This window comes from Canis lupus, chromosome 19, assembly GCF_011100685.1.
Source record: "Canis lupus familiaris isolate Mischka breed German Shepherd chromosome 19, alternate assembly UU_Cfam_GSD_1.0, whole genome shotgun sequence".
Taxonomy (NCBI): Eukaryota; Metazoa; Chordata; class Mammalia; order Carnivora; family Canidae; genus Canis; species Canis lupus.
This window is the reverse complement of record NC_049240.1, coordinates 48,556,571-48,628,659: the sequence shown is the minus strand read 5'-3', so window position 1 is coordinate 48,628,659 and position 72,089 is coordinate 48,556,571. Positions and strand designations below refer to the sequence as shown.

General features: G+C 36.4%; 1 long non-coding RNA gene across 1 annotated transcript; it reads right to left on the bottom strand.

Annotated features, from left to right (window-relative positions):
• Positions 1-30,644: 30,644 nt before the first annotated feature.
• LOC119864400 lies at positions 30,645-35,813 on the bottom strand. The gene is made up of 3 exons (XR_005373826.1): positions 35,610-35,813; positions 32,804-32,902; positions 30,645-30,705 (listed from the first exon to the last, which is right to left on the bottom strand). It is a non-coding gene; the product is annotated as an uncharacterized LOC119864400 (long non-coding RNA).
• Positions 35,814-72,089: the final 36,276 nt, after the last annotated feature.

Below are 72,089 nucleotides of genomic sequence, written 5' to 3'. Positions count from 1 at the left end.
CAGTTAGAAAGCAAAGCTAGAAATGAATCTAGGGTTACGAGGTGAGGCAGAGTAAAGCAGCTCCGTAAAATGGGAATTAGATCAGTGGAAGGCAGAGGTATTCTAGTAGCAAATTAAAAGCAGATGGGGAAATACTATGTGAAAATTCTTTCTGCTATGAATCAAAAAGTACTTTGAAAATATGGAAACAAGAAAAATGCTCTTGAGCTGCAGCATAAAATATCTGGGTTAGCTAACAGAAAGAACCTTGTCCGAAGTCATTGTTAAAAACTATGTATTAACGCAGAAGGTAATCATTTCTATTCCCTATGATGTAGAGGTTCATCCTGCGATTGTGCAGAGAACCCACTGAAATATCTTCTCTTAGTTTAGTGTTTTTCTCAGCTGTCAAAAAGTTTACATGGTGGGTTTAATGCCCCCTAAATCAGAATCTTCCTTACTGTAGCTTATCGCTCATGGACATCTTAATTAATTCTTTGATAATTCAGGCTTATATACCATAAGAAGTAAAAGATTACAGATACTTAGGAAGAGCATGTTTTTACCATTGCAGAATAGAGGACTAGACATTTTGCAGAAATCACACGTATCTTTTGATCCAGTTATCAAAAACTCCAGTTTCTGTAGGAATTAGGGTACGTTTCCAAGCAATATTAAATCCTCTGATATCATCAGGGTGAAAACTGCAGGCTCACCCTGAAATGATTAGGAGATGTGGCTGCCTCTGCTATGATTCAAGGCTAACCAAAGTAGTCACACGCCCAAAATCCATTCCCCAGTGGTTTGCGCTTACATAGTCTAATATTCTCGCGACCTAGGATATTTTCGGTAGAAAACAAAAACAAGGTTCTCAACTTCTGAAGGTCACTGTTAAACTGTACGTTACCCTGAGAGAGAGAGAAGGCCTTGGGAGCTATCTTCAGTCTTATCCTTTAACTTATCAACGTGGGCACCTCATTCCCATCAACCAGTGGCAAACTTGGGAGGCATAGGAGCCCAGCCTTGAGAAGATAAGATAATGAGGGATAGGTAAGCTAGGGAAAACCTTTGCCTCCTGTTTCACAATAGCCAACAGAACAGGCCTTGGGCAAATTCCTGTGAGCTCTTTACTCAGGATATCCTAAGCTTACAAGGGCCATGAGATAGGTAAATCTATGTAAGATGAATGTTTGTTCAGTAGAAACTCAACTAAGAGTAGAGCTTTCTTATATATTGTTTGTATTTTGAAAGAATTCAAGACTACTCATTCTTTTTCATTAATAATAATTTATATAATTAGTATTAAGCATTAATAACATCATGAGTGGCATTAATTATATATCATAATTATATGATTTTAAGGATAGTACAATTATGTTATATTATGATATATTATAATTATGTTTTGTTATATATATTATATTACTTTAGCAGTATAACAAATATTGAATATCTAGAGAGCAGAGTCCAGTGCAAAGATTAATTTTCTTTAGAGTTGTGCGCTGAAAAATTTACACAAATTTATTTGTATTTTGTAAAATATCTGTTGATATGAAATATGCTTAAGGGGAACTTGCAGTGTATAGCAATAGTTAACGTTACTTTTCTGAGAAATTTATTAACTCTTGATGGCTAGCTGAAGATTCTGTGTGTTGACTATGCTTTCTCATTTCATTCTCACAAAATCCGTTTTACAGATGAGAAAACTGAGGCTCAATGAGGCCAACAGGCCCAAGGCTGCACAAACAGGAAGTGACACAGCTGGGATTTGAACCTAGATCTGAATGTTCAAAGAGCTTTCTTGGACTCATTATGGAATTATTAATTTTGTACATATTACTCATCATGTTTCATGTCAGAAGGGAAAACACAAATTGATATAAATTCGATACAGCTATTGCCTTCAAGGAGATTATAGGCTAATTGGAGAATTAATGTATATAAACATGTAGGCATATTAAATAAATATGCATATACAAAGATACAAATTATAAGACTGATTTGAAGGCCCAAGATTGTGGTAATGAATTTGAGACATTTATCTTCCTTCCTGTAGGTTCTCTCATGGCACAGACTACAAGCATATTCTGTTCCCTGCAAAGTCACAGACTCCTGGATATGAGGTGATGCGGTAGAATGGATCCAGTATAGCCTCCCTACTAAGGAGCTGTATTTCCACTATGGTAACATATTACAAACTGTGTCAATACAGATATTTTGAGAAGCCAAGTCAGAATTTGACATGCAAGATTGGAGGGGGGGGTTCAACTTCTCTCACGGGTAAAGGAGAAAAAGAACAGGAATGAGCAGGACAAGATCTCCAATCACATGTCTAGTCTGATACCTGTGAAAAGACAGAAGAACGGAAGGTTGGTAGGAAGCCTTGCTGATTGCTGGGCAGTTCTGAGAAATTGTCAGCCAGGTCAAAAGAAGTCTCAGGGAGCAGGTCTGCACTAGTGCCCTCACCGTACTCAGCTGTGGGTGGGAACAGCCAGTGAAAGTCGTGGTCTCAGAGTTCACAGGGCAGCAGCTGGGGCAGCCATCCAGTCTGCTCCAAGCAGTAGGCTCTTCTCTTGAAGGAGACCTGAGCCATACATATCCATGGTCACTACATCTAAAATCAGGAGGTGAGAAGGGCCTGTGGAATGATGTTTGTACTCTAGTGAACTTGACAGTTCTGATGGGAGGTGAGTGGGCCTAAAGCATGACCCTGGTATCTACCTGAGGCTGGACCACTCAACTTGCTATAATATATGGTGTATGTTTTTACAATAAGAAGAATCCTGTGTTTGTCCTTTGGAAAAATAATCAAACTCTTTTCTGGGAATCAGAAGAAATTTGGTGGCAAAATAGGATGTACTGGCATAAGAGAGGCCATGGAGGAAGAAACAAAGGAAAGCAAATGCTATGGGATGCTAGTGCTGACTGGCCAAGAGAGTGAATGAGCAGTGTATTGGCTGACCCATACCTTAAGGAATTAGTGCATTCAGTGCTAAATGGAACCTTTCTGGTAGCTTATCTACACATTATCATATGCAAAAGCAAACTTTTATCGATCACCTATTGATTACACAGCTTTTCTCCGAGACCCATGAATCCAGTGAGATATTAGAAATCGTCCCCAACCTAGATGCTATTATAAACGATCACTGGCTCTTGTGAAGAGTCTGTAATTTATAGGACACATTAACATCATTTTGAATAAGGGAAACTAGACATATGCACATCATATGTACACGATAGCTAAATTTTGTTGAGCATTCAATACTGCATAATGATCCTAGGATGTTACAGTGAATATCATATTTAATCAACGCAGCAGCACTTTGCAGTGCCATTATCCCTCCCATTTTACAGCTGAGGAAACTAAGGATTAATCTAATTAAGTGACTAACATAAGATCAAAGAGCTAACAAGAGAAAGAATGGGTTGATATTCAGCTACCATTTACTTAATAATTTTAATTCCCATACACTGTAGTAAGCTCTTTGGATAGAGAGAGAGAGAGAGAGAGAGAGAGAGAGAAGATAGAAATAGTCTCTATAGAGATTATATAGAGTCTCTATATAGTCTCAATTATTTTATATATTTTATATACATATATGTACTATTTTAAAAATATTTTAATTAATTTAATTTAATAAATATTTTAATATATAGATTATAAATATACATACATATGTGTGTGTGTGTATATATATATATATATATATATATAGTCTCAATTATTTCTTAAAACCCATAGCTTGGGGTCTATTATGCCATCAGACATATGTAGAACACTCAGAGAGACCAAGTAAATTGCCCAAGGCCAAACCAGAACTGTCTCATTCCAAAAACAACATTCATTCTACTGCATGGCAGTACCAAAGCTCATAGGTAATTTGTAAGTCCTCAACCGCTACATAGGGTAGCAAACCAATGTCCACACTGAATCATTTAGCAAAGAAAATAGAATTTCTAAAGATAAAGTCATGCTGTCATGTAATCCAGGTGGTTACCATTTTTAAGTCTAAAACATCCTCACAGTCCTGAGAGTTCAGTAGATGTTATCATATAACGAAATACCAGGGGCTTCATATTTTAACCTGGGAAAATATTAATTATATCTATAGAAAGTTCATCAAGATCCTGTTTTCTTGTAATTCACTTCCCTAAAAAAAGAAATAATGTTCAGTAGCATGAAATTTAGGGGACGATGTCCCTGAATAAACCACCAGACTTCATACCTACGAGTTATTGACAAAACCCAAGAGCTGTAAAATCTTTAGACATGAATTGGCCAACTGTTCTTATTTACTAACTTTGGCTCACTGAAGTATGACTAAATATATTCACTGAATTGAATTCAACAAATATTTATTGAGCACTTACTACATAAAATCTGTTGCCAAAACCTTGGGAGAAAGGAGTCCAAAGACTAATATGGTATATATAGCCCCTGACCTCAAGGAACTTTGTAGTTTGATACAAGAGAAAAGCTATGTACAAACAGAAACAAAAGAAGGCAACATCTGAAATGTGCCAAAATACTAGTATTCACAATGCATTCTAGGAACATAAAAGAGAAATATGAGTTCTTGCTAGAGGAATTATAGGTTTCAAGGATCTAAACCCGACTCCCAGTACCAAAATCCATATTAGTTATCAATTACTATAGAAAACCCCCCAAATTTGTGTCTTAAGCAGCATTTGTCATCTCAACAGTTTCTGTCACACATCCTGGCAAAACTTAGCTTGATGCCCCTGCCTCAAGATCTCTTACAAGGTTGCCATCCTAGTGTCCTCTGGGGTGCAGGGTCTTCTGAAGTTGCTTCTGGGGGAACAATCTGCTTCTAACTGAGTTTCATGGTTGCTGGCAAGATTTAGTTCCTTGCAAAATACTGGACCAAGGCCTCTGGTCCTTATTGGCCATTGGCCAGAAACCTTCCTCAGATCCTTCTCATCAGGGCCTTTCCATAGCATAGCTCCCGAGATGGCAGCTGGCTTCCCTCCGAATGAAAGAAAAAGAGAGCAAGAATGAACAAGATCTAAATCAGTCTTTGCCTAATCTGATCTCATCCTCTTTGCCATACTGTGCTCTTTAGAAATGTCACTAGGTCCAGCCCATACTCAATGGGAGGGGATTACGCACTCATGAATACCAAGAGGCCAGATCACTGGGGCCATCTCAGAGGCCGTGCGCCAGAGTATACCTCGAAGGACATATGGGATTTCAACTGGTAGAAATACAAAGAGTTGAGGAGTACTGGTTTCCGGAAGACAATGAGCACAAAGGCAGAGAGAGGGTCACACATACAGAGGTTTGCTCCAGAAGGGCAGGTAGTCACTCCAGTTTGCCACAAACCGAAATGAATGATGTGTATTAGAAAATAAGTCTTTGAAGTAGGCCAGGGTTAAATAATGTCATGTATTTATTATTCTAAGTTTGGGAAATTGTTTATTATTTTTCAACCTAACAGTAACAGAATCAGATGTGCCTCCAGAAAATTAGTCTGGAATTCCTGTGAAAGACAGACTCAAAGCGCAAGAAGTGGTGTGGAGGCATAGGGTACTTTAAGGAAGCTACCCTAAAAGACAAAGAGTGACTGACTATCAGGTCTCTCACTTGAACAGGGACAGGAGGAGGGGACAGGAGGGCTTTATTGAAATAACATAGCTATGCTTTACTGTGCATTTGCTCGAAAGAAAATTTTTTCAACTTCTGATTCTCAAAATACCTAATATTATATGGATTTTCAAAGGTTTTTCAGTTTCTATTATTCTTTCCCCTAACTCTTTCATGCCCTGCTTCAGGGCAACTGTTACCTATTGAATGTCATGCTAGCAAAAACATTTGATCTGAACCTTGCCCATTTGCCCCTGCTGCCTCAAAGAAGGAAACATATGACCTGTCTTTGATCACACTTTTTTCCTAAAATGAAAACATCCTCCAATATGTGATTCTTATAAAAGGTGAGTGTTAAAATTCTGGGATAAACCACATTTAAGCCCAGGGACTCAGTTAAAGTTAATGAAAACATACTGGGATGAGAGAAGCTGTTGCAAGCCTTCATGGATATTTAATTCTTTTGCAAACATCAGAAAACCTGTCCAGCCTCAATATAGACAAAAGCTGGAATGAGTGCTCAATTAGTAGCAGTTTCTCACCATTTTGTCCAATTATCTAATAAAGACAACGAGAACCTCGGTACATAAATTTGCTCCATTATGGAAGCAACCTTCAGCGAGGAAAGCCAGTCAGCTTTATTATTCAAATCATCAATGTGATGCTTGTAAAATGAAACAAAGGCAGCTCTTTAATGATAAATATTACAATACAGCTACTTTTCACATGTCTCCACACACACACATTGTGAGCCACTCGCTGAAGTATAAATAAGAGACAACCAAGTGACAATTCAGATATGAGAAAAATAGACCAAACCCAAAACAAAATGGATTATCCAGTTACCACTCTGACATTATTGCCGCTTTTAGGGAACAGCTCACTTTAGTCATCTGTTTCCATCATCTGCTCTGCTTTCTTTTGCAGACTTATGCGATGGAACTTTTCACAAAAGATGCTGGGTAAAATCAGAAATAGATAAAAGACTAGAAGCAATCCTTCACATTAGTCCCCCCTCTCTCCTTGATTTCAAGAAGGGATGCACGTCTTAGAAGGGTCCATCCTTTGACAGATCATTGCGAGGCAGAGACATGGGACTCTCGGGCATCAACAGGGTTATTGCCACGTTCGCCCCAGTCTCCTGAAGTGCTGCAGGCTGAGAGCAAATGGATGAAGGCCCAGAGACGGTTTAAGAGATAAGCTGGGAGGACTGAAGCCCGGGTCAGGGTTTCTGGAAATTTAAAAGCAGACACATATCACAGGAAGAATTACCATTAGCGCTACTCGCACACGTTCTTGTGTTGGTCTCCTTACCTTTGGACACATTTGTTTTTTCCCTTCAACACAAAGAACAAGCTCTACACATTCCAGCAGCTTCCTGCAGCCAGATTTGCCTGCCTTGAAGAGACAGCTTTTACTGAATCCCTATCACCTTTGCAGACTCCCGGCTCCTAGCTCCGTCGCCCATCTCTTCCTGACTCTCCCTGATTCACACCCAATAAACCCCTCATATTCTAGACATCGTGATAAAAATCATGGGCATCCTTTTTCAGTAGCAGCCAGTGGAAGACCTTCTTCTTCATTGCAAGGAGCATTCAACTTTCCCCAAGATCCTTGAGATCTACTATGTACCTGGCCTCAGGTTTCCTCATAACCGTATTTTTATAGCTCCCTCTTCTTTAACTTAGAAAGGCCTCCCCGAGCACCTTCTAAACGGCAGTACTCAAAGGAACTCAACAAATACCACCAAAAAAATGGCATGGTCTTCAAAATTGCAAATATCTGTCCTGAATCTCAGAACTCATCAAGTTGCGATCCAGGGATAGTGAAATAGTCATCTTGCTTAAATAATGCTATTTTATTGTTAACTGCTCAAATGACATCATTTAAGCAATTGCACCCACAAATTATCTGACAACCTAGTATCTCACAGTCACTCACACCAGCCTAATGAATGCTGCAACCATTGGGAATGATTTTTAAGACGTGGCATAATTTCCCTAGATTTCAGAGTAAATCTGCATCCTGGCACAATGGATGTCTGTGACCCCTGCTTTGAGAAAGACACATGTGATTTAGTTTCAGCTCTTTTCAAGTGAAGACCAGTCCCCCGTGGACTCCCCACTCTCTGTCCTCTAAAAAGGATGCTAGATATCTTTGTTTTTATCTCGTCTATGAATCTGGTCACCTTCAGAGATAAATTAAAATCCAGAGCCAAGAATCAATGTCATGTGCAATGATTCCCTTACTTAATTCTCTGACTCACCATCATGCAGACTTTTCCAGAAAGCACATGCCACATTGTTTGTAAGCCACACTTCACAGCGAGCATATGATCCTCCTTCCAAATGTTGTCAGGTAATTTTATTCTCTAACAGAGTAGTTGAAATAATAAAGATACTTACTCACACATGAAGGATTTTCCTCAAAGGCAATCATCTTAACAAGGATTTTTTTCAAAATTAGCTAATCTGCAGTTCTATTAAAACATTGTGACTCTAGCCCTGCTCTCCTCACCCCAGAGAAAGGAAAGACAGATTCCTATTAGAGAAAAAGCTTAAAAGGCAAAAGAAATCCAGACAAGATTCTCAAATATTCTAAAATAACATAAAGGTACAAACACACATTTGGTCCTCACTATATAGCAACCTACGATAGTGATTTAACTAATTATCCTGACGTTTCTAATATGGACAATTATTTCAAAAAATTTTTGCAGAGACCGGGCATTTAATGAAGCTTCCTTGAAAAGTCTCCCAATTAGAAATGTACCTGCTAGAGATGGATTATTTTTAATCAGATGACACATGGTAGTTGGGAGCTGAATGTACAGTTAGCGCTCAGCTGGCCACAGATAGGTGTTCTCTTTTCACAAGAAGTACTCTTTCAGTATTAATGAATTTGGATTGCTTTCTAGTTGTAATTTAACATTTTAAGCTAGTTTTTGCATGAAATAACATCTAAATTGGTGTTCTAATACATGCTGTGAACAATCATTCATGGTGACCAGCACCGGGGGCCACTCGCACTGTTCCACATAACAGTGATGGTTTTTGACTTTTTTTCTCTTCTACCAAAGTAGCATATTGCTAATTTCTAATGGCATGGGCTAATGTATACTGAGGGCTGGTTATGTGCCAAGATCTTTAGACATATTATCTCTAATCATCTCAAGGTGGTATTATTGTCCTTAATTTTACAGATGACAAAGCCGAGGCTCAGAGAACTAGGCAGGGAGCTGTGTTGGGATTCGGTCCCATCTGGTCATAAAGCTCATCATGCTCCCTCTTCTATTGCACTCTGCCTGCACGAAGAACATTTTTTAACTAAATCAGCCCTTTAAAGAAAAGGAAGTAGAACAGAGCCAAAGATTACATTTCCCTACGCTTATCTGCAAAGAACATCAGAGTTAGCCAGTTTTTTCATCCCTTTTGCTAAGTCCCAATGAATTCCGTGCAGCAAGCAGGTGACAACGCAAACATCCACATAAATATACACACTTACACACATATCCATAGAAGTGAATTTTCAGAAGTCATAAATAACGGAATACATAGATGTGTTAAAGCACGGGCATTTTTTTTTTTTTTTTAAAGAGTGATTTCCAAGGACACATGGAGTACTCAGTACTGTGCTAGGTATTGCGGCAATTAAGAGCAGATGTAGACGTCACAATGTGAAACTGATAACACTGACAGGGACACACAAAGAAATCAAAGGACATGCAGGCACACACGCAACTTTATCTTGAGCAAGTAGGAAATCTGGAAGAAAGCGCAAACTCATAGGACACATGAGTTTTGCTGTATTAGTAACGGATGCAGTGTGAATCGCAGATGTTGCCTACTTAGACTCTGTGGAGCAATTAAGAAAACAATCACATTCTTTCCAGGTATGTAGGAAAGATTTGGGGAGAGGGGTGTGATTAACCCCCCAAGCGTTCTGTAAGGGGCAGGAGCGCCGCACTGTAGCACCTAAAGGGAGGCAGGTCGACAGTGCATCCCGCGTGGAGACACCGAAGATCCTTGCGTGTTGAACAGACAAAGTGGGTGGTGAGGAAGTCTGCCTGTGAAGAAGTGGAGGAGGCATTTATTATAAGCAAAGGATATGTCAAAATTACCCTTTTTAAATAGATGAATTAATGTTTCAGCCCATAAAGGATCCAATTTACTGAAAATTATTGAGTCCCGTATGGAAAGCCAATAGTGATTACAAGCGAGGGAGCTGCCGTTGCCTAGCCTGGTACGTATGTGCCATCTGGGTTGATCTGTTTCACTAGCCTACTTACATGCGGTGGCACTACAGCAGCTCTCAAGATGAACATTTGACAAGCCAGCTCACCGCCGACTGACACCTCCATTTCAGCTGGCCTGACATATATAAAAAGAAATGGAATGTTTATCCGTGTGCTTTCCGGATTTGACATATGTGCAATCTTAAGAGTCACAGAAGGAAACTTCAGAAAAGAAATTAAGGAATGTGCTTGTCAGTTTATTAATCAAAGTTTACCTGCTTCACATTACACAGAGACAAATTAAGCTGGCTACTATGGTACTTCGAAAACATCTGCTAACAAAGTCAGAAGTAATGATAAACAAACGAGTTCCCTTTGTGGTTGATTTTCATCCAGCTGCATTTAATTATAATAACGCTATCAAAGAAAGCTCCCCATTAGCTGCTAATTCAGAATGACTTCAGAAGAAACTCCCAGAGCCTCCAGTGATATCCTTCCAACTCCAGCAACTTCCTAATCTCTGCCAGCGTCTGTGAAGAGCCGTATTAAAGAAGTTTGGTTATCAGTTCCGGCTGCTATTGACTGCCAAGGTGGTATGCAGGGTTTTGTGTGTGTGTGTGTGTGTGTGTGTTTCTTCCCCAAGACTACCTTTGTAATAATGTGACCAATTAAACCTTAAAAATGACAAAATTTATGACAACCATATTTCGTTCCAGCTTTCAGATAAAAGAAGGCACGACCACAATACAGGAAGGCAAAATCTTATTTTAACGCATATTTCAAGTAAAAGGCGACCTCGGCCATGTTACTTAGGGATCTATAGTCACCACAGCTAAAACTAAAAGTGACACTGGTTTTTTGGGTTGGGTTAAGTTGGTTTTTAAATAAAGAAATAGCCATGTTTCTCAGAAGAACACTATTTCTGTCCAACTCAGGAGCGAATCACCATCAAACCTTATTTGCTGATCAGCATTGGTTCTTACACATTCCCAGGTATATTTTCTTCCTTTGAAAGTGCCTGACTTGAAAGCTCCACCCAAGCAGGGGTAGAAATACCAACGTAGCACAGCTCTTTCTCAGGCTTTTTGAGTACAAGTGTGAGGGATTCCTCACCCAAATCTGGCTTCTGCATGGCCAGGAAGCAAACACAAAATCAAAAGCTTGCACGTGCAAACAATGCGCAGCTGTCTATGCGCCTTTGCCTACCCAACTTGAGAGCGCACTGCATCTCATTTATTTGTCTTGGGGTGACCTGGGGAGGACAAGTTAAAAGTGAAGCTGCATAACTTGGGGAATTAATCCACGTTCATTCAGTACTAACCCCTTTCACAAAGCACCAGGCCACAAGTAGAGAGGTTTCATGAAGAAAATCATAAGCATGAAGTACCTCAGAGTGGGAATGGTAGGCATTTGCCAGAGTTGGACCTGGCCAACCTCCAAGGACCCAAGTCATGATATATTTTCCTAACACCTGCAAGAACTTACTCGATCGTGAAAGGTGCATGAGATTGGGAGAGAAGGGAAGAAATTTCGGTTCGCTGAAAATGTTGATACCTTTGGAGGGTTTTGTTTTGGGTGTTTGTCTCTTTGTTTTCCAAGGAAGAACAAAATACCTCTAAATTAAACTAATTTTTAAACTTCTGAGCCTTCTTTGCTATTTCAAATCCTCAAGAAGCCAGTATTGTTTATGAGAGCTTCTTGACTTATCAGAAGGAAAAATGGAAGTGAGAGAGGACACCACTGCTTTTAAGTGTGCTCGGTGGAAACTTTCTTCCAGTCATCCATCCGAGTAAGCATATGACATTAATTTCATCCTTGGCATAAAGATCAAATGATGTTGCCAATGTCATTGTTCTGTTTATAACAATATTTGTGATGACTTGAACACTGCCCTCCTCCAATTGGCTTGAGAACAAGCGTTATTCTTCTGTGCTTGGTTTCACAAAGCTGGGGTATGTCCTATTTCAAAAAGAATGTGCAGGAAAGAGCATGGTTTTTGGTGGTAGTCGATCAAAACTAAGGATTTTCCAAATGTTGTTTTGCCGGAAGTGCATCAGTGCCTACAGCCATTCTTCTACTCTAAAATTCTCCAAGCAGAGAGCCTGAGCAAACGGCCATGAAACAATCTTTTCAATTCAGACTTCTCATATCTCTTTCCCTTTCTTTTAGGTAACCTGACAAATGTTGCCGTGGAATAAACATTTTGGGGCTTAGAAGACCTTGTGATATAAATCATATTACCTTCTATTATAAAGGGTCTTCCAAGCAATCTAGGATATCAGTTCAGTTTCTCTAATTGTCAAATTCATTGTCTTAATTCGAAAGAATATGTGATCCTGGAACTCATATTCTTCTCAATAGTGTAGATCTACCCACAGGTGTTGGCTATTCTTATAGCTTATATAAACCCCTGAGTATACAGATATACTCATAAGGTATTTTTATTTTATAACATGAATAAAGTCCCTAAGATTTCACCATTACATGAATATATAACTAAAAAAAAAAAAATGTTCACAAAATTTTCAAAAGCTCCAGTGGGGGGTGGAGGGGAACCACAACCACTACCACAACAAAAAGCCACCACTTAAAAACAGGTACATTTGCAGAATCAGGATGGTGAGTAGGCCAGCTTGTGTTCCTGACCTTTCTGTGCCTCAGGTTCTATATCTTAAGCTCAGGAATTACACTTACCTTAGTCTTATTCTTGCCTTTTTAATACTGAGTAAGAAAATTGACTGAAAAGCACATTTTACTCTTGGCAGATGAGGAAATGGCCATTGTAAAATAGAGACTCTGAATACAGAAACAAATGGAATAGGTGGTCCATACCTGAAGTCTTCTACTGTATTATGTGGATGTGGGTCTGTCAATGTCTGGAGTAGTTACAAGTGCTTTAGGGAAGCACAAATTGCAGCCCAGTAAGACTTATGCTCAATGCCTCATTCAACCACCGCAACTCCAGTTCTCTTTTTTTTTTTTCTATTGCAATTCTGAACAGGAATTTATTTGGGAAAAAAAAATGTTTACTATTAAAAATAAATAAATAAATAAAGTCTACTCATCCAGTTAGATTCTGAGCGGGGAAAAAAGGAAACTCAGACATAAGTGACTTGCCTGTATTCAGTATTTACCAGCAAGAACTAGAACATGAAAAAAATTAGTATGTCTTCTGTCTGCAAGTTCAAAGTCACTCATTTTGCAGTAGCTAAAAAGAAAAAAATGGTAACTTATTATATTTGACCCCACAACTAAATTACATTACTACCTATCATTATGATTTCATCTAATTGTTGGACACCATAAACCATCCTGCTCCTCTTGTAAATTATTTTCTCAATTTCACAGCATTCCACGTGTATTTCTATTCAATCTGTTTCTGGACCTCACAAAATCATAAGGCTGCAAGTTGCTCTCAGAGAATCAAGAACAATTTATTTAACTTATTTGGCATGTTGCTTATCACATTGATATGTAAATGTGATTGCTTAATAAATACCACTTATTGATGTTGACTTCATCTGCAACTTCCTTTACAGCTTAAAAATCAGGCTTAAAATTATTCTAAGTTGTGAATTTATTTTCACATTAATAGTCACCCAGCAAATACTTTCGAAACATTTCCTGTGTATAAGTAACTGCTCCCTCCTCATTTTCACATGGCATATGGGAAATATAGGGGCACAATTGTATGGAAGTATAAATATCAACATGTTATTGGAGTCCAAGGGAAAAAAAGATAATTTCCAGCCAGGGAATATGGGAAGAGACAGGCAAGCATATTTTGTAGAGGTAGTGACTTGATAACTATTCCAGAAGAATGGGTAGGAACTTCAGAGGCAGAAATAGAAAGTTTTCCAGGTGGTGTCTAAGAGGAGTCAGTTGTCTGAACAGCTAAGGCTATTGAATTCAGCATAAAATGTGTCTGCAGCAATGTTTCCGTGACCAAAACATCTCAATACTCCGTCTCCCATATCTTCCTTGAAACTTCTGCAAGATCTGGTGCTCTCATTTGTCATCCTGTTGGCCTCTACTTGGACTCTGTCTCCCAACCATGTTAATCCCAGGTCCTTCAGCCCATCTTCCTAGTACCCTATACTTCAAATATTGTAGGAGAAAGAATGATAGAAGAAATAGACAAATGTATTCAGGAATGGTCTCAATTAGAAAAATCTTTATTTTTTTCCATTAATCACACCATCTAACCATACTTATAATCTTTCTTTCTCTGTCCTTTGAAGAAAATTCCCACAGACTTCTGATTCATTTCAGTGTTTAAAATATAGTCTAAATCCAAATGCTAATTTCATATTAAAGTACCAAATTAAAGTGCCTCTTGCCTCCTGTCTGAATCTTGGCTTGTGATGAGATTCCTACAAATAGTGAAGGACAGCATAGTTCGCTTTTTCACTCCTCCTACCTTTTGTTTTGGATTTTCATTGCTTCTTTGCCATTCGACTATTTTTGGATTTCTACTGCATCTCAACATTGTTGGGCTGTCAAAGGGGATACATGGGAGGTGAAAGTATGAGGGGTAATTATCCAAATGCTGATCCTTGAAGCTTTTGTGGGTTCCTCAGGGCTGCCATCTCCCAGAAGTTTCCTAAGATGGATGATGCATTCTACGGCTGACTTCTGTTCTCTCTCATCTCCTGCTCCTGGCTGTCTGCCCAGCAGTTTCTTACGGGTGCAGTTCCCATGACACAGGAGGCCTCTGAGGCCTCCGCTTGATCCATGGGATACTCACACACCCTTGTCCTACAAAACATTGATGGTACAGGCTTCCCTGATGTTTCAGTCTCTTCTTGCACTGTGTTACAGATGCTCTATTTCTGTCTCAGAATTCCCTGTTTGCATAACTTCAACAAGCAAACTCCATGAGATCCATGTGAAGCTCCCTTTCAGAACTTACACCTTTATCAGAGTGGAGAATTCTGATGCCTGTGCCAGCAATGGCCTCATGAATTTCTAGGGCTCAACAAGCTTTCATCAGGAGGGGAAGATGTCAGTCTTTCTTTTGGTAGGCACTCCAATGCCTATAAGTAATTTTCTCATAGTCCTCAGTAGGTCTGGAAGAAGAGGGAGGAGAGAAATCAAAATGTCCTCCCTCTCTGCCTATAGCTTGCCACTCACTCGTGCATTCCAGTATCTACTCTTCTGCTTACATCAGTCGGATGAGAAAGGGAGCATGCCCTCTTTCAGGATATAGAGCCACTTGTTGCCAATTCTTCTCAGCTTTGGCTCCTCGTACAAAATTCTGAAGCAGCAGAAGAAATTCCGTTTAACATTGTTTATAATAATAACTGTGTAGGAGTGTAGGGACACAAAGGATGAAGGGAGGTGCCAGTTTCTATGGAGATGGAATTTTATTCAAGAGGCTATGAAATAGCAACAAAGTTTTCTGAGCAAGACTCACTACAAAATTGAGTCTTTCATGCTTTACTTAAATATGTAGTTTCTTAAAGTTGAAAAATCATTATTTTAATCATTTTTAAAAATTAGTTTGCTTTCTTATTAATGTAGTAGCTATTTTTGCCAATCACCAAATATTCCCAGTCTCTTTCTCAGCAGAAGGTAGAATTGGATTTTTCTGCTACTTTGGAAATAATATTGCCACACAACATACTTTGAACCATAAAATATTAATGCCAGCTAACTCATACTTAATGGTGAGAAACTTCAACATTTTTCCACTAAAATTAGGCACAAGGCAAGGATGTCTCCTCCCATCGCTCCTTTTCAACATTTTACTAGAATTTCTACTAATGTAATAGGACAAGAAAATGAAATAAAAAGGTATTCAGACTGAGAAGGAAGACATAAAACTGTCTTTGTTCACAAATAATGTACTCATCTATGTAAAGTCTAGAATAAAAAAAAAGAAAAAAATGAAATAAGGGACTGTAACAAGGTTGTAGGATACAAGGGTAATATGCTTTCCTATATATCAGCAATGAATAAGTGAAATTTGACATTAAAACACAATACCAGGGGATCCCTGGGTGGCGCAGCGATTTGGCGCCTGCCTTTGGCCCAGGGCGCGATCCTGGAGACCCGGGATCAAATCCCACATTGGGCTCCCGGTGCATGGAGCCTACTTCTCCCTCTGCCTGTGTCTGTCTCTCTGTCTCTCTCTGTGTGACTATCATAAAAAAAAAAAAAAATTAAAAAACAATAAAAAAATAAAACCCAATACCATTTACATTAGCACTCAAAAGAAATTGAAATATTTAGATAAAAAAAATATGTACAAAATCTATATAAGGAAAACTACAAAGCTCTGTTGAACAAAATGAAAGAACTATATAAATTGGAGAAATAGTCCATGTTCATGGATAGGAATATTAGATATGGTCAAGTTGATTCTCCCAAGCCTGAACTATAGATTCAATGCAATTCAAACCAAAATCTCAGAAAAAAATTATAATGGATCCTAATAAATTCATTCTAAAGTGTATTTGGAGAGGCAAAAGACTCATAATAGCCAACACAATATTGAAGTAGAACAAAATTAGAGGTCTCACACCACCTGAGTTCAGGGCTTACAATAAAGCTTCAGTAATCAAGACAATGTGGTATTGGTGAAAGACTAGGTAAATAGATCAGTGAGAGAAAATAGAGAGGCCAGCAATAGACCCACATAAATATAGTCAACTGATCTTTGACAAAGGAATACAGGCAATACAATAGTGCAAAGATAGTCTTCTCAACAAAAGGTGCTAGAAGCTTTAAGCATAGACATGCAAAATGAACCTAGACACAGAGTTTACACCCTTCATAAAAATTAACTCAAAATGAGTCACACACCTAAATGTAAAATGCAAAGCTAAAAAACTCCCAGGAAATAACATAGGAAAAAAAAAAAAAAAAAAACTAGATTACCTTGAGTTTGGTGATGACTTTTTAGATATAATGCCAAAGGCACAATTTTTGAAAAAATAATAGTTGGGGCATCTCATTATCTCAGTCAGTAGAGCATCTGACTCTTTTTTAAAAAAATATTTTATTTATTTATCCATTAGAGACAGGGCGGGGGGGGGGGGCGGGCAGAGACAAAGGCAGAGGGAGAAGCAGGCTCCATGCAGGAAGCCCAGTGTGGGACTTGATCCTGGGACAGCTGGATCACGCCCTGAGCCCATGGCAGATGCTCAACCACTGAGCCACCCAAGTGTCCCAAGCATCTGACTCTTGATCTCAGGGTCCTGAGTTGGAGCCCCATACTGGGTATAGAGATTACTAAAAAAAAAAGAAGAATTAATAAGGTAGAAGGTAAACTTTATTAAAATTTAAAACTTTTGCTCTGTGGGAGACAATGTCAAGAGAATGAGAAGAAAAACCACAGACTGGAAGAAAATATTTACAAAAGACACATTATCCAAAAGGACTGATAAGGACTATTATCCAAATACAAAGCATTCCTAAAATTCAACAATAAGAAAACAACACCCCAATTATAAAGTTAGTCAAATATCATAATAGACACCTCATCAAAGAAGATATATAGATGGAAAATAAGTATATGGAAAGCATATGTGACAAGAGATACTATATAATATGTCATTAGGGAAAGGCAAGTTAAGACAGTAATGAGATACCACTACAACACTATTAGGCAAAAAGGTACAGACACTTTGGAAGACTGGAAGTTTCTTATGAAAATAAAAAAATTCATATCATACTTTCCAGTGATCATGTTCCTTGGTATTTACCAAAATGAATTCAAAAGTTACATCTCCCAAAAAAATATGCACAGATATTAATAGAAGCTTTATGCATAACTGTGAAAGACTGGAAGCAAACCAAGATGTCCTTCAGCAGGTGAATGGATAAACAAACTGTGGTCCATCCATTTATTTAGTGCTAAAAATAAATGAATTATCAAACCATGAAACAAAGAAACATGGAAGAATCTTAAATACATATTACTAAGTGAAAGAAGCCAATCTGAGAAGGGTATATACCGTACGCTTCCAACTATATGATATTTTGCCAAAGGCAAAACTATGAACAGTAAAAAAAAAAATCTGGGGGATCCCTGGGTGGCGCAGCGGTTTGGCGCCTGCCTTCGGCCCAGGGCGCGATCCTGGAGACCCAGGATTGAATCCCACATCGGGCTCCCGGTGCATGGAGCCTGCTTCTCCCTCTGCCTATGTCTCTGCTTCTCTCTCTCTCTCTCTCTCTGTGACTATCATAAATAAATAAATAAAAAAAAAATCTGTAGTCATAGGGTTCAGAGGAAGAGAAATAAATAGGTAGAGCATAGAAGATTTTTAGGGCAGTGAAAATACTCTCTGCCCTATGGATGGAAAATAGATATGTCATTAAATGATTGATAAATGTTACAATACATTTGTCCAAACTCAGCATGTAAAACACCAAGAGTGAACTATACTGTAAACTATGGACTTTGGGTGATTATGATGCGTCAATGTAGGTTGATAAACTGTAACAAATATGGAATTCTAGTGGAGGATGTTGATAACGGAGGGGTTATTCATGTTTGGTCAGGGACTATATGGTAAATATCCGTACTTTCCCCTTAATTTGTTGTGAATCTAAAAATGCAAGTCTTTAAAAAAATTTTTTTAAATGTGTTCTTTATATATTTTGGACATTAACCCCTTATTGGGTATTTCATTTGCAAAAATCTCCATTCAGTAGGTTGCCTTTTCATTTTGTTGATGGTTTCCTTTGATGTGCAAACATTTTTTAGTATGTTGTAGTCCCAATAGTTCAGTTTTGCTTGTCTCCTAGACTGAGGAGACATATATAGAAAACTATTGCTAAGGCTGATGTCCAAAAAATTACTGCCTATGTTTTTGTTTAGGAGTCTTATGGCTTCAGGTCTTATATTTAGGTCTTTAATACAACACCAAAATAATCACCACCACCATCATCATTATCATCAGCATCATCTTATTTTAAAAAATGGGCAGAGGACCTAAAGAGACATTTTTTCCAAAGAAGACACAGAGATGGCCAGCAGACACACAAAAAGATGTTCAACATCACTAAGCATCAGGGAAATGCAAATCAAAACTACCATGAGCTATCACCACATATCAGTTAGGATAGCTAGTATCAAAAAGTTAAGAAATAACTATTAGTGAACATGTGGAGAAAAGTGAATCCTTATGCACGGTTGGTAGAAACATAAATTGGTACAACCACTGTGGAAAATAGTATGGAGGTTCCTCAAAAAAACTAAAAATAGAAATACCATATAATCCAGTAATTCCACTACTGAGTATTTACTCAGAGAACACAAAAAACACTTATTCAAAAAGTTATATGTACCCCTATGTTTACTGTCGCATTATTTACAATATCCATTATGGAAGCAATGCAAGTGCCCATCAATAGATGAAAGGATAAAGATGTGGTATATATACATCATGGAACATTATTCGACCACAAAAAGAATAAAATCTTGCCATTTGCAACAACATAGACTGATCTGGAGTTTATTATGCTAAGTAAAAACAAAGGAAGACATACAAAGACAAATACTCTCTGAGTGCACTTATATGTGGAATCTAAAAAAACAAAACAAATGAACAAACAAACAAAATAGGACAGAATTATATATACAGAGAGCAAACTGGTGGTTGCCAGATGGAAGGTAATAGAGTATGAATGATATAGGTGATGGAGATTGAAAGGTACAAACTTCCAGTTATAAAATATGTAAGTTATGGAGAAGAAAAGTACAGCATAGGAGATAGAGTTAATAATAGTGTAATAATATGGCAGGGTGACAGATGATAATACATTTTGGTGAGCATTGTGTAATGTATAGAATTTTTGAGTATCTATGTCATAGACCTGAAACTAATGTAACATTGTATATCAATTATACTTCAAATAATTTTTAAAAGAGATAAACAAAATGCAAAAAAAAAAAAAAAAAACTGTGAATAGAAGTGACACGTGGATGCTTAAGAGTCAGTGTATGATGTGTAGTGAGCTATTTCTATGCTTCAATAACCAGAGTGTTCCAGAGAATAGCAACTACCTTATTCTGGTGATATAGACTGAATGTCTGTGTCCCTCCAGCATTTATATGTTGAAACCTAATCCCTAACGTGACCCTATTTGGTGGTGAGGCCTTAGGGTGGTGATTAGGCCATAACAGTGGAGCTCTCACGAATGAGATTAATGCTTTTGTAAAAAAGACCCCACAGCACTCCCTTACCATGTTAGGACACAGCAAGAAAATAGCCATCTATGAACTAGGATATTCATCTATGAATAACACTGACTCTGCCAATGTCTTGATCTTAAACCCCCCGGACTCCAGAACTGTGAGAAATAAATTTTTGTTTAAGCCCCCCAGGCCATGCTATTTTTGTTACAGCAGCCAGACTAAGACCAAAGTGAAACCACACAAAGCAGGATCTCCACCCACCCTATAATTTATAGTCAGCAGGAATGAGAAAGAAACCTTGCTGTTTCAAGCCACTGAAATTTAGGGATTATTTGTTACTGTAGTAGCACTCGCCTCTTCTGACTGATGTAATGAGTATATAAATATTAGTGCATTATGGGTAAGTTCTCCAAATTCCTTACACTTCTCTATACTATTTCCAGCCCTGTACTACTCAGAAAAAAAAAAAAAAAAAAAAAAAAAAAGATATCCTTCTGTATATCCTATCACTGTTTAAAATCATGCCATAAATTAATCTCAGTTTTCAGTTATATGTCCCATACAACTAATGTATTTTTTAAGAATTTACTTATTTATTTGTTTATAAATAAATAAGAGAGAGAGAGCATATGCATATGAACCCTTGAGTTGGGGGGAGGGTCAGAGGTAGAGAATCTCAAGCACACTCTGTGCTCGGCATGGAGCCCATCAGAACCCACTGTGGGGCTTGATATCATGACCCCAAGATCATGACCTGAGCCAAAACAAGAGTCAGATGCCCAACCAAGTGAGCCAGTCAGGCACCCCACAACTAATGTCCTCATTGTATTTATCATTATGTCTTAACATCAATGTTATTGACAAATGTTTGCTTTTCCTAAAGAGTAGGACCTTTAAGAGACTAGTTATGGTAGAAAGGTAACAGATATCAGACTCTAAATTCATAGATATTACAGGACATAAACAAGGAACAAGACTAATAGAGAAATTAGCATTGGAAGGGATAATGTTCTCCTACTTTTTTGAGAAAGAACACAATGAGAACAAACCAAAGGGGTCTAAAGAAATATGCAGAATAGGACAGTGAATATTTAGGTAATAACCTCAGTTAAATTAGAAGCAACTTCATCCCTTGTGAGCCCTAGATGGGCAAAGTGTTATAAGAGGGATCCTTAATTACACCTATATTTAGTGAGCAATGTTATTATTTTAGGCCTATGGAAAATTAAATTATGTCTAAGTCAGTCCCTCCCTAATAGGAGGGAATAACTTCCAGAATGGATATTAGTAAAGAGAATAACCATATAGTAAGTACTTCAAGAGAAATACACTCACCTCCTACACTCCGTACACTCAGTTTCAGTATGAGAGAGACAACTTCCAAAAAGCAAAGGTAGGTCTATATGATTAAAATGAAACATTTTATCATGAGAATAATATGAAGACCAGGATGTATTAGTACTCCAATAAGGAGTACCTATTTTTAAGCTCAGTAAATTTCAAATCAACACACATTTCTGGAAAATCCACTATGTGTAACTTGCTGCGCTAGACCTTGTTTTGAAATGTTTGTCATCATCTCAAGTACCATTTACTCCCCAATTTATTCACAAATCTAGAGAAACTTCTTGTTACTTAAAAAATCTTAAGCCCAGTCTTCATCACTGTGTGGCCAATGAATCCTTCATGCCTCTCTATATTCAACTATAATTATTTCACAGTATGTTTTCCATCCACTAATCAGAACAATTGCAGCCCTCCCAAATAAGTTTTCTGATGAACTTCACTTCTGTGCCTCAGCTGCTGCTGGCCTCTGCTTAGCTTCACCTGGGAAACCCTCTTATTATTTTCTTTTCCCTCCACTAATCTTTTTCCCTAATATACTTCAAAACCATGTCCCAAACATGTGTCTACTGGGATGTCTTGCTTAATTAACCCAAACCCTGGTCCCTGTTTCATTTTGGATTACATCATTACTTACAAAATTTTCCAATTTCATTGCTACAAGAAGACATTTCGTAGGTGAAGAAACTGAAGCCTTAAGGTGTGTAGAGGTTTACCCAAGATCAAAGTTATTTAAGGGAAAGTCAGGGTTCAAATCTAGGTCTCATGTTTCCATCCTACCAATGGCATATTTTTGTACTCTTGACTGACTATAGGTTGGATATTTATTCTTAAGTTGGTCTACAGAGTATTTTTTCTTCTCACATAGAATGTAGTACTTCTAGACGTATTTTTAAAATAATAAGAAGAAGAACTATCATTTTTTAGGAAATGTATATTAACACATGTAGTCCTCAAACCATCCCGTGAAATGGATATAATTATATTATTATTATTGTATAAATGGAAATTTGAAAAAGAAGGGGCTTAAATAACTTTTCCAAGATAACAGAGAGGCTAACCTGGGATTCAAGCACAGGTGGTCAAGCTCCAAAGCCTATGCTCATAACCACATTGCTATTGAGAGATATTCTATACCCAAATTACCAGAATATATCTATCCAAATAAGTGTAGGCTCTTTCAAGTCATCCAACTTCGAATAGTATGCATTTCTGCCAATGATACTATTATTTTCCCAGAATATTTTCAGAACCAAGTTTCTGGATTTAACATGAAAATATTTTGTGCACTCTTTTTGAATATCGTCAACAAGAGCAAACCCTTTGCCTGTGTAGACAAATGCTATTTTGGAACTAGTCAAAAGTCGGTCTCAGTAGAGCTAACAAGTGTGATGGCTAATTAGGTTTTATAAAATCTTATTCAATAAAAACTGTACTGGGAATATAGAATAATAAGACTGTTTTTTGGAGGATGATTGACTCATAAGCATTCCATACTGAGTGAAAAGTTCCAGAAACATCTTGAGTAAAGTTAGCATCCCATAATGCCCAAACAGATTCTAATAGTAAACATTTGCTTTATTAACATTTACTTTCTCTTCTTCCAGCAACAGTCCCTATTCTCTTTGCAGACTTCATGTGGCCTTGGTGATGCTCTTTGCTGGTATCCAACAACAGGCATATGACTAAGTATTAAGTGAGACAAGCAATCACTCAATGGCCACAGCAATTGGTTCAGAGGAGGACACGTGACTAAAGCTTACATAGCTAGAGTGATTCTTACCCTCCAGATTCTTGCAACTGCTTCCAATATGGAGTTGTAAGTCAGTGAAATTGTGCCTGGAGGAGCCAGCCTGCTCCAAAATGAAACCTGAGCATGAAACCAAATCACAGAGAGAAGCAGGGTCCAACTAAGCAGAATTAAGAGACACCAAGTCCTTAGAACTTGGTTTGAGCCTCTGTATCAAACTAAGCTTGAAATCAACTGTACCTCTGGACTTTTTGGTCATGACAGTGAATAGATTCTTTCTGACACTTGCAGAAAGTTTTAACTAATGTATATCTCAAAGTGACTACATAAAAAAATACCATTTACTGGCTGTTTCTACACCTCATCACTCTGTAGTCATCCCCAGTCATCCCATTTTTATGCACAGTGGAGATTTAGTATAAGTCTATTATAACGTAATTCGGAAACATTTTTAGACTAAGGTGTTCTATTTTCACTCAAATGCCTGAAAAAAATCTGACTTTGAGGAGTTTAACCTCACAGTCATATCCACATAGCATCATCCTTATTCTATGAGACTCAAGAGGTAGAGTAAGAATAGAAAACAAAATATTCATACAGAATGTTTTTCTGAATTATTCTCTAATAAATTACACTTGCGTACAGGGATACAATCGCAATGCCTTCTTAAAAGTACCTTTAAATTTATAAGGGAGAGCTGTAACTGAAATACTCAAATATCACAATTGTTGATTTTGAAAGCCAATTTATCTGAGTAATCTGAGACATGTCTAAGCATCTTAATCTGATTTTATGGACATGATTTGAAAGTCATTCACGATTGAGGCTGATCATTTGTATCTTGCAAGACAAAATTATATACAACCAGTCATTTTAAAGTAACACAAATCAAAATTAAATAAGGCAGATAAAATAACATACAATAATTAGAATTATTATTATATCATGTGACATAAAATTTAAAATGTCAAAATAGCCAATCTATCTCTAAGAAGGCTAGAAATGTCAACCAATTGCTGCCCAAAATATACCAAGTTTACCTAAATATACTATTGTTTCTTATTTAAACTGAGCACTCCAACTTTTGTAGATTTCTTCTTCACCACTATCACATTTCTCCACCACCTCTCGTGATGAAAATTGCACTGCCCTGTGATATTTAAGCTACATTAAATTTAATTTTCACACATCCACTTGAGTTATATTAACATAGTTTTCTTTTTCTGAATTTGGTTTCTATTTCTTCAAAAGAATGCATTGAAGACAGTAGCTTTCAAATGAGAAACAATTTGATTAAAGAAAAAAACTGATATATGACAGATGATTTAAAACTATTTTAATAAAGTCTGATACACTTTAGAATTGAGAATACATGTGTAGGTGAATATAATAAATGTAATATAATATGAAGCAGTAAGTAGGATTCTAAGTAAAAATAAGCAACTGAGAAAAAAAAATTTCTCTAAGAAATATCATTTTCCTTGCCAGTAAGTTTAATTCTTTTTAAGTAAAAAAAAAAAAAAAAAAAGAAAGAAAAGAAAAGAAAGGAACAAGTAACAGGTCATTTTGGCTTTCTGAATAAGTTAACTTTCCCTTTATAATGTAAAACTTCTGCTTATAGCCTCTGAACTAAAATGATTAAACAACAACTTCTTCTCTTTACTAACAGAGCCATAACCTCCCAGTCATACACTTTGAGCACCACCATCCCAATCGTATTTCTAGTCAAAGACCTTGAGTGTTCTGAGCCAAGCAGTAGAACTAAGTAGACTGCCCTTGCTTGCCACAGGTTGGCCTCGCGGGGGTTCATATAATCAAGTCTAGGCCATGATGGATGCAGGCTTCCCTGATCACAGGAGGCATTCATCGGAGGCAGGTGACTTCAACTGGTTCAATCAGAATACACTTGCGATTTTTGTTCAAGGTTCACAAAAGGACTTGAACAAGTAAACTGGAATTTCTTTTTCCCAGTTACTATATCCACACAAGTTTACCAATTTGTAAATTGGATTTGGATTTTGCTAGTATCCATACTGAAACTGAAAAAGTGATCATTTGCTACTTTAAAGTGAATTTAAAAACAGATAGGACAGCCCGAGTGGCTCGGTGGTTTAGCACCGCCTGCAGCCCAGGGCCTGATCCTGGAGACCCGGGATCGGGTCCCATGTTGGGCTCCCTGCATGGAGCATGCTTCGGTCTCTGCCTCTCTCTCTCTCTGTGTGTGTGTGTGTCTCTTATGAATAAATAAATAAACTCTTTTAAAAAATAAATAAATAAAAATTAAAATAAAAAACATAAATAGACAACCCAAATAATTAAATCTTAGTGAAACAAAAAAACAAAGTTTTTTCTCTACATTTCTTAGGAATGTGTATCGGAGATCTAGTCAAAGCATCAGAAAGACCCGTACTAGTCAAACATGTAACAATTACAACATTTAAAATGTCTTTCTGGTACAAAGTATTTAAATAATTTGTTATGCTCATAAACAATCTTGTATCTATGTTTTAATACAGTAGGAAGCATATCCCACGCAACAATAGACATTCATTAGGTACCGCCAATATTCACAAGTTTCGTGAAGATGCCTGACAAGTGTTGAAACACATGAATTCCAGTTCTATTTCTATTAAGTGAAACTCCTATCATAGGGTGGGACAAAGTTTACAAAGGCAAACATTTCCTGGAAAAGATAGCACCTAAAAAAGAACGCCATCAAGGTGTCTGTTAAATATGTTGTTTGGTAACAACAAGAATATTGGGAGGTTGACAACTTCAGAAGCACTGCTCTCAATATCCCAGTTTTTCGCTCACTTCATATGAAGTATATCACTCACATCATGATAGTATTTTAGGTCTCCTTGATTTTTTTCAAGATTAGTCAACCATCTTTCTTATCACCTGCCCACCTCACAAAGCATAAAACCTATCAGCTTTTTATCCGGATCTCTCTCATTTCTAGAATTATCTATACTTTTGACAGACACAAACTACTTGAGAGTTTGTGTTAATAGGCACCTGACATCATTTTCATAAGGTTTTTTTTTTTTTTGACACTATCTTTTAATTAACAGGATGGGGACTGAATAAGCCTGTCGGATGTTTCAACAAAATAAAAAGGAACATATTATAAACCACAAAAGTGCATTGATTGTGTCTACAAAGATATATAATTAAAAAGTATAAATCAAGGACTGCTATTTTACACTTGACTTCAGTTATTTTGAACATTTGTAGTCTAGTAGTGCTCATTGTTAAGGATATGATTTTATGTGTTTAGAGTAAATCTGCAGTAAGCAATTTTATAGTTTAATGAAAATAATTATAGTTTGAGTAAGTAGTATGAAGTGTATCTGATGCTACTTTCCCCAAAATAAAGCTCTGATATAAATTATCATGACTTATTATGGTTATTCTTACGGTTATGTTTGGAGTGGATTCTAGCAAGTAATAATGATTCTAAAATTGCAAAAAAAAAAAGAAAAAGAAAAAAGCATATCAAGCTATTTTTTTCAGATTTCATCTTTAATTTCTCTGTAAAATTGATATAATTTCCACTGTGATACAGTATGTGCTACTGTGAAGCTGGCATTAATGCGCTGTCAATTTGACAGCTTACTTTAACTTACACCATTTGGTGAAAGAATACATTTTTACATCTTTTTTAATATATCATATGCCACTATTGCTACTTGCTCTTAATTTTTTAGGCTAACAAACACTCATGCTATGCTCTAATGTAAAGCTATGCACGTACCTACTTAAATAGTGGCTTCAACTTCTGTCTCCTTTTTAGGTATGTTTTTAACTTCGTATCAAAATCATAGCAATCGATATTTTTATTTTCTTTTTGAAATAGGAAGTGTCTTTAGGCCTGCCCATAATCTACGTGTACTTGAATCCACCCAAGTGTTCATTTGAGGGATAAAAAGAGTTCTGATAGCCTATAGTCACGCCCTGAGCTACTAGATGATTGGAAGCAAGGCTCACTCACCTCCACACCGGAGTAAGGAATCTGATTAGAAAAATTGTGGTTCTGTTCCACACCTTAAACTCTTCATCCCACTAATCCCATCAATTCATTCTCCCAACAGACACTTCCAACAGGGGAACCAACAAGATGTCTGACCCTGCACTTGATGCTAGTGAAAATGATCAGGACCTGATAGGAGATGTACAATTAGGCTGATAATGATACTAGGACATGATGAGTGCTACAGGAGAGCAATGCACAAGATCCTACTACGGCTCACAGGAGAATATCCGACACACTGTGAACCAGAAGTTTAAATCTCAGTGCCACAAACCAAGTGTGTGCCTAGATTCAAAATGTTCCAGAGACAAAACACTGAGAGAGGAAAAAAAAAAAAAAAAAAAAAAAAAAAAAAAATATATATATATATATATATATATTCAGATAACAAAACTTGCAAGATCACTTTTGCTCATTATTACTTGGAGAATTCTCTGCTCTTGGTTTTATTTATTTATTTATCTATTTATTTTTTGCTCTTTGAATTTCATTGTTAGAGCAAAGTAGGTCTATATTGTCTTAAGATTATGAGTTGTTTAGATACCTCTCTTCTATTTTTTCTTCAGTATGTCTCCAAAGCTCACCTGATGGTTTGAATTCTTGTTCCTTGCAGTACTTTATTAAAGGAGTCAGATATTCTCCAACACGGAAGTCTGTCTTGGTTTACTGTGATGATCACATTCATTATAAACACATGTAAATTATAGGCATGCACATACAGAGCCTCTCAAACCCAACTGCTTAGAGAAAAACAATTTTTAAAGCAACTTTACTTTCTTACTAATCAGAGTTCATACATAACAGAAACATATTTTTACAATTTATTTCTTAAAATAAATACCAAACATATTTTTTAAAGATTTTTATTTATTATTCATTTATTTGAGACAAAGAGAGAACAGGGGACAGTGTAGAAGAACAGAAAGGGACAAGCAGACTCTGTTCTGAGCTGAGCCGAGAGCTGGACACGGGACACCATCCCATGACCTGAGATCATGACCTGAGCTAAAATCAAGAGTTGGGTACTCTAACCGACTAAGTCACCCAGACTCCCCCAGAGCAATATTTTTTTTCTGTCACTGATAATTGCTAGGAGTCATGTTTGTCAGGGTTTTGCTGCTCACTAATCGTTAGAGCAAAGGTTCAGAGTTACATACACCTGGCTTCTACTTCAGTTCCCATTACTATTTCCTGCTATGTTATTGCAACTAAGTTATTTAACCATCTGAGATTTTAGTTTCCTAATTTGTAAAATAGAGGTAATATTTCCTACCCAAAAGATTGTTGTGAGGGTTGATTATATAACAAAAAGCCTAGAAACTTATCTGTATCATTAAAAAGTTGTTTGTAACATTTGATACTATTGGATGCCAAGTACCAAACAGGGGATAAGAAAAGGTCATTTTCAAGATAAGTCATGGCCTGGGAAGGTCTATGTAGCTAAGTATATACCAAAGGGAAAACAACACTGTTTTTCTTTTATTATGTCAACATTTTCTAATTACTAACAAACATCAGCATTGCCACCCATTGGTACCTTGATTCACTACACACAGCGAATGATAATGATATCATTAGGATTATATGGGAAGCTCTTAAGGAACGAAGGTTCCTGGGTCTCATCTTTAACCGACCAAATCAAAATCTTGTGAGGTGAGGCTAAGAAATCCATGTTTGAAACTGCTCCCCAGGTGGTTCTGATGCTCAGCTAAGTTTAGGAAAACACTGCAATAAATGACCCTAGTCAAGGTTAAGTACAGTAATACAAAAAATACCTTCCCATTTAACCTACTTCTAAGATTTCGGTACAAAAGACTGACCTCGATCTAGCTGAAGAGCAATTAACTCCTATCTGTCTTTATTCATCCATATAAAAAAGGGCAGCGAAAGATAACACTGGGTCAGTTAAGCACCCTTTTCATAAAGCTCTTCTTAATGTGCTATTTTTATGTCAATTTGCCATCATCTAAAACCTTAGAAACATTTTTCAAAAAAAAAAAAAATTAGGATATGGGATTTAAACCTACCTAAGATCAGAGGTTCCCTGCCTTTTACACATGCTGCTTCCATAGAGTGGTGACGGGGAGGAAGAGGATGGTTGAAATACTGAAGTCTGGGACTCACCTTGAGCCATTTCTCATTTAATTGGTCTGGGTGCTCTCTGGGCATCCAGATGTTTAAAGTTCCCTGGTGACACCAGTGTAGGGTTCAGACAAACATCACTGCTATTATGAGTTACAGCTCATCTTGAGAACAATTGGCTGCACCAGCAATACTTGTCCTCCATGCACCAGTGTGGTTTCCAAACTCCACCGGTCCTCAGATTCACCGGGGAATTTTATAAACACTAGCAGTTCCCCAGAGGCCAATTCAGTTAATATGAAATAGAGTCAAGGAAAGTGTGTTATTTAAAAATTCCCCAGGTAACTTTAATAATAATGATAATAATTACAATAACTAACATCCACTGAGCATTTATATGCCAGGCAATGTTCTAATCCTCTTGCATATATTAATAAAAATCTTCAATAAAACCAGTGAATAGAGGGTCATTGTCCTCCTTTTACACTTGACATTACTGAGGATCAGAGAGAGTAACTTGCCCCACATCACAGAGATCCAAGGTTTGAGCCCAGGCTGTGAGATATCAGAGGTTTGCTTTTAATTTATATATTTTTAATGACGTCTAGATGCACATTATCCTCATTTTATTGGTAAGGAAATCCGCCTAGAAAAAGCAATTATTTGAAGAGAACATAAAACCAATATAGTTATTAGAACTACTCATTAATTTCAGTAGCCATAAAACACCTATATCTTCTAAAAAGATGAACTCGTTTCACTGTCAATCCCTCTTCTCTAAAATCTTCCCAGCCATAAAGGCCAATTGTTAAGGGTCGAACCTAGTCATTTTCGAGATGGACTTCTTTATTGTTTTCCTTTTCTCTGCTGCATTAGTTGCCTTCTATATATGCAGCTAATATTTTGGCATTGAGCTAGCTGGGATTGTTGACATGGTCCTTCCGTCCCTTTGAATATCTAACAGCGTCCAGTTTTTTGTTTTGTTTTGTTTTAGTATAATTGACACACAATGTTATGTTCATTTTAAGTGTATAACATGCTGATTGAACAAGTTTATGCTATGCTCACCACAAGCGTAGCTACCATCTGTCACCACATAACACTATTATAATGCCGTTCAGTACATTCCCTATGCTTTTGTTCCTGTGGCTTATCCAATATCTGTAAGCCTGTATCTCCTACTCCCTTTAACTCATTTTGCCCATTCCCTGACCTCCTCCTCTCTGGCAACCATTAGTTTGTTCTCTGTATTTATAAGTTCTCTGTACTTATAAGTCTGGTTCTACATTTTGTTTATTCATTTGTTTTGTTTTTTAGATTCCACAAAGAAGTGAAATTATACGGCATTTGTCTTTCTCTGGCTTACTCACTTAGCATAATACCCTCCAGGTCAGGCCATGTTGTTGCAAATGGCAAGATCTCATCTTTTCTACGGCTGAGTAATATTCCATGGTATGTATATATATACCACATCTTCTTTATCCATTCATCTATTGATAGACGCTTGGGTTGCTTCCGTATCTTGACCCTTGTAAATGACAAATAACAATAATGCTGCAGTAAACATAGCATGCATATATATTTTAAATTTAGTGTTTTCATTTTCTTTGGGTAAATACCCAATAGTGTTGATGCCCTGTTTTAAAAGAACTTGTCATTCTCTCCTTGAACATACATGTGGGTGTATCACACACCAGTGGGCTCTTGGATCAATGGACTCCATAGACACCATTTTCATGTTTTTATTTCTGAGTACATAGTACAGTTCAGAGATAGTAGCATGTAACAATATTTGTGTATCACAAATAAAATTATAGCCAGGAAACCATATCTCCATAGCTTCACCAACCAGCAGACTTGAACATCCTTGCTCTCCTGTGCTCTAATCCATCTAACTAACATATTCCCTTACAACATTTATGTTCTTCCCTAATGAAACCAGCCCTTCACTACATGACCCAAAATTAATGTTTATGTCATTAGGACCATTTTCTTTGGAATTTCTGGAATTTCTGGGCCATTTTAATTACCAGCTTAGGTTACTAGCTAATCAATAACAATACTATGTGTGATACTTTTGGATTCTCAAAGACTCTAATGCTATGCTGTTCAATACGGTAGTCACTAGTTACATAGAACTAGTGAGCAGAGCACACATGATTAGCTTGAAAAGAGATGTGCTGTTAGTGAAAATATATACTGAATTTGGATAGTATGAATAAAATAATGTAAGTTGCATCAACAGTAATTTTAATTACTACATTTTGAAATAAAATGGATATAGTTAATAAAATGCATTATTGAAATTAATTCCACCTGTTTCCTCTTATTCTTTTGAATATGACTAGAAAACAAAATTAGATATAAAGCTTGCATTTGTGGTTCATATATCTATTGGAAGGCATTTCTCTACAATACTAATGATTCTTCTGGTAGCTCCTATATTGTGGCTGTACCACTTATATAGCTGGGTGACATTAAACATGTTACCTAATTTCTCCATTCCACGGTTACTTAACATGCCCAATAATACTATTTGCTAGGCTTTTCTATAGGAATGCCATGCCATTATGATTTCAAATTCCCAATATAGAACTAGGCTTCTCAACTATCTTTTCACATTACCACCCCTCACTTACCCGTCCCCAAATGTAGTCACAATTTGACAGCAAAGAATAAGGCAGTCATTCTTCTCCATTAGAAAAGGGACAACTCACTCTCAATGAAACTGCATTTGAAATATGTTAAGCTTTCAGCTTTTCCTCCCACTTTCTATAGGGACCATTTATAAACCACTTATAAACTCTTTCAAAGGTAAAAACTGGACATACACCAGTTTATTCAAATTTCTAGTTAATAACTGGCCAGCTATCAGGTGATTCAATCAAAATAATTGACCCAAGTGTGTTGAAAAAGCATACATTAAACTGAAATCAATCAATCGATCAATTCCTTGTAGCATCTTAAGGTGGTGGAATTTAAAAGATATAAATGAAAACTAAATTATCACTCTAAAATTATTAACTTCAAATTCTCAATAAATTTTCACCCTTTTATAGTGTTTCATGTTAAATTTATAGCAGGAAAGATGTCATTACTTTTAATCAATTGATGGAACTAATTTTAGGATAAAATACAGTTCAGTAGATGAAAAAAATAAATTTAGTTATGAACTTATTCATGTGATGATTTTCTCTTTACCAGAGGTTTTCTCATCTGTATTACTCAAAGAATTCCATACTTTTAGTAGGTGCTGTCACTTTTAATATTGGTATTAAAATCCAGAATGGAAATGTGTGAAATTCTGCATTTTTATAGTTTTATTTTTTACATCAAGAAAAAATTAAATTATCAGAAGCACATACATACATACTAACTAGGTATTTAGAAAACACCTGAAAAATAGAACCCATGTCCATAATCTTTAAAATGGATTCAGGTAAAATATCCATTCATGGTAAAACTTTGTGATTGGTTGCCAGGTGATACGGTGGGACATGGGGGACAGTGGTGCAGGGTAGGTCCTGGTGCTAAGGAATAGTCATCTTGGAACTTTATTCATATTCTTAGTAAGTAACTTAAACCAAGACAATTATTCATGAGGAAATAATAAAGTAAGTGTGTACCTGTTCCTTGTGTTCTTCGCAAATAAGTATCTAGTCTATTGTAGATTGTAGGATCCTAACACTCTGATTTCAGTACTTGGTGCACAATGTGTTCACATGCTGGAAAGAAGAATTAATTGACTGGCATAGCTTTATAATGAAATAATGCAAAGACTATTTAGCAAACTCAGTTATTTCTATATTTATCAAAGATGGTCTCCATGTGTTATTCAGTTGCAGGCAATTATTACAGAAACAATAATTCATGTACCAAAACTGTCTGTCTGTTTAATTCAGAAAGGCAGCTATTTGGACTTTGTTAAAAAAAAGACACCTATGAACTTTTTAGAAATTGCATTTTGATAAATACTTAATGGAAATGTGGTTTGCACGTGGCTAAAGAGCAAAGAACGATCCCCATGTAAGACTCTAGTGCAAAAATGAATACCTAAAACATCAAATTAGCTTGAAAAATACCAACAATGCTACCAAATTACTGATAAAAGAAAGAAAAGAAGAAAGAAAGAAAGAAAGAAAGAAAGAAAGAAAGAAAGAAAGAAAGAAAAGAAAGAAAGAAAGAAAGAAAGAAAGAAAGAAAGAAAGAAAGAAAGAAAGAAAGAAAGAAAGAAAGAAAGGAAATAGACAAGAAAGATCTATATTTTCATTTTCTTTAAGTACAGGTAAAATAACCTGATCTGCTTATTGAATGACTTTTGAATTGCCAATTTATTTTCTAATATGTATGTGGTGACATTTTGAGAGCTATAAATTACTTCTCTAGTAATTGAAAGATCAAGACATGTCCCCTTAAACCTCATACGCTATAGGGCATGTATATCTGCTAATTTCACAGGTTATTAGTGTGTAAATAGAAATAATTAAAAGAGCATTCTAAACCCACAAGTCTCTGAACAAAAAAAAATGAGATAAGGATAGGAGTATAAGGGATAGCTCAGGGGTTTGGGATAATGAAAGAACACATCAAAACTTTTCTGTACCTTAAAGAGTGTGGTTAATACCATTGAAAGCACATTGAGCACCTCTGTATTGCCTGATATCAATCATGAAATCCCCAAATACTCTGAAGACTCTTCTAGCAGCACTTTCAACCCATCAGAAACTACCAAGTAATGGACTTTTCCAAAAAAGCCTGTCTTCATGTGATTTCCAGCTCTGTTTCAATACCAAATAGAACTGAATGCTTATCAGATCTAATCCAAACTGCCATCAGCTCAGAATTCTGCTCATCTGTCACTACATTATTGGTTCAAGACAATATTAAGACAAAGAACAAGAGACAAAAGCAGTTGGAAAAGCTTTTTTTCAACTTTCTATCCTTTCCGTCGTTGTCTCTTGTACAGCAAACTGTGTGCTTTCAAACTGACTTGAGGTTGAGCCCAAAGTTTCAAATCAACCCATTTGCCTCAGAAATGAGTCACCACATGCAAAAACAGGCTGCACGACTTTGGGGTAGTCACCCGACTCTCTCCTTTTTCCTCTCTTCTCCTATCTTCTCTCCCTCACCTCCAACCCTCTTCCTCCTAGCCAGTGACTTTGGTGCGAAAGAAGGGCCAAAAGCAAATATGAGGGAACTCCCAGGAGTATAAGATCGCTCCCGAGGTTGGCCATTTCACGGAAGGAAAAAGACAGGGAATTTACATAAAGTTTTATATGAAGTGTGCCATTTGTATTTGCAGAATTAAAGGGCTTCTTATTATAATGTTCTTTTGTATCGCTTTGTGTCATTAAAATATAGGACACCAGCAATGAAACTAAAAGTAAATATGCACATATCCTTATCCATGTAGGGAAGCAATAAATCTCCCCCCCACCCAGAGCAGCTGTACTACAGCTATCATTTGAATAGTGCAGCTGCCACAACAATATCACATTTTATAGTTAAAAAGCAGTCAAAACTTTAATGTTACAGTGGAGGTAGATATATATTGCACTATAAATAAGCATTCTCTAATGAAGAAATGAAGCATATTTATTTTTTTCCTAGACATACCATTGAATAACATATATCTCACCTACTGCAATCTGTCATAAAAGAACTCATTATATTTGAACGTCTATAATACAAAACTCTGATTTATACTAATTAGGTTGGCTTTCATTGAGACATATGAGAACTTGAAAACACTTGGCCTGGGAGGCAAACTTTACTTCTTTCATATATATATATATATCCACCCCACTTCATGCTTCAAAATACATGCCTAATGGATCTTTGGAAGGATTTGGTACTCTTTTCCTTCTACATATTTTAAACTTGTGGGTTTGATTGACAGAGGTGAGAGTTACATGCAGTTTGGGGAAACTCAGTTTGGCAAACGCTTAAACCTAAACTGACTAGCTGTACAGCAGGCTTATTCAGAACAATGTGATCTCAGTCTAAAGATGGCATCATGAAAGATTCTCTGGTCTCTCCCTCAGTGCCTCATGGGATGTAGTTTTGGGGCTCATCAATAAGCTTCCAGTACAAAAGTTTAGCTCTCCACACACACTTTGATGAGATCAGCTTCCTCTGAGGGAGTAAGAAGGGATGTGGATAAATATACAGTAGTCATGGGGAGTATGTTCCAACTACCCCAGTGGATGCCTGAAATCACAGATAGTATTGAACCACACATACATATATATATGCTGTTTTTTCCTATACCTATGTACCTATGAGAATGTTTAATTTACAAATTAGGCACAAAAGGAGGGTAACAAAAATAATAAAATAGAACAAGTATAACAATCTACTGTAATGAAAGTTATATGAATGTGGTCTCTCTCTCTCTCTCTCTCTCAAAACATCCTGTTGTTCTATACTCACCCTTCTCATGATAGGAGACGATAAAATATGTGTTGAGACAAAGCGAGGTGAATGACACGGGTTCTGTGACATTGCATTAGGTAACTATTGACATTCAGATGATTCCTCAGAAGGAGGATCATCTGCTTTCCAACCACAGTTGACTTTGGAAACTGAATAACTGAAATCATGGAAACTGAAACCATGGATAAAGAGAGAGTACAGTACGAAAAGGAAAAAAAATAGTTAGGAGGCATTTATACACATATATGTATATATGGACAAAGTTGTTTCTATTGTTCCTATTTTACTAGCTGGTCAGTTGATATCAAATAGATGCTTAAGTAAATATGGAGAAAAATATGAAACTCTGCAATTCGTCTTTTGAGCAAAGACAGTTTATCCTAACCAGTCTTAAAATTCTGATAAAGGAACCCAGCACACCTTTGGAAGTCTTGCATTTCACAAGTTTTCTGTGGGCCTATCACATCATGCTCATGATATGTGGCAACACCACAGTGACCTACGTAAAAGCGGGAGCACTTCCCTCTTCTATGACACAATGGGTACATTTGGCGTCAGAGAAGCCACTTGAAATGAAGTCTCCCTCACACCATAGAGTGTGACCCTTTGGCTCATAGCATTGCCGTCCAATATGCAGCAAGCCAGCACCAAGATTGCTGCCAATGAAGCTGTAAATACAAAATCTATAAGCACCAGGAAAGCCTGTGAATGAAGTTCCATGTCTATGCTTTCGTCAACTCACCAATTGCACTGTGGTGCTGTAAAAAAAATCATGCAAAACCAAAACATGTTGTTGGTGTATTTCATATACTCACCCTCTTTGGCAGAGTCTGTCCAAAGGTGGAATCTAGATGCCCTGATTGCATAGGGCATGTTGCAGTAAGAATAGACTTGGTAAACTGAACTAATTTCAAATTCAATTTGGTACTGACCCAAATGATCCAAGAATATATGCTGGGACATTTGGTACATGGATAATTAGGGACAGGCCATTTCAATAAATATTTAATAAGTTCCCTCTAACTCTAGAGCCCCACATATAAGTATTAAGTATTTATATAGGTACAAATAATGCTCAGTGTTTCCATAAGGCCTACAAGGTATAGAAAAAGATATTTCCATATGTATGCATAATAAGAGACTGAATGTTTAAGTACCACATGTTTCTGATTCTCCGAGAAGGAATAATAATTAAAGAACACCAGGACATTTTACTAGAGAGTATATTACACACACATTCTCTCTCCGAAATTGTCATAACCACCATAAAAAAAGGAATGTTATATATTCCTCATTTTGAACATGGAAAACTGAGGCTCGTTTCTGCTACTTGGATTGGAGAAGGACTCCACGAAGATGAGTGGGTTCTCTGGGAGAGGGAAAGTGATGTTGGTCTTAGAGAGCAGCACGAGTAGAAGTCTGTAAGCACGAAAACACCTGGCATGTTTGAGCAAAAGTGAGTGGTCTTGTGTCCTGGTGCACAGCAGATGTGTGAGCAGCAGGTGTGGCGACACAGGAGAAGTGCACCAGCAGCAGAAGACAACAGGTCAATAGAGTAAAGCCCCAGGCTGTGAATTCATCTGTTGATTAATCCATTTGGAAATGGAGCCCTGGTCTAAAGGGAAAATTAGTACAATTGAGGTGAGGAGTGTTTTAGTCAGTCCAAGCTGCTATCACGTACCACAGACTGGGTCGTTTGAGCAACGAAACTTTATTGCTCACATTTTGGGAAGCTGGAAACCTAAGATCAGAACCCCGGCATGGTCAAGTTCTGGTGGGAACCCTCTTTCCGGCTTGCAGATTTCTGCTTTCTCACTGAGGCTTCAAGGGACAGAAAGAGAGATCATCTCTCATGTATCTCTTCTTATAAGGGCACTGATCCCATTCCTGAGAGGTCCACCCTCCTGGCCTCATTACTTCCCAAAGGCCCCACCTCCAAACACCAGCACTTGGGGATCAGGGCTTCAATATATAGACTCTGGGGGGATGCAAATATTCAAGTCCATCGCAGTAAGTACGAGATGTTAGGACCTATAGCTCAATAAATTTCAAAATACGGGGATCCCTGGGTGGCTCAGCAGTTTAGCACCTGCCTTTGGCCCAGGGCATGATCCTGGAGTCCCGGGATTGAGTCCCACATTGAGCTCCCTGCATGGAGCCTGCTTCTCCCTCTGCCTGTGTCTCTGCCTCTCTCTCTGTGTGTGTCTCTCATGAATAAATAAATAAATAAGTAAGTAAATAAGTAAGTAAATAAATAAATAAATAAATAAATCCTTTAAAAAATAAATAAATTTCAAAATACTTCTTTCCCTTCTGTCTTGTTCCTGAGATCTTTTTCTACTTCTGCATAGAAATTACTAGGTATGGTTGCATTTTCTATGAAGTGAGCCATTTGAAAAGGAAATGCTAATGTATGCATTAATGTATGCATATATTATATATATATATATGTATATACTTTTTCTATTATCTTAACTCTGGATTAGAAATGGCCCTTCCAAATCAGAGCACAGTGTCCCACTAAGAATAAACTCGGAAATGAATGACTGTATGTGTTTCTGTGCCATCCTAAGATAATAAGCACCTCTGAAGGAACATTCATTTTTGTCAGACCCCAGAGACACCATGGACTGCCTGGAGACAACAGTATTCCCATTAATCCCCAGGATACCTGGGACAATCTGACTCACTCTGTGAAAATATTGTTGAGAGTTTTAGACAAAAAGGAGTAATAAACAACAAATCTACAGAAGAGAGAGCTCTCCACAACCTCGCATGCAAGAAGGACTCTGGGCACAGGAAACAATTTGCTTTCCGTATTTTGATAATTTAGCAGTCAGCATGGTCACAATTTTGAAATTAGCCTGAGCTTCCGTGGGACTGAAATGCTCATCTATAAACAGGGAGTCTCGGAGAGAACTTGATGGAGACAAGAATGGGGGATTCAAGGGGAACACCTCGTTCTCACGGGGGCGTTCAGGGGGGCGGAGGGAGGTTTCTAACTTTGAGGAAATCATCTAATTAGAATCTTAACAATTCAGCCCATTGTCAGAGAGCCGGATGTGATACGTCTTTTCATTCCTCAACTTACTCTCAGGGAAATACCATGGCATGGCAGCAAATACATCCAATAAGTATTGCCAGATAATACTTATATAATACTTATAATACTTTTGTCACATTACAGTCCAGGTTGCTAGTTTCATATTTACAAGCAAATTGTTACCTCAAAATATGAAACGCTGGCATTTGGAGAAACACAGAAATTACTCACTTCCCTGGAATTCTGCATGACAAATGAGTACTATGCTTTAACTCTAATAAATGTAGCTGTAACAGTTTTCATAAACATTCTTGAGATGTTCTTCTGGAGTAGCTTTATTTTGGCACCCTACTTTTCCTGCTTAAACAAATGAAAAGGTTGGCTGATATTGTCAAAATACAGCACTTCTGGTGAACCAAGAGCCATTTATTAAAATAATGTATTGATGCAGTGTCATAAAATACAAAATCATATTTCTGCAGGAAAAAACCTATTACCCTAAGCCAAGATTATTTTACTTTAAAAGAAAAATTATGGGAGTTACGGATTCTGAAAGTAATATGATGTGGTTCCGATCTTGGCCTTTCATGGTGGCTTTTAATGCACCATGATGTGTTAGGTAAAAAAGATATTTGTATAATTAACAAGTCTTGTCTTCGTAGAAATGCATTAACTGAAAGTAGACTCTAAATACCTTATGACTCAAAATCATTAACACAAATGTGACTTTTCTCTAGTTGTAGTGAGACTAACACGTAGGTAAGTGTAACAACAACCAAAATACACACACACACACACACACACACACACACACACACCCCTCGTGGAGGGTCAGGGCTCTCCAGAGTTGACCATTTTCCTGATATCATTTTAATCTTGTCCTTTGTCACAGCACTGCACTTTTTGCTCTAAAGGTTTCAGCACTAAAAAGTGGGGAGGTGAAGCCATAGTTCAATTCAATTTATTTTTATATTGCTTCTCATACAAAGTCTCTCAAAACGCTTTACAGTAAGAGATAAAATAATCATATAACACTTGCCCATATTCGAAACGGCAGCGATCACCCAGACAGCAAGGGGGAAAGCTGTGCGCAGTCATGGGTCAAAGTCCCTGGTGAAACACCCCTCGTTTAGAAGCCATATAAATGAACATTTCAGCAAAATGACGTGGCTATATAATATCCCTCGCCGAGCCCCACATTCTCAAGGGAAAAGTGAGAGGCTTCATTTTTCTATTCAAATAAAGCATTATCTCTCTCAACCTGTGGTGATCCCAACTGGTTGACCAGTTTCCTCTCTTGCAAAACTACAGAGCCAAAGCACAGGAACACGCTTTCTTTCCATTGTTGCCAATTACTTTAATCACACATGATTTATGGCTTCCTGGAAAGCAGTTGTTCTGGGGCACCTCTTTTCCTTGTCTGTGTTCCATATTTTGGCCCCAAGAGGTAAAGGAGAAAGGCTGGTGGGAAGACTAAAATGGGTGGTCTTTTTTTAGTCAACCTCGAGCGTGATCTTGCACACACACACATACACACACACAAAGGAAATGCTTACACTTGAGACTTGAAAACTCAGAATGAATCAGTGACAGTCTGGGGCAGGAAGAAGGAAGAAGGGAGGATGATGGAGAAAGAATTTTTGCTAGATAAGGCAGCTCAAATTAAATAATAATTCCCACTGGAAAAAAAAAAAAGTAAAAACGAATGTCTGGAAAGGATAATGAAAAAGCCAATCCTGGCTAAAGGAAATTAGGTCAAATCGATATATCAAGTTTGTGTAGCACTTTTAATTTACAGAAGGGTTATTCTGGACTTGATGTAAGGAAATTGGAGATGTAACTATTCTTTGAGAGTGATAGAGTCACCCGGCATGGGAAGAAAGTACGGTCAGCAGTTGAAAGCTACCATATTTACAAAGATGTTCTGTTACAGAGCAAATAGCAGTTTGAAACTACCAGACCCAATGAAAGTAAATTCTCAGAAAAGAAGCTTCTCTTCTGGCCCCCACCCAACCCCTTCACATAGTTTTTCAAGTACTGAGATACAGTGTCCTCTACCAAAAACATATTTTTCTCCCCAAAAAAACGTGCAAAAATCAAAAGAAATCTCTGGGTTCAGGAGTATTTGCAGTATTCACATCAGTAAATAATCCAAAATTTGTTTAGGAAGCATGTTTCTAGAAGGATATGAACCTTTTCTATCCTTTACTTCTTTAATGGAGTCACATCTTTATAATACATAATAACAAACAGAATATATTGTAACTCATTTCTTGACCTTTTAATATTTCTGTCGCTGATTGTCAGAGTTGAGAACTACTCTCTATCCTGAGGTGATGGATTATTTAATTAACCATTGACCTTTTCTCAACATTTGTTGACAATGAGCACAGTCCCATGAAAGCTGCCTGCTTTGGATATTGGTCAATTCTGTGTTGTTTATCAATAGGGGAATGCCATTTTTCATAACTTAGATCAAATAACCAGAATTACTTTTTGCCATTTATTTGTCCAAACCTATTTTTAAATGGATTTATGTCTCTTTCCTTTTTAACTGTCTATTAGAAAAGAATAGGTTTATTATACCTTTTCAAAACAAATCCCATGTCAACAAGCAAACATGTCTGATGGAATTTAATACAGTCAACCTACAAAAAAAATCATGTTTTCTAGTTATGAATCTTTTGGACAAATTTGCAGTCATTCATCGCTAACAATATACGCCTCTCCAGGTTCCCAGTTTTTTTCTAGAAAATAACATCTCCGAGGAGAGTAAGCAGACCCTTTGGAAAATTCATATAGTTGTTCGTTAGTTCCATTCACTACTCAGGGAAATGTTCCTGCGTTTTCTCCAACGGCTGTTTTTCTTCATAGAAGGTCAAAAATTTTGTGGAAATAGTTTGGCTAATTAAATATTAAAATTAGAATCTTTCATTTGAATGACTGACTTGTTTCTATACTTGTAGTAAATAGCGTCTTCCTGTACTCCTTCCAATAGTCCCACACCTACCCACTTTCCTTCCAGAAAGGCTTTATATCTTGGAGGCAGGAGTGAGGAGAAAACATTGCAAGCCCAGGCCAGAGTTTTCATTGAGAAAGTTCCCTTTCTGCAGACATTTCTGTTCCCAGGATCAAGTAACCTGGTAAGAAGGGGAAAAGTGTTCAGAGGGTCCAGATTGGCCATTTTCTCTGTTGGCATCATTGCTACGTATTCAGCCCTCAGAGAGTTGTTCGAGTCCTAGAAGTTTGATCGAGGGCATAACATAGTGCAAAGGAGTCTGGAGCCAGACAGCCCTGATCTTGAAATTTTAGTTCTTCTCCGTTCTGGGTGGTATTGTGCACCTCCTTCATTTTCTTGATACCTCCATTTCCTCATCTATAAAATGGGAATAAAAACAACCACTTCTCTAACTATAGAATTGAATGATATAATATATACAAAGCTCCTGGAAAATAGAAAAATCCCAATAAGACAAAGCTGTTCTAATGTAATACTGAATTTTCCAGTTTGTCGCGTAGAACATGGCCATTATCTCTGCAGAGTGGAATACAATATATTAGAGATGTTTCAGCAACAATTGAAGTCCATTTTCATCTCCCTGGAGTCCACAGTGTTTAAAGACTTGACATTATGGAAGTATATTGTCTTCATTAATTTATGTTAATTTTTAATGTTAGTGTGGCAGTACGGTATGATATACACAAAAGCCTGTGTGTATGTGTGGGTTTGCTTCTATATACAACACACACAGGGTGAAAGAGTTTTGACCCTAAGAAAGCAGATTTTCATTAAAGCCTAAACCTAGGACATAATATAAAGCATTAATTGTAATAGCAGCTCTTTTTTTTTTTTTTGGCGTGACAAGAATAAGAATTCTTAAGATGAAAGATGTTTTGAAATTAGCAAAAGCATGGTGTATCTATTGATCATATTTTATGAAAATGTTACCAGAATTAAACTGTAGAGCTTTACAATTATGTCCCAGGACACAGCACATGCAAGTTACATTTTTGTTGCTTTCTTATGTATCCGTTAATCCTGTTATTTCCCTCTGGCGTCCATCAATTTCCCTTCCACGCCAAGAGCTTATCTCCTGTTAGAACAGAACTATATGGGCATATCATCGGATATCTAGATGGCTAAGTTGTACGTTTGATACATGGGTGACGTTAATGTAATATTATGATGGATATCTATTAGCACGTACATCACTGAAATATAGACTCTCTAACGTCTGACAGTGTCTGCCCTTTCCACGTCAGTGTCAATCCACACCAGAATCAAAAGAATGAACAAATGTGACAGGAGAGGCTGTACCAATTATAGATGAAGGGATAGTATCTACTCCCACCATTTGATGTGATTTATTTGGCGGTCCTTCTGCATTTGTAGGCAGCAGATTGTAGCTGTTTATGAAGTGACAAATGGTACTCAATGACACTGAATGACTCCTCTAATCAATTTGACTTGTCTAAAAAAGTGGTCATGAATCATGCTATAGGTGGAATGTTAATGGATGCAGAAAAGTTTGATTTTTTTTTGCCATAAAAACATATATTCCAAATACATACACAAAGGAGTATAAGAAATAAGTAACAGAATCAGTTTGTTGTAATAATTTCTTTCAAAGAAGATTTTTTGTTAAAAAAAACAGGTTTTATAAGTTTTTAATCAAGGATTTTCTCTCAGAGAAGCGAAATTTTTTATTTGAAAGAGATGTTCTTTTGGGGGGACACTTTTATTTTGGGGAAGGGTAGCACTTGGTTGTCTACATAATCGCATACTTCTCTGGAAGTAGAAAAGTAACACAACCTAAACTAGGGTTGTCAGTGAAATAATTGAGGCTGCTATTATATAAAAAGCCTTTGGGCCTATGGGTCCAGATATTGACTAAAGGTTTCAATTATTGCTTAGCCCTTTTGAACAAAACTATTTGGGTCTAAGCGATTTCATTGATGAATTTATTGAATTAATTATAAAATTAAAAAAAAATAATTACCTCTTCTGCACGGGTTTGATCATACCAGAAGAAGTCATTTTCCCCTTAAACACTGGAGAAATATAGAGATATATATGCTTTCAGATGGATGCATGCTTTTGTCCCACACATCTAACTAGTATAATGGAATCAAGTCACAGGCCGGGCTAACCTCACCCAAGTGTATTTACATATTTATTTCAGTTTATTAGACGTAGGTAGTCTTTTACATACTGAATTCAAACCACTACTGCTCTAAGCCAAGAATGATTTTTTCCTATCTCTCTATTATTCAAATTTATTAAACAATATTTCACATTTGTTTGACACCATGTCAAACTCAGTACTCCTAAAGCAAGGCTGCAGCTTTGGAACTGTTATGCTTTCTCGGACTTTAATCATTTTTGGCAAGGCTCCACTTCCTGTCAGAGAGTGAAACAGCTTTGGAATGTCATTTTCACGAAAGAAAACAGAGAGAATCCGAGAGGAAGTTCTCCTCCACTCCAGATCCCCTAAGATACTCAAACACGCTCGCAGGAGGGCTGGAATACATCAGACATGAGCAGAGGGAAAAGGACACAATTTTCCCACATTAAAAATACATGGATAAAGTTGAACTTCTGCTAAAAATAGTTCCCATGACTAATCCTATTAAGTTTAAAAAATCGGGCAGTATCTTCCTTGAAGCAGCATTACTCTCTGCCATCGCACTGTGCTGCTGCCCGCACCCCCAAAGCCAGCACCCCTCCGTGTTAGGCCCTCATCCTTCCCTTTGTGATCACATTAAGGGGGAAGAGGAGAGAGAAAGAGATCATGCCTTTTATTCAGGTCTCAGATATCAAAGGAAAGCAAAAAAGAAAATAAATAAATAAAAAATAAAAAAATAAAGAAGATATACAGATCAAAATTATCTCAAAATCCCAAAACTTTTGAAGAGCAATATACTGTCCTTACACATCTGCAGTGTTTTCCCACTTGCTCTGGGATGCCCTCCTTGGCCCCCAGGACCAACGAGATTGCAGAAAGCAGATTCAGATGGCTCGGAGTTATGCCACTTGGAGGCCTAGACAATGTTGGATGCAAACCATTGAGCCGCAAGGGGTGAGGAGTCTATGCGACTTTGGACACGCAAGCCTCCAATTTTGGCCTCATGTGACAAGCACATTGACTACATAAGGGAGGGGAGAGGATGGCCACGGATGGTGGAAAATGCTGGACAGAGCTGCAAGATTCCAAACCAGGCACGTAGGCTGTCGTCTAAAGGAGAGGAGGCCATCAGTGCTCCCATCTCACTGTCCTGCAGTTCACACTGATAATCAATGTCACTTGGGCATTTTAGAGGGGAGAAGTGGGAATAGAAAGGAGTCACCGCAGAAGGAGTCATTAGGTGCCATGTCATTGGCATATGTTAGCTAAGTGATTAGCGATGGTGAGGTTCAGCTGCAATGAAACCTAAACCCAGCTGATGCCATTAACACGGTGGATCTAATGAACCCCACAGACCACATTAAAGCCGAGAAAGCAAAAACGACAATTGGAGAATGGCTCTTAATGAAATCATCAATCCAAAAAAGGAGGGGGGTTAGATGTCATTTAAGAAGCCTTTGTGGATGAGCTGGACAATCACTTACTCAAGCACGAGTTGTAAAGGCCAGACAGGTAACCTCCCCCTGACTGTGCAGGAGATCCTTTGGAAATCTCTGTTCAAGCCCCCGGGCCGTCCTTTCAGCTTTGCGTTTGCAGGCAGCAAACAAATTGCCCCTCTGATTTAGATTTTTCCACATCGTTGCCATAATGTGCAAATGCCCATCGCTGCATAAGTCATAAAGAAAAGATCCTCTAAATTCGTAATCGAATTGCACGCGTTTAGGCTAATCCATAATGCACAGCCACTTACACATCAGATCTTACCCTGTAGAGATGCGCTTCTTTGAAAACTAGGACCTACAACTCCATCTTTGTGTAGGTCTGTCCAGAAAGGATTCGATCACCTACAGGCTAACCATTTTTCAGTTTACCTTACACATCAGGAAGGTTCTAGCACCATAATTACCAAAGCAATTAAGAGGGAAACTTTTGAAGTTTCCCAAAGGAAAGTAACTGTCAGGCTAACAAGCAGTACAGTAGTAGTAAAGAGTAGTAAAGAACGTGGGTGCCAGAGCCACACAGCCTGGACTTAAACTCTCAACTCTGCTACTTACTAATTTTCAAGTTGTAATTTCTGTGGCAATGTTGGTCCAGCAGAAAAAGGAAAAAATATATATATATATATATGGAATTAAGACAGGAAACAAGTGAAAGCAGCAAAAGTGGTTTTTCTTCCTCTTTTGAGCATCAACCCTATAATTACCACAGTGCTGTACTTAATATTGTTACTTACTTACTTATAGTGAGTTTATGAGTTAATGAATTTTAACCATGGCCTCCTATGGATGTACAAGGTTTGTCCTCTGCCTGAACCATCCAACAACAAATCTGAATCAGTGTCCCCCCGGGGGCCAGCGAGATCCAGAAGGCTAGGAATTCAAATGTTCAGAAACTGGGTACAAAGCTTGTGTGTCAACAAACAGCAACAATTAGCAAGGATAAACCACTACGCTTGAAAGCAGAAACATTCCGCATCTAGGAAGGTTGCAATTTTATAAGCCATTTACAGAGTTTCGGGGCAGCATGACCCAAGCTCCGAGAACTCCAGGTTCCTGTTTAAGGAGCCAAATTACAATAGATATTTTAATTTTAAAATTTTAAATAGGCAAAGGAATTGTGATTTTGCAACAAAGAGTAGAAGCCCAATCTCAGCATGTGTGGTTTCAAGGTTTTTCTGTGCCCTTTGAAAATATAGGCCTATTTCTCTAGCCTTGGGGGTTCAAGCTGTGATTTCAGATGCCTGTGTTCTAATTCTATTTGGCCACTAACTAGATAGCTACTTAGTTAATCTCTCTCTGCTCCTTTTTTTTTTTTCCCCCATGTAAAATCAGGGCAATAGTCATGGCTACCTCATGAGGTTATCCTAAGAATCAAATGAGATCATATATTTTGAGCATGTAAAACACCACCTCATACACACAAAGCCCACAATAAATATCAGCTATTGTATTTGTTGTGCTGGATAGTATTATACATTTTTATCATGACACGTGAAACACTCTCAATTCTAGATTCCCGGGAATCAATTCTCCTTCCTTTGTGCCCATATGCACATTGGCTAGCCACTGTTGCAAATTCCAGCATGAAAGCTTTTTCTCCTGACCCTTCCCAATTCCTCCAAATCAGTAATGATCCTGCATCTTAGAAGTCCAGTGAAACCATCATCTCTTGTTCTTCTCTTTCCTACTTCCTCTGTCTTGCTTCTCTTCTAATTTCTGTGGTGACTGAGTTTTGGTGGTCCCTAAACTCAACAGTCAGGCTTTGCAACCTCGGAGAACCTTTTCTACAGCATGAACATAGCTAGCTTTTTTGGCCAGCTGAGTCCACCAACAGATGATTCCAATGGTACCCTTACTTTTCGTGGTTGCTTTTGTGTTGGCTTCTCCGCAAGCCCAATACCACGGCCTAATCCCAGATTGCTGAAGAATGCCTGTAGGGGAACAGTCACCAAAGATGACTCTGATGAACAGCTTGCTGCAGCTCTAATGGTGAGACATATAAAATGCATCATACATTAAATTTAATGTTGCCTCATTAGTCTTAATTAGATTCCTACATTACACCAGGATTATGGTTTCTCCGTGTTTATGTTTTCTCCTAAAAATGAGTCTACCCCAGATAATACTTCAGTGTACTTTTTAAATCTTTGAATAAAAATGTCCAATAATAGATTAATATCAAAAATACTCTCGATCTTATAAAAATAATATCAAAAGAAAGGCAAAAAAATTAATATATGTCCAAGGAGTTTCGTGTCATTCATAAAGCCTATAAAAGAAGTCTTGTAACTCAGGAATAAACCTAAAAACTGCAAACATTTGTTCACTAAGAAAAGTAATTGGTCTATTATTTCCTTTATTCCCCTTTCTATCATTATGCATAATATGGATTTTTTTTTTCAATGAAGGAATGGTTGTCTCCCTCCTCTTCCCTCATTTCATAGTTCAGCTTCTCCTTTTATTGGTATTTACTGTGAAGACATAGCACACATCATATAGCTATTAAAGAAGAAAGGGACCTGAGAAAGCATAGAGCCCAGCCATTTTTAATAATTAAGAAGTTGTGGCCTAGAAGCTTTGCAGACCTGGGGTGGCATAGACATAATGGTGGCTTCTTGACCAGAAGGCAGATTTCCTGGCCCACTATTCATCATAGTTGTGACCAGCTCCATAATGCATCTGGGAATATATTCTGCTGCCATGGTCCAAACACACCCTGCAATACAGGCCTCCTGATCTCTGGCTCTGAGTTCACGTGTTCATGTAACCACACACCTGAACAGACTCTGAAATACCCATTGTTTGGCTGCATTTTTACCAGTAATCACACATACATAAAATGAAAAATACAATGTAAATCAGGTCTGTCAAGAATTCTTCAGTTTTCCGTCACTGGATAGTGAAGGGGTTGGCGGTATGGAAGTCTTGAAGGACTACCTCTCATTCACATCTGTATGTTAGTAATTTAAGGATTTTAACTAACATGAACCAATGGATTAAAACATTTAGTCCTGCTGTAGTTTTGCTTCCTGTTGGAAATCGACATCATCATGTCTCACCGTGTTCTCATCCATGTGTCCCTGGGTTACCCACTACCCTCCAGCAATTGCTAAGATCTGGTCAATGCCACTGCACAGTGAAGTTTCATCTGGGAGGAAAATATTAAGATTCAGGGGCTGAAGAAGGAAACAAGAGAGTGAAGAGAAGAATTAAGAACCAAACAATATTCTTGTGCAACTTGAAAACACTCAGCTAAGCATGGAAAACATTTAAAATTTGCTAGTCCCTTGAGACTGTGAGCGAAAGGAACAGATAGCCATGGGGAGAGCTGGGAGGCTTGGAAAGAACCAGTGAGCACAAGAGATCAAGCACATTGTAGGCCAAAAAGCTTTCAGACAGTATCATTATATTCATTTCTGTAATCTACAAAATATGGAAATACAGACCTATTTGCAAAACTAGCAAAATTACCTACATGTTTGTCCAAGAATTATGCCTGACCATCATGAGTCACTTTCCATCATTTTATGCTAACTAGTTGTTAATTTAATGACCCTGGTAATAGCCCCCTGGATACATATTCTAAATCCTGAAGTTCCTAAAAAGATCTTAAAACTATTTCCAAATCAATGTCAACACTTGCAAGCTAAATAAACAAATTACATTTTGGTGAATAAAACTGCTGATTAGATGGTGGAATATGTAGGTAAAAGATATTTGAACGTTCTCTGAAATATAGAAAGAAATTTAAAGAAGACAAAGACATACGTGGTACAACCACTCATGATTTAAAATTATGTAATTGATCATATAGTCAGCACTTTTATTGTTCATAATCTACAAGAATACAGTTAAAGAATTAATCATTAAATACTCGGGAAAAAATGTCTCATGAACTTTTAACAAATTTATACTAGGAGAGCCAATTCTATAGTCATGTAATGAAATGGACAGTAGCTCTGCTATTAAACTTTTGGTTTAGTAGCAAGTTATCAAACCACCCACAAAATGTCAAAATATTCTATACACCTCAGAACTAAAGATGTCTGACTCTCAATGATTCATGGAAACATTATTTAAAATGTATTTTCTGTTCATTTCTGTCCAGCGCTGCACCTTTTATAAACCTACTGATTAATATCAAACAGTGAACAAATCTGACAAGTAGGATTACCAATCTAACAAAACTGTTTATAGTGTGAATGAAAAAAGCACACCATTTCCAGGCAGTGTACTTAATAATAAAATCCTGTTGTACTTAAGTGGTGAAGGGATTACTTAACTGTCAAAGTTCCTTTAACTGTTAAGAGTTGCCACATTAAAGACATGCTTTTCGAAAGCGCCAGAAGAATATTTCATGCCAGTTTATTCATTATCATATTTTTATATTTAAATATAACATAATTGATGTGTATAAAAATAAAATAAATTCAACTCTTTGAAATTAAATTAGCTTCACCTAAGGCATTTTTTATGGTAAAGAATAAACAAAGAATTATTTTCTTATACAGATTTAAACTCACTTTTTATAAATACTATACAAATTTTGTCAAATAGTATGATATCAATATATATTATGGTTTATATTTGAACATTTTTCTTTAAAAAAAGGAGCTTTTATATCATAAACCACATAATTTCTGTGAGATATTTTATAAAATCCTTTCTTTAATTTTGAAAAACACTCTAGTCTACTTCTTTTGTTACCTAGATAGAATTATAAAACTACAGTTTATAGAAAAAATAACTTTTTTCTCAATAATCATTAAGAATTATTGATATATCAGCAACAAATAATTTGTATGACTAAAGTTAATTATCAGAAACAAACAAGTTTTATAGATAAATGAAGAGTTTAATTAAACTAGCCTAAAACTCTTTAAAACTATAAAATTCCCAAAATGACAAGAAGAAAATCATCATCCAAAGACCTATCCCCATGATAATTTCAAATTCTGTTTTTGTTAGTTTAAGACTGGACATTTTAAAATTTCATTTCAACATGACAATTTCTGTTAAATTATTTTTAATGAGTTTACCTGCTAAGTCTATAGAAACAAATGAAACTATAGAAACTTCACAGAGTCCAAAGCATTAACTAATATTTCATATCTACATATTGATCTTGAGCCTATGTACATGGAAATCATAAGAGAAAAGTTTTTTGTAACTGTTAGAGTAAGAAACAAAAAGCATGTGAAGAAATAAAATCTCAGGGCCCAATTCATTTTCCCTCAAAATGAATAAAATAACTGCTACCAAGGAACAACATTGCTACAAATGATGGGTTAAGGAGCTCCATAGATCTATCTTTCTGTGGAAGCAACCACTAAGCTGGCAAAAACTTTCAGAATCAAATGTTTTGAAACCCTGAATACTTCTATAAAATCTTACAACAACCACAGAATGCTTAATGAACAAAAAAAGTTACTAAATTTTGGCATTTAATATTTGCAAAATGCATATGTCCACATACATCCAGCTATAACACACAACTAAATGACAGTGAGACAAATACCTCCCTTACAATTGACTTAATAAAGACAGCCATTAAAAGCATCCAGTTTCTGTCCAGGGCTTGGGAAAACACGTGAGCCAGTACACCACTGTGGGAACATAAATTAGCATCATTCTGGAGGACATTTTGACTCTGTCAAAATTCAAAATGTGCATATACTCAGATGCAGCTATTCCCCTGCCACTGCCATGATTTTACACCATGGATATATGCCCTGATGTCCATGAATGCTCAAGTATATGAATGTTCATGAGGATTTAAAAAAAAATAATGAAAATAAAATAAATTTCGGCATTTAAGGAAATCCCTGTTAGGTCACTGGCTGGTTGCTGAGATAATGGGAGAAAGACTTCAATTACCACACATGACAAAGGATACAGTCTTGCAAAAGTAATTCAGAAATGTTACTTAACAAATGGATAACTATAGTCCACAAGTTATAACAGCAAATTCTAGGGAGTGGATAAAATCTGATTTCCAGAGTTGCCATATTTTAAAATGTAAAATGTTCAGTTTTAAGCCAAAAGCTGTGAAACATGCAAAGAAATATGAAAATACGTGATGCCTGGGTGGCTCAGCGGTTGAGTTTCTGCCTTCAGCTCAGGGTGTGATCCCGGAGTTACCAGGATGGAGTCCCACATCAGGCTCCCTTCATGGAGCCTGCTTCTTTCTCTGTCTGTGTCTCTGCCTCTCTTTCTCCATGTCTCTCACGAATAAATAAATAAATTATTTTTTTAAAAAATATGAAAGTATGGCTTACTCACAGAATAAAGGAATTATGCAGAAATCATATCTGAAGAAGCCCAAAGATTAAACATACTAGAGAGACTTCAAATCAACTGTTTTCATTCTGCTCAAAGAGTTAAAGAAGCCCATAGACAAACAACTAAAGGAAACCAGGAGAACAATGTCTCAACACATAAAAAAATATCAGCAGAGAGATAAACATTATAAATGGAATTAAAATAGAAATTCTGAAACTATGAAGTATAATAGCTGAAATATAAAATTTACTAGAAGGATTCAATACAGATTGAGGAAACAGAAGAATCAGCAAACATGAAAATATATCAATTAAAATGTTCTAGCCTGATGAACAGAAAGAAAAAAGAATGAAGAAATACCAGTAGAGTGTCAACAAGTACATCAATATACACAATATAGGATTCCCAGAAGGAGAAGAGAGAGAGAAAGGGGGTAGGAAAAACATATGAAGGAATAATGGTTGAAAACAGCCCCAATTTGATGAAAGATGTGAATCTATATATCTAAGAAGCTCTACCAATTCTAAATAGGATAAATGCAAAGAGATCCACACAGAAACACTTTAAAACTGCTGAAAGGCAAAGAGACACTTGTGAAAGCATCGAGGGAAAGATACAAGTTGTTATATATGAGGGATCCTCAGGAAGACTAGGGGCCAATTTCTCATCAGAAGCCATGATGGCTAGAAGGCAGAGGAATGACTATTAAGGGGCTGAAAGGAAAAAAAATACCTGCCAATCAAGAACTCTATGTCTGGCAAAACTATTTTTGAAAATGAAAGAGATATGAAGACATTCCCAGACAAACAGAAGTCAAGATGGTTCATCACTAGTAAATGTTCCCTGTAAGAAATGTTAAAAGGAGATTTTTCAGGCTGAAATTAAAAAACATTGGATAGTAACTGAAAGCCATATGAAGAATTTTTTTAAAAAAACATCAATAAAGGTAACAACATAGGAAAATATAAAAGCCAGAATTATTATATTTTTGGTTTGTGATGCCTTTTTTCCGACATGATATAAAAGAAAAATACATGACATAATGATTTCAAATCCCTGTGAATGGGCACACTATGCAAAAAGACAATTTGTGACAATAACGACATAAAATGATAGGGAATAGAACTATAAAGGAGCAGAACTTTTGTATGCTATTGAAGCTAAGTTTGTATTAATGCAAACTAAATTATTATATATTTAGGTTGCTAACTGTATTCTCAAGAATAATCACTAAGAAAGTAACAAAAAGAAATACAGAAAAGAAAGTGAGAAGAAAAGCAGCACACTAGAATAAATCAAGTAAACAGGAAAGAAGGCAAAAGTAGAGATACTGAGGAATAAAGGACATATAAGACATGTAAGAAATCAACTTGAAAGTGGCAGAAATAAGGCCTTCCTAATAAGTAATCACTTTAAATGTAAATGGATGAAACTCATCACTTAAAAGGCAGAGATTGGCATAATGAACGTTTTTAAAAAGGAAGCATGATCCAACTATCTGCTATTTACAGCAGACTCACTTTAAATACAAAGAGACATATGTTTTGAAAGCAAAAGGATAGAAAAAGATATCATACACAAATAGTAACAGAGAGAGTACAAATGGCTATATCAATATCAGACAAAGTAGATCTAAAGTCAAATATTATTACAAGATACAAAGAAGGACTTAACATACTCATAAAAAATCTAATACATCAAAAAGGTGAAACAACTGTGGGCTTTGCTACAAGATAGCAGAATTTATTTCTCTATTTAAAATGCAACATTAGCTACCATTTCCTTGACGGTAGCCCCTAACCTGCCAATATAAGCCACTTAGGAATGTTTTTCTATTTGTAGAGATCTTAAAGAGGAAGATCATTTATAGAAGCAGCATTTTTCTGTTTTCTTTTCTTTTTTTTTTTCCTCAAGTTTTATACTCCAACTTCCTCCCGGGGGTATCACCCAGCCCCACATAATCTGCTAGCCTAGGTTTCCTTGGTAAATACACCCAAAGAACAGACTGATTTTGACAATTGAGGTCTTCTTTAATTTATGATTTTCATGATTTTTAAAAAATTGTTCTACTTGAGAAATATACTATAATATTTGTCATATTTACTAATTGTGATCTTTGTACTTATGCATTGATAACCACAGAACTAACCTACATACAATTTTTAGCATAATTTATCTCATAAGTCATTTTAAATTTATTAGTAGAATGCTCACAAGTGGATTGATCTGAATCAAATATACATAAAGTAGAGGATGTAATTAAGTTGTTGATGAAATATTCCATCTCAGTTGAATTGCCAATTAAAAGAATAACTAAGTAAATTTACTTTCAGTGAAGTTCACCTTCATTAAATTTGAAGTTTTCTTCATTGTTCCTTGTCATTTTGTAATAGGTTCATGAACATTAAATCACTTGATTTCCTCAAAGTTCTTGACAAGTTACTTGACGTTTTGTTTCTTTTCTTTTTTTTTTTTTTTCCTTTTCTTTAAGCATACTCACTAAAAGCTCTTGTAGGTGATCCCTGGGTGGCTCAGTGATTAAGCACCTGCCTTCAGCCCAGGGCATGATCCTGGAGTCCTGAGATTGGGCTCCCTGCATGGACCCTGCTTCTCCCTCTGCCTCTCTCTCTCTCTCTCTGTCAGTGTGTGTGTTTCTCTCTCATGAATGAATAAATAAAATCTTTAAATAGAAAAGTAAAAAAAAAAAAATAAAAGCTCTTGTAGATGACTAAAAGAAGAATAAAATCATCTCCCCACCACAAAAAAGATTCATATTGCTTGACGAAATATAAGTTAAATTTGAAAGAAAGCCTAAGGTTTTCAGTTTTAGTTCTCAAGTGTTTGGACTCTCTCCAGTTCAATGGAATATATATGGGACATTTATAGTTTGCCAGGTTCAAGGGTTGGTAAATAATATATTTCGATTAATTATTATGCTAGACTTAAATAATCTCAATTTTATAACCTTGATCACCTCAGCAACGTAGTCTATCTTACTCAGTAATATATACACAATAATATATAGTGGCCAAAACCAAAACCACTTGAATATCATATCATATGAGTTAGTATTAGAGAGAGAAGCTATCAAGAAGGTATCTGTCATGCCAGCTTTGTTGTGATCTTTCTCTAATTGTAATAAAACTACTTCTCCAGAGCCCAGGAGCTTCTGGGCCCAGCAGACATGTTGCTTCTGCAGGTATAAGAGATCTGTGTACTACAGGGAGAAGAACTGGTTATGGCAAGCTGTTTGCCCTGAACTAAGAGAAGCTAAGAGCTGCTAAACTTAGTTCTCTATACCACTGAGACTACAAGTCCAAACTTCTGCTATAGAGAAGACTAAAAATGGAGAGGCCTCCTTTGCTGCTCCAGAGGAGACCAGAATTCACCAGCAGAACATCACAAGCCTGCAGATGTTACTTACAGGGTACATAAGTGGCTGAGTTGGTTAAGTGTCTTACTCTTGATTTTGGCTCAGGTCATTATCACAGGGTTGTGAGATCAAGCCCCATGGCAGGCTCCATGCTCAGCGGGGAGTCTGCTTGAGACGCTCTTTCTCCCACTTCCTCTGCTCCTCCTCTCTCTAAAATAATAAATAAATAATAAATCAAAAAATAATAATTAGATCTGTACCAGCTGTCTTTTTTTAAAAGATTTTACTTGTTTATTCATGAGAGACACAGAGAGAGACAGAGACATAGGCAGAGGGAGAAGCAGGCTCCGTGTGGAGAGCCCAATGTTGGACTCGATCCCAGGAACCCAGGATCATAACCTGAGCCAAAGGCAGACTCTCAACCACTGAGCCACCTAGGCGTCCCTGTACCAGTTTTTTTGAAGGGATTTCTGATAAAAAAGTAAACAGTGTGACTTCATTGTTATAAAATAAATGCAATGATATCAATTATTACATAATTTATATAAAAATATGTATTATACATATATTTATATTATATATCAATTATATAATATATAATTGCATTATTATATATTATACACTTGCAAATATCTTTATATATATATATGTTCTATGAAAAGGGAGAAATATATGGAGGCTGTTTACATTGGTAACTCCTGGCAAAAAAGAAGAAAAAAAAGAGGGATAAAAAGGTTGATTTGGAAAAGAGAGTGGGGTAAACTCAAAAAAAAAAAAAAGGATATATATTGTATATATATATTTAAAGTCAACATAAATTTTTAAAGCATGTCTGTGGTTACATGTATATAAAAATAGAGAGGCACAGATAGATAGGTGTCTCTGTATCTATGCATATATTTGAATGTGTACATGGACATGCAGAAACAGATGAAAGGATGGACAAAAATAAAATAAGAACGTGTCACTCTTACAAGCTCCTTAGAATCTAAAAAAGAAAAAAGCAAGAAAAGTTGCTGTGTCTACCACATTGTGAGTCCAGCAGCCCTTCCTTGTTGCAAACACGGTAAGTGGGAGCATTCAAGCATCAGTCCCATGTGCACACGCCACCAGAGCCAGTACTTACTGAGTGGGCAGTTCATATCCGAGTACTATGGGCGAGGGACCTGCAGCACAGATCTGAGCACACTGTCCTTTTACCAGACAATAGTTCCCCACAGTTTTCTGCATTCTTTTATGCAAAATCACTTTAACGTGTTTTGGCTTATGAGTCGATTGATAGGATTTTCAGAGTAAACCACACTTGATAACCAGGAAAATTGAAAAAACTAGGAAAGGTATGACTGTATTAGCCAAGCATGGGAAAAAAAAAAAAAAAAAAGAAAAAAAAGAAAATAAAGATATTTCAAATCTACGATCATTGCTTTTTCTCTGGAAAAGTCAAGTGTCTTTAAATCATGGATAAGATGAGCCCAGATTATCCACACTATATAGTGGATATATATATATATGTATATATATATCCACTATATAGTGGATCTTCATATTTAAGCCATGAGTAAAAAAGAGCTAATATCTTGTGTTTCATATCAATTAGCAAGTAAATTTGAGCCACTTAGGGGGAAAATGCCAAAATTTTATTTACAAAGCATGCAAAAGCTTAAAAGTAAATAAGTAAAGGTGAAATGATATTTCTAAATATCAGTTTAACCTCAGAAAACTTTCCCTGACCACGTCACATTCAGATCATCTTAGCCATCTTTGGAGAGAGGTTCTGAAAACCACGCTGTAAAATATCAAGAAATAAATAATATTTTAGTATCCAGCTTGCCATTAGAAAAGGAGATTTCTGTCTTAACATATTTCAAACTCCCATCGACTCAAATGAAAAGGGCCTTTTTACTGGTGCTATTGTGGAAGCAATTCCTCAGTCTCAATTCATTCTTGAGCAGACTGCTCTTAAATGTTTTACATTATGCTATCTTCTTTCAACATGGCCTACTTACAATAGAAACAGAGCATGGTAACCAATTCCTGAATCTTTCTCAGAGACAAAACATTCTCTCTACACAGCTTCCCCTACACTTGACACTACATCATAGGGCCGCCATTAATGACGGGCCACACCTAACACTTTCCCATAGACTGCAGTTCTACTTTAATTACTGCTACTTCACACTGCTGATGAATGGAACAGCGAAAATTTATATGCATTCTAGACACCACTTCCTACGCATCCATTCTTCAGAAGGGTTCTCAGAGTTGTTAAAGTAGAATAAAATGAGTAAGTATCAACCATATAAAAAACTTCATTACATAGGTCATGCACTAATAAAGAAAAGTTCTAGCAGATAAGTATAACCCAAAGAAAAACATTTCCAAAGTAAAAGGAAAGATGAGTAATTCATAAAGGCCTTGCAAACTCATAAAAATATCCATCAATGATTAGGAGTTTAGAAGCAATGGCCAATAGAGGGAGAAAAAAATGTAAATTTTAGATTTATAAAAATTATGGCTAGGCACAAGTATTAATAGGAAAAAGGACATTTGTGGTACATCAAAATGGAAGATGAACTTGTAAATAATGTTTTGTTTATAATATTGTCTAGATTTTTTTACACAACAAAAAGTATAGAAGATGTAAAAAATTATAAAATATACAGAGAAAATTCCTTTTTGAGAAAAAAAAATCCTATAGAATGTTAATTCTTAGGTTTGAAGAAATCCTGGGAGGTGCTGAGAATTGAGTCTTGGAAATGATGAAGGTATTAAAAATGTCACACAGCTAGTCAATCACAGAACTAAGATTCAAGCTGGGCTCTGCACTCCATGCTCTTAACCACTCTTCCATCTAGCTCTGAACTTTGGGTCCTGCCAACAAATAACTTGCAATACAGTAGGAAGATAATCCTAGAATGAGTAGGAGAATTCCATGAAAGAATAATACAGAAAGAAAGGTGATTTGAGTAAAATGACCAACTGCTTTTTTCCCTCATTTTGGATAGGCCTTCTGCTCCCTCAAATGCTGACAATCACTTTTATTTTCCCTCATTTTGGGTAGGCCTTCTGCTCCCTCAAATGCTGACAATCACTTTTATACACTCTATGCCAGAGAATAGAAGTTATCTCTCTGAGAAATACCAACTCACAGAAGAAGACTTGAAGATTCTGACAATGTGTTCCCCAAAGAAACGTCCCAGATAAGCTAATAGAAGGAACCACAGTCAACAGACCCCATTCACATGCTCAGAGCTTTCTAGAAACATTTTAGCATCATATTCTTAAATATGAGCAGATAATTAAAAATATCTGAGCATCTAAAGAGATAGTCTAACATGAGAGAGACTGAAATAATAACAGAGAAAAAAGGTGGAAGCACTTGAGATTTTATGCAAGAGAAACTTTAAAACAAATTAATCAATATTCTCAAAGAGATAGGAGATACTGCATTCATGAAACAATAATACATAGCTATTAAAAAGGAACATTTTTAAAAAGGAATATTCATATTAAAAAGTGCTCTTGAAAATTAAAAATATGATAGTAGAAATTAAACACAAAAATATATAAGATAAAGTTGAAGAAATCTCTCAACTTAAGAGATTTCTCAACTTAAGAGAAATCTCAAAAATAGAAAATAATTGGAGTTCCAGGAAAAAAGGAGAACAAGGGGAAGAAAGCATCTTCAAGAAAATATTCATAAATAGAAGATACAAGATTGAAAAGACCTACCATATGCCCACCATTATAGATGCCATTAAATACACAGCAAGGCAAACCACTACCCTACAATGGGAACTGAAGTTAGGTTCTAATGCACCCACTTAAAAATTTTATCATTAAACTTCTCTTTGAATTTTCTGCCCTGAAACTGCACACAATGGGTAATGAATTGTTTGCTTAATATAATAGCATAAATAAATGAAATATAAGCCCAGTTTATAACCACTTCAATTTATATGAGCCTCAAACCAGAAACCTTGAGAAGTCAAAAGAACTCTAATACTTCAGAAACTGGAACTGATATTTGTACATAATTTGTATTTTAAAAAATTCAAGGATATTGAGAGTAACAGCATTATTCCAAGAGGATAATAGAAAAGTATAATAAAATGTTCCTTATTTGAGTAAAAAAGAAATATATGCTCTTAACATTACTCAAAATACTTTTATAAACTCTTGAAAGAAAGGCAGTCCTCTAAGACAGAGGATGCAAGACAGACATTCCCCTGCCCACTTATGACTGGTTTTCCCTCCTTGCCTGAGGTCCTTAGCTGGCCATAAGAGCCAGAAGAAGAACCAGTGGCCTGATTTCCAACCCAGACCTGATACCTCTGGTTAAAAAATAGACTTTTCTCCAAATCTCCAAAACCAAGATACTTTATCTATCTCTAAAATATGCTATAAATTCAGAAAACAGAAATATGCATGCAGAGGGCACCAATTTTATTTTATGAAAAGCTATTATAATATTAATAGGGTAATAATAAATATTTCATAAAATAAACACAAAATAGAAATTAATAAATAACTGTGTAGTATCCAGTGATTCCATCCTGAGTAATATCATAGAAAAACAAAGAACACAAAAGCTATAGATTAAGTGGGCTCAATACTTCATGCATTACATGTATTTAGTAAAGTCATGAGCGTTTAAATATATCCCAAACTAATATTCTCCGCTTTTGTAACTATTGAATCTCAGAATGAATGACTTATCTTTTTCTGGATAATAAATCTTTATATGGAGAACTGCATTACCTTAAAGAAACTTAGTATTTTGTGTAAAGATAGAAAACCACCAAAAATCACGTACGTCACTGATTTAAGTATATTTGTGTCTTTTAGGGAAACTATAATTCATCGTAATCTTCTTTAACTCAAAAGTATTCTTTACTTTAGCATATGCTTTTTTTGCCTTAGTAAAGTGAAAGCATAAGAAAAAGAGACGGATATGGTTAAGTATTTTGAAAGTAATAGCATTGATCATTTTAGCAATTAATAGACTGCATTTCAAATTATACTATCATATTGTGTTTTCCTGAAGCAACTCAAGCTCTAGAGACTTAGAATGTAAAGGACATTGAGGAATTAAACTATAGTATAAGACAAAAATATTTCAAGGGTACATTTAAAATGTGTTTGAGGGATTTGACAACTAATTAATACTGCTAATTCCCCCACATTTAGATATTCCCCCGTGCACACATACATGCCTATGCATTCTCTGATAAATCTTTACTATGATTATTGCACAATAGAAATTGTAAGAAACAAAACAGTAATATCAGTGAGAGAGAATCTCACAGAAAACACTGATTACATTTGATATGGTTTGAAAACTGGCTTTGAGTGAGTATCTGCTTAGAGAAATGCTTGGAGAAAGAATGTCCTTGGGAACAATCATAAACAGAAAAGTCTATAGACTGGATTTACAAAGAAATAAATATATACATAGTCTATAAAGGCAATGTCTTGAGAGCTATGCTGGCAATTTTCCAGGAGCCCTGGGAACATGCCTAATTTCCATCTAAATTTGCACACATCTTTATTGCAATCTCATACCCTGTGAAGATTTACTCACTCTCATGTCCTTTGGCACAAGGGGAGAAATGAGATGTTTCTTCCTCTCTCTTTCTCTCTCTCTCTCTCTCAGAACAGTCAAATCAGTGATGTCCTTGTAGACCATCAGGAGTCTAAATTGCATTCCTTAAGGCCTCTCGTCTGCATCACTGATATTTAAAAAATGGAAAAAATGTAGTCACTGCACGACTGGGAATAACAACAAATAATCTCCATGCTGGGAATTGCACTGTACAAATGAATCACTGAATGAGGCTACACCCCATTGTAATCTCTCTGTAACTCATCCCACCTGTGCAGGAAAAAAAAACCCATATTATCAAATAATTTTGTTATGAGATTGCTAAAGTTGACATCCCTTCAAAAGGACCACTTCTTGCATGTCCATTTGAAAGTGTATTCCACTCAGTTATTCCTATCTCTTCTTCCTCTCAGAATCAAATGCTCAATTCTAGAAAAACCCTCCTGGATTAATCGCCATTGTGTCACAGCCCTCTCCTCTCAGATTGACTAAGTTTTTGAGAAATACTTTAGGGTTTCTTTCTCTACTTTTTTTGACACCTCCCAGCCTCTTGTAATCTGTTCCTGCCCCATAAAGAATAGAAACTACTTACTTAAATGTTACCAAAAATTTATGAGTCATTGAATCCAAGTGTGTCCTTTAACTCCTATCAACCATGATGATGTTGAAGATAATAATGATGCTGATAATAATGGTACTGACGGCTGACCTCACTGAATAGGAACTGAATGCCTGACCGTACACTCAGCATTTTCCACGTGTTGGCACGTCTGTCCCCACATCAATTTTTTAAATAACATTTTTAAAAACAGCATCTTGAAAAGATTACACCTTCAAGAAATGGACTGATTTTCCCTGGCATTGCCCAGTGAGGAAGCACTTGACTGCCTTGCAGTGTTTTGCATTGTTTCCATTTTCATAAATAATCCATAGTTTCTTCCTTGTTGCACTCTAACCTCTTGCCCCATCCTACCTGGCTGTCCTCCTGGCTCATTCTTTTATAAATTCCCTTCTTCCGTGCATTCTTCTCATGGAGTCTCATGATATATATGATCATTTCATACCACATCAACTGTCTTCTACTAAGGATGAATTCCAGGTTTGGGTTTCTGGCCAAGATTTTCCCCCTCTTTATGGCAATGGTGCCATTTTTCTTTTCCCTTCTCCCTTCCTGTCCACTGATCTCTTGCTCTCACCATTCCCAGCCAATCTTGGAAAAAATACACAGAATCTCCTTTTACACTATGTCTTAAATCTAGCGACCTCCCTTTTCATTTCAGTTGGCCAAGTGAAGAATCACATTACTTTCACCTGATTAACAGCAGTTCCCATATACTAAAAGAAAAAAATTAAAACCAAGGACTTAGAATCAGAAAGTCCTAAATATGAACCACAGCTTGGACACTCACTGTGTGTTCTTGAACAAATTATTTTACCTTTCTATATCTTAGTTTTCCCTTGGTACAATGCAAATACTACAGTGCTGTTGTGTCGATTAAATGAAATCATAGATGGAGTTCAATAATATAATGATTCAGAAAAAAGTCTTTGTTATACTAATAACCTCAATTCTTGACCCCAAATTCTTCCCCAGCCCACTTGTCATAAAGCAATTCAAAAAACTTTCATGACTTTTCATGACTAACTTTTCTTAAGCTTTCCTGATTTTATCCTAAGCCTTCTTCTCTAGATATACTTTTCATCACACTGTTTCTCCTTTCTCCATCCCACCAGCAAACTTAAATCCCTATGGCTCATTTGACATGATTTCTCTTATCTCACAGACTTTTCTTAAATATTTCTTTCCCCTCAATGGTTCTTCCAATATACTTTGACCTTAATATTGACAAACTAAAATTCAATCTTTCCTTTAGGATAGAGATAAAATTTCAGACAATTGAAATTATTGTTTCCTGGAATCACCCAGCTAAGATGAATTTGCCCTTCTTCTGTATCCACAAACCAGCCTAAGCTCTATTTATTTAAATTTGTCCTTTATTGGTATTACTTAAGTGTCCATCTCTACACAGACATTGCTAGTCCTGTTTCTGTTCTCTCGTTTTACCTATCTGGTGCTCTGCACAGAGTAAGCACTTGATGAATATTAGATAATTTAAATATTAATTATCTAATATTTAGATATTTAATCTGATATTAAATATCAGATTGAATATCCTATATAAGTATTGATAGGGAAAATTTTCCCATTTTCTTAATATCAGAATCACCTCCAAGAAGACCTTAGTCTCTGTGGAAGGTCTACATTGCTGTGCTTATTGGGATGAGGCATCCATACAAGGAGTGTGAGATCCATAAGGGGGTATATTTGGAAAAACAACAGATGATCTAAAAACTGCATTCTAAGGATAGTTGGTTCAGTTAATTGTAGGCTTTGTTGGTGATTGGGGCATATGAACCTGAAAAAGGCACTGAATTTCTCATGACAAGAGGGTAGGTTTGAAGGAAAGAGGGTTTGGTGTTGAGGAACACAAGGAATCTATCTTTCTGGGAAGAACAGAGATGTCCAATGGGTATTTCTTTTTTCACATGTTGCCTGGTGCAGTCAAATATAAATCACCTGTCCAACAGCCACCACCAACTCCCCCCTGCCCCACCCTGCAACCACCATGAAATTGTCAGTAAAATTCCACATTGCCTCCAAAGCACTGTAAAGTTCAAACTGGCTCAGGAGGGATGTGTGGATGAACTGAGGCCTCCTTCAAAATGGACACAGGATACAGGATACGAACTTGAATGGATCAACCATATAGGGATGATACTTATATAATGTTCTATAAATATATTGTGTTTCCAGGAGATGATATAATAATTTAGTGTGATGACCATAGTCTAGTCTCTTTTTTGCCTTATGCCCCAAATTCTATATTTGCCTGATTAAGTATAATCACCACTTAACCAAACATTTATGGAGAGCTAGCAGAAGATAGTATTCTATTAAGGAGGTGGAAAAGAAACTACTATTTTTCCCAATAATATCTCCTACTGACAATATGCCAGGTACTGTTCTAAAAGTTTATTATCTCATTTAATCCTACCTATAACTCAATATTACTAGTATTCCCATTTTACAGGCTTAAAGGCTTAGAGAGGTTGAGTTATTTGCCCATAATCCCAAAGCTAGTAAGAAACAGGGTCAGAGGTTAAGTCTGTCTTCATCTACTTTAATACAGATGTTTTCAACCACAGTATTTACTGCTATTAAGGGGTCCCAAAGGTGTATAACATATAAACCTTACCACCAAAATGGTTACGACTTATTTAGGCATATTAAATAAAAACTCTTTGAATGATAACCCAGAATGTTTGGATTTGAGTTTCTAATTTCAATTTTCGAAAATAAAAAATAGGTACTTGAGACTTAAAAATTATGATTGCCTCAAAGTCCAAGCACAGTAAGTATTTGCAACCAAGCATGGTCGCCTGACCATCTTTTGACAAGAATGCCAGATTGACCACTGTGCTGAATAGCACTAAACAAACCAAATAGATTGGTTGCTTTGGTGAACCATGTATATGCAATCCAAACATATATCCATAAATATTTCTTTAGAATTATTCTTTGGATCTTTAAAGATTGTCTACCTTATTTTCTTGGCCTCCTAGTAGCCTTTTAATAAATATCTTACTAGATTTAGAATGCTTCTTTCCCCAGCTGCCCACAAGTAAAAACACTATATAGTCTAATATAATTTTTAATTTCCTCTGCTGTTCTGGGTTAAATGGCTATTATATTTTCACAATTTCATTTCGAGGTAGTCCTAAATTGTAAGCCAGTAAATTGTTGTGTTTCCACATTATGAATTTCCTAAGACAAACATCATAATTGTGTTTCTTTTCCTACTGAAAAACATCACAGTTTATTCTTGGGAATCATTTAGAGGAGAGGAAATCCCTAGGAATTATGCAGAAGTGAAGTTAAAGTTGATGTTATTCAAGCAAAGGAAAATCAGAAATTCTGATTGGGAATTAGCACAAGAATTGCTCTCTCAACAGAGAATTATCAATTATATAAATAAATAAAATTAATTTAAATAAAGATCAGAGTTCCATGAGAACGCATAACAAGAAATTCAAAGCTAATATAGACATTAAATATTGCTTCGGGACTAAAACAAAGGCCAAATGATCTGAGATAAAGGAATGCCAGTCATATATTGAATTTAAAAACAAGTAATGTCCTCTTATTCAATCTGTACTGACCTTAATTACATAATAGGATTTAAATTTATGTGATAGACATAAGTGAATTCACATTTTTGTACCTTGTCACTTTATTCCGTAAGTTAGTATGGATTTCACCTTAAGGAAAGAAAGTTACCAGAATGTACTACTGGAGAACTCAGTCCTTTACATGAGAAATCTTAGTGGTTTATATTAGGTCCTCAATATGTTGGTACGGTATATAATTACATGATTAGGTAGGTTTGTTTCTTCATCCTCTTTTATGTACCCAGCAGACCAGAGTGTCTCTTTTGGAGGTTAAGATACAAATTACCTAATTAAGACTTACACTCTGTGTAATAAAATCACATATATGAAATTTATGCAGTACATAGATGATTATCCTTATTTCATTGTTTCATTTTTAATAGAAGGAACAATAAAGTAACATTGTGAGAGTCATTCTACCAAATTTTGCTTTTTATTTTGAATTTTAATCTTATTTACTTAAAATATATACTTTTAATAGGAGACATGCAAATTAAGTATATAGTACATGTGAGAATATTTTGAGTACATTTGTGTGAGTGCTAAATATGTAAGGAGAATGTTTATATGAATATGAAGAATTGAGAAAAAATTATTTGCTTTATGTCACCATGAAGAGTTTCTTTTCCCCTTTATTTGAAATAGAGAACTAAATATTTTTAAAAGGTGAAGTTTTTATTGCAATCTACTTCTGAAAACCAGTCTAGCTCTTCACCCCCATCTCTCACCCTACCCTCCCTCCTTATACTTTCTCCATTTATTTCCTTTTCCAAAGCTCCATCAAATAGCTTTAAATTTAAACTTTGAGCCAAGCATTTCAGCTTAAGCTGAAATAAGCATGAGTCCTTATGCATGGTGAGGTACTTTGTGTCCATAAGTGTGTCATTAACATCTACTTAAAAGAAATCAGATTCCATTCCAGGCTCTAGAAATATAGCAATGCATATCAGATAGATTGTCCTCATTCATCCTGATTTCTCATTAGTAATTGTTTCCTTTCGTTGTTCAAATAAGCAAGCCAAACCTGTATCTACACTCCCAGTTATCAGGCCAGTCCTCAGTATGTCACCATAAATTGAATTTTAAGCTTTTCAAGGTCATTTGAAGGACCCCTCTTTCATTTTGAAAATACTTGGGAAAGATATAAGAAAGTATTTGCTTTTTTGGGGTGGCTTAAGGACAGTAGACTACTAGTATGAAAGTGGAATAAATGGTAGACAAGCCTCAGGGACCCTCTGACTGGGAGAGCCTGCTGCCCCATTCCTGAAGACTCACAGCTAAAGAAATATGGCACCAGGGAACAGAGGGCTGGGCCCAATGTTTAGAGAAAGTGATGCCAATAACCACAATGGAGACATCTCCAGGAACAAGGTAGACGACTGGGCTGGTGGTTCTAGCTCTATGAGTGGGCCTCATGGATTTCGGGGAGAATTGATTCTGACAAGCCACGGAGAATTGAGAGCTCTTGGTGTTCTGGCCCCTACAGTATGGAGTTTTGCCCTAGGAAACAATGACGGAGGATATACATGTGTGTGAAGTCAGACAACTACTCCTCTCAAATCCCACCCTGTGGCACCACTGTGAGCTTCACAGTGTCCCTGACAAATGTGGCCTAAATGGCAGGTAAATTGTTGTGTTTCCACACAACAGCAAAACCTTGGGAAGCAGGACACCTAATCCATGCCATTTTTATATCAGCCAAGCCCCTGGGGTTCTTGAACAATTCAGAAGGTAGGAGGAGGCCTCTCCCTACAGTAGACTTCCTGCTAATAAGCATGTGTGGGGGTGGAGAGATGTACTGAAATAAGGAAATTATTACCAGACTTGTACTCTGGGATATTGAAAAAGTACATTCAGTTGAATTAAATTAATATCTAATTAGTATTTGTCATTTGCTTGACATTCTCTATATCTGCCCTTTATACTGAGGATGAGAAAAGTTTAAACAACAAAAAGGTGCTTAAACTCTGAATTTGAAAGGGAACATCCAATTTTAAATGGAAGGTTTGTAACAACGCTTCTTCCTGACCCTATAAATATAAACCAAGACAGAAAAAAGTTGAAAAAAAAAATGTGCTGCTTCCTGGCTCTACTCAACTTTCTGCTGCATTTTACAACTACTCCCCACTGTGCTATCCTCAGAGGAGATAAAGGAGAGCTGTTTATTACCAGACTTTTCCCAACCTCCATCTTCTTATTCCCTTGGGTCCATATACTTGAAGACTGTAATTGTGTCTTAACTGAAATAAATCTTATATGGAATATCGAAGCTCAATAAGGAAACTAAAACACCACCACACCACTTTTTGATAGAGTAGACAAAATAACTTTTGCCTCTGAAGACTTCTAAATGGCAGATGGGTAAGAGCATCTAAGACAACAAACTCATTAACCCCGCTTTCAAGATCCTGCAGGCCCAGGTCCCTACCCACCTGCACCCTACCTCACTCCATTTTCCTGCACATCCTTGACTTTACATGCTTTGTTCTTCTCTCAAGTCCTTGTACACGTTATGCTGCTATATGCCACAGAAACTTTCTCTACTGTCACCTTTGCAAGGAAACTTCTCCCTTCACCTTTTTCACTGGTTAACTCATCTTTCAGGGCCCAAAGCAATTGTCCTATTTTAGAGACAGATTAAACCCCCTACTACATATTCTTATGGTTGGAGAAACTTCCATCACAGTTACTATTTTGCATTATGATTATATTTTAATGTCCTCCCCTCCCTCAAGATTGTAAGTTTCGACAGAGCTGCCAAGATCATTATTTCCTTGCTCTCCATCATATTATCTATGCCTTGTGCAAGGTAGGTATTTAATTAGTATTTACTCAATGACTAAATGAATGGAGGAGCTGAAGATCTCCATAACCTGTAATAACTGCATCAGCTATAACAAAATCTAATGTAAAATGAATAAATTCAAGTTCCAACGTTGATATCTATAGAACCAACAACACAAGCATGGAAGGGGGAGCATGAAACATAAGAGTAGCTCATATAAAGATATGTTTCAGTGTTCTAATTAATTGCAATTTCCCTGTGAGTCAACAGTACATGAACAAACAAACTCACTAGCAGTCTAGTACCCAAAATCATAAAAGAGGTTTTCCTTTTGTGTTCCAAATTGATCAGCATGTATCAAGAAAACTGTGGAATGATATTTTTATAGGAATGCCAATAAATTGGAGCGTATTCAAAGAAAAGAAATTACCATGAGGAGAGAGGGCCGCTGCAGTCACTGAAAAGAACTATCTTGTATTTTTTATTCATTCATTCACTCATTTACTTCATTCAATGAACATGATTGAGTATATCATACCAGGCACAAATCTGGGCAGTTGGATACATCAGCAAGCAAAGTAGACAATGGTACCTGCTTCATGTAGCTTGCATCATTTTAGGAATGGCAGACAGTAAATATAATAAACAAGAAAAGAAAACAGTTGAACAATTAAAGTAGACAATGGTACCTGCCTCATGTAGCTTGCATCATTTTAGGAATGGCAGACAGTAAATATAATAAACAAGAAAAGAAGAAAGTGGATCTGGAGTGCACTCCAGATCCCTAGTTACATAGTTTCTATTTGTTTTCCTAGTTGAAAATAACCAGAGGAATTCAAATTGACAAAAATGCACCTCAATACACCATTCAGCTTTTTAAAAATAAAGCTATGTCTTTTTTCCAATGGGAAAAGGATGGGGTGATAGGTTGAAGCATTAATACTGTGATGAGGGCTGGCTCTATTAAGAGGTGATATATGATTCTTTCAAAGAATGGAAGAAAGGAAGAGAGTCAATGGAATGGATACTGGGGAGGAATGTTTTAGCCAAACAAAATAGTCAATGAATGTCCTACGTCAAGATGGATGGAGATTGCCCAGCATTTTGGAGGGGCAATCACATGGTCAGTGTGGCTGAGGTAGAGCAAGTCAGAGGGGATAGTGCAGGAGAGGCTGCCTGAGAAGTAGCAGGGGGTCAGATCACAGGAGGCCTGTGGGGCCATCACATGGTATAAGTGTTTTACTCTGAGGGGAATCACCCAACGAGATGGGTAAACATCTATATGTAAAATGAACCAAAGCATGGAAAGTATAAATTGGCAGGCTGTACCTCTATTTTAAAAGTATCACTAAGAATTAATATCATTAATTTAATATCTATTAAAATAGGAGCAATCTCACCATGGTCAAATTTTTATTTTTTAATTCACAACTTTAATAAAATGGATCTTGAATGTCCATCCTTTAATCAATGCCCCCAACTTGTTTATGGAAAAATGGAGGCAAAAGACAAGAAATACAAGTGGAATGAGATTTCAAGTCTTCATAAATTCTATTTAATTTTCATTTTATCCTATTCTAATGCAGATATTCTCTTACGGTCCATCAGAACTTAGGGAAAAATTCCCCAAATAACAGAATTTTAGGGGAGTTAGCATGTTTTAAATAACATATAACACTATATAAAAAAAAACACTATATAATATTTTAATATTATGCTAAAACATAATTATATGCTTATAACATAGGAATATATACAGTATAAATGAATATATAAAACAGATATATTACACAAATGTTACACACTGTAATATTAGTACATAATATAATATTTTAAACACTATATCACAAACATTGTGAATATATGTCATTTAAGACTGAGCACGACTTGCTTCTTACCATTTTTATCCTCCTGGAGCATGTCTTGTTATATAATGAAAGCAGTAAGATTTCCTTTCTCATTCAGAAGATTTTTAAAGGTGAGATTTTAAAAATACATCTTTTGAAATTTTTCTTAAAATTATTTCTAAGTGTTACATAGTTTCTATTTGTTTTCCTAGTTGAAAATAACTAGAGGAATTCAAGTTGACAAAAATGCACCTCAATACACCATTCAGCTTTTTAAAAATAAAGCTATGTCCTATATTTAAGCAGTGTATCCATACTGTGAATTCTTTATGAGGGAAAAAAAATATACAAAAGAACATGCACACACACACACACACACACAATACACAAGCGTGCCCGCAAACACACTTTCTTAAAAATGTTTCCATTACTCCTCAGAAGTCACCAAGTAGCAAACCTAAATGAATAGACTAACTTATCCAGCTCACTAGTCAATTTAGAGAGAGAAGGAGGTCTTCAGAGTGAAGTAAGTGGACAGATTGAAGAACAAGGAGGGGGGTAATGTTTTCTGGAAGTAGCTCTTAGAAATCCTGTTCACAGCCTGGAACTGCATAAATTTTCTCTGCATATGTTATTGCTACCTTGGGGGCCATGATAGCATATGCATTTTGGTTTTTTCAAAAAATAGATATATGTACATGAATATGTGTGTTTAATGCATAAATATTATGATGATTTTTCTTTCATGGGACTCTGTGGTCCCTTCAGACTGTACTATAGTATATACAGTAAATAAACAGTAATCCGTTGAGAATGCATATATTTTTTAAGAAAACACCACGTAGGGTTGAAAGGGGGCTGACTATTATTGCCCAATTTAGAATATCTGAGAAGTGAAAAATTATCAAGCAAAATAAACTCAGCAAGACAATACGGACATTTGGTGGCAACATTGACTCCAGCAGAAGAATAAATATGAATATATAAACTGGAACACACAATCTTGGAAAAGCAAGAAAATCACACTTAGGCATTAGTGTAACAGCTAGGAAAGTTAAAAAAGCAAACTAACGTATTGGTACAATGCATTATGTAATATGCTCAGAAGAAAATATAAGTGCCAGTCAGGTGACTTTAATAAAACCGGGAAGTTTCGTTTCTCGAACACCTGTAGGTTATTATTGGAAGAAGAATGTTATTCTTTGACTATAAGTTTAGTCGTGGATGTATTTTGCTTTTTCACAAAAGGTATATGTTCAATGTACTTAGTATTCTTTGTACACATGATACAACAAGATGATAAAAGCAAATGATTGTAATATATTTGGTTTCTCAATAAGTTTCCTCAAACTCAGACTGACAAATCTAATATGAATCCCCAGAAATTCAGTTACTTCTCAGCCTCAGTACTCTGGAATACATAAAATAAATATATGATCAATGAAATGAAATATGACAAAATGTTTCATATTGATGTTTTCTCCTTTCAAAAAAAATGCCTTTTTGGTTAATGCCCCAAGTCACTTTTTCCATACATTTTCTTTTTCGCAATGTATAGATTTCCTAGTTCTGATCTCAAGTTCAGGGAGCCTGGGGAGAAGAGGGAGATTTCTTCAAACCAGGGCTGTTCCTCAGCCTTTCACATGAGAAAATTGTTAGGAGCATTAAAGTATTTCTGACTATGCTGCATTCCTTTGTTCAGAGTGAGTTTTGGGAACACATCCTTTTCTCATTATATTTCCATAAAATATATTTGATCTATTCTATTCTTAGAATACCTCTGATGTGGTCTGTGAGTGGAGCACAGTATAAAAATATTTCTTTTTTATATGAGACAAAATGTTTCCATTTCTTAGAGACATAAAAAAAATTCACTATATAGCACTCTAAGAAAGTAAAACTTGTCCGATACATTTTCGTAGTGCTCAAAACAGACCACAGAGGCCCCTTCCTCCTCTCTTGTAGCTCAGAACCTCACCGGAGGCATGGAGCCCTCTGCAGAACAAAAGGAAATTGGGAAGAAAAGAGGAGCCAGGAGAACCGGGAAAGCTCCTGGATAATCCGACTAAGAAAGCAAGTTTATATTTAGAAGAAATGAAATCAGTTAACCCCCTTCCTTTAGGACTAAATGAGCTCAACGAAATTTGTATTAGGAACTAAAACGCTGTCAAAAATTTTAAGTTTAATGTGAACAGTTAACGTTTCCAACTGGCGGTGAATAGTTGAAATGTTTGCTTGGTTAATTCAATTTAGAAACCACTAGGAAGCCAAACAAGTCCTTTTTGCAGTTTTCTACCACACGCCCTGGGTACATAGCGCTAGGCCACACGTCTACAACATGGCCTGCTCAGGGCTGTTGATCATTCCAGGGGCAAGCAATTCTTTTTGAGAACATTTTCTTCAAATACTTGTCTTGGGCATGCCCTTCTAAGAGAACAACTATCTAAATCTAGTTTGTCAGGGTCCATTTGAAACTAGAAGTTGATCCTGGAGGACTACCACCCACAAACTCACTCCAAAACTGAAGACACAAGAAATCTACCGCTAACTATCTTTGATTGCACTTGTGATTGTGCATTTACCACGTTCATGGTAAATATGAAGCTCTATGAGGGCAAAAGTTTGGTATCTTTTCCACAATATCCAGCATGTGTGGATACAGGGCATGATACATAGTAGTTACTTAA